This window comes from Melopsittacus undulatus, chromosome 1 (genome assembly GCF_012275295.1).
Source record: "Melopsittacus undulatus isolate bMelUnd1 chromosome 1, bMelUnd1.mat.Z, whole genome shotgun sequence".
Lineage (NCBI taxonomy): Eukaryota > Metazoa > Chordata > Aves > Psittaciformes > Psittaculidae > Melopsittacus > Melopsittacus undulatus.
Window position 1 is genome coordinate 233,278 of NC_047527.1, and position 69,074 is coordinate 302,351.

A 69,074-nucleotide genomic window follows, 5' to 3' on the forward strand; every position below is an offset into this window, starting at 1 on the left:
TTCCATGAAGGTGCTAATGAAGAGCTAACTGGCTCACAGTGCAGATGAAGCGGTTGGTGTGTGAAGGAAGGTCTCCATTCTGAGGCAAGCAGAAACCTGCTCTGGAGGATGATGTCCTGATGAGGTGTGATTCATTTATCAGAGTGAATCTGTCCTCTCCCAGCCTGCGGAGCTCAGGGAACCACCTCCCACCTTACTGCTGACAGTGACTAAGGAATGACAGAGCCATTGGCTGCTGTGAGCTGCTTTGAGGCTTTATTGATTCGTCAGCTTGTGATGGTGGCACAGCGCAGCAAGGGTCAGCAGCTCAGCATCATGTCCTGGCACAGCAGAGCCAGCCCACACAGCTGGTGCCACACCACAAAGTGCAGGCAGCGCAGGGCAGACCCAGCACAGGCACAGCACCATCATGGGCACAGCACCGGCATGGGCACAGCACCAGCACATGCACCAGCACAGGCACAACACCCACATGGGCACAGCACCAGCATCTGCACAAGATTGGCAAAGGCACAGCATGAGCAGGGGCACAACACCCGCACAGGCACAGCACCAGCAAGAGCACAACACCCGCACGGGTACAGGACCAGCATGGGCACAACACCAGCACGGGCACAACACCAGCACAGGCACAGCACCGGCACGGGCACAGCACCAGCATGGGCACAACACCCGCAACAGGATAGAGCTGGTTTCACATGGCACAGCGTGAGCAGCATAGAGCAATGGAGCAGCACTGCATGGCTTCTGAAACACAGATCACCAACTGTATGCAGCAGCTGAGGTGGTCGCCCCTTTCTCCAGGCTAATGACTGAAGTTCCAACCACCACAGGAGACACAGGGAAGGAAGAGCCATCAGGGGTTTTCCCCTTAAGGTGCCATGAGACTTTGGAAGGCCATAAGACAAACTGGGGAATGACAAAGGTGATGTTAGCACCAGTGAGGCTTCTGCTGATCCAACTGATGGGTTTGGATTCCTGGACCTTCTTCAGATGCCAGCTCAAGTCCAGCTCACAGAGTCCTCTCTTTGGCTTACACCAAGGGCTGCAATTCTTCTACCAGGCATCACAGTGCTGGGAAAGCCTGAATAAACTGGGAGATCTGGGTATAAAGAATGGAATGTAGCGGATGGGAAACTGTGCCTGAGCTTTCCAAGCCTGTCCCTCTCCTCCCTTCTCCAAGTGCTCCCAGCCAGCAAAGAGGAAGGAGATAGCTCTGAGACCTGCAGTAACAAAAGCTTATCATTCCCAGAGGATAATGGATCACTTTGGGGGATTCTAGCAGCAGTTTTGCAATGGGAAGGGACTCCCCCACCTCACAACTCCCTTTGGCTTCGCTGCTTCAGGAGCAGGGACCATGATTCCTGCTTGGTCCCGAGCTCTCCTGACGCACGGGTGACTCGGTGTGCTGGTGACTCCTCCACTGGCTGTGATCACAGGCAGCTCAGGCGCACACCCGGGGACTGCAGCAGCCCTCCTGTGTCCATCCGATGGCCGCTCACAGCAGAGGAGAGCGGTACTTGTGGAAGGCGTTTTCCAGGAAGTTTGCCAGCTTCTCACAGTCATCCTAAAGGAAATAAAGGACATGGATGTCAGCAGGTCCATGGGTATTGGCTACCCCAGGTAATCCTCCTGAAGTGATTCCATCCCAAGCTGCAAGCTTCACATCCGAGTCCTGCAATGGGAAGAGAACAGCCTGGAAGCACATCTGGAACATACTGCTAAGGATTATTACTAGCCTGGAGAAGAGAAGCTGCATGGAGACCTCAGAGCAGCTTCCAGTACCTGAGGGGGGTGACAGGGATGCCACAGGGGGACTCTTCGTTAGGACTGTACTGACAGGACAAGGGGTGATGGGTTCAAACTGACACAGGGGAAGCTCAGGCTGGAGGGAAGGAAGAAGTCCTTTCCTGTGAGGGTGCTGAGGTGCTGGCACAGGGTGCCCAGAGAAGTGCTGAATGCTTCATCCCTGGCAGTGTTCAAGGCCAGGCTGGACAGAGCCTTGGGTCACAGTCTAGTGTGAGGCATCCTGCCCATGGCAGGGGTTGGAACTGGATGATCTTAAGGTCCTTTCCAACCCAAACCATTCTGTGATTATCCTATTTACTGGTTAATACCAAATGGCCAACCAAGACTTGGTGCATGCCCTTTGCTGAGGTGTGTATGGGGGACACTGTGGTTGGCACCATTCTCAGAGCAGGTGTACATAGCCCTGCACCATAGAGCCCTTCTGAACAGCAAACTGGAGTTGGGCAGGAGCAAAGCATAGCTGGGGGGGGGGGGAGTGTCAGCTCACTGCAAGGAGCTGGTCCCTGCCACTGCTCCATGGGGAATGCCTGGAGCAGCAATGGGGGAGCAGTTCCTCCTCACAGGCATGAAGTGTCTCCTGGTCTGGGAACTGCAGTAGCATGGTGCATACCCCACAGATGCTCACCTCGTGGATGAATCCATAATGCACCAGCTCCGTGGCCAAGTCCTTGGAGTTATCAGCTGCAGAGACAAGGAATGGTGAGAACATGAACGTGCATCTCTTACTTCCTCCTCTACCAGTAAAGTGCCCCAGTCCCTACCCAGAGACACCTTCAGGGCACAGGCTGTGCACTTGTGGGTGGCTGAGTAACTGCTAAGTAACCCTGAGGCAGTGCACTGCTGCTGAACAAGGCTCTGGGCAGGAATGATATCCAGTCCCAGGTCACACAGAGCACACCAGCCTTGGCATGTGTCACTTCAGACGGGTTTTGGGTTCATTTGGTTCAGCATGAAGAAGCCACTACCTGCAGGCAGTGAAACATGAGGGGCTGGTGAAGCAGCAAGTCCCAAGCATTCATTTCCAAGCTCTATGCTTTAGTTTTGCTGTGAGTGGCTCCAGCCACATGCTTCCAGAAGGTACCTGCATCTTTCAGGCTGGAGCCTGCTGTGCTGGACCTACTCTGAGAGAAGCACCTTTCCACAGAGGAAAGTTCCCTTTCTCCTTTGGGAGGTGTGGTGTGGCCAGCACCAGTGTTACACATGATGGAAGGATTCACCAGAGCTGCACCATAATCACACCCCACATCCCAGGTAAAGCGCAGGGTCCCCTCTTGGGCTCCCAATCCCTCCTTCACTGTAGAGTGCAGGTTATTGCATGACCCACAGGCTGTAAGCTCAGGGTGTGAGTGGACAAGAACTGGTACCAGGCAGACACAAGGCTTTAGTCTGCTCTCCCAGCACAGGGAAAGACAAGCTGGCTACAAACACAACCTGACCATGGCCACCAGGCAATGCTTCTGCATCCACACGTGCAAGCAAACCTACTGGGCAGCAGGTCGTAGCTCAGCTGCCGATGCAGCCTGTCCTCCAGGATGAGCAGGAGAGTGAGCTGCAGGAAGAAGAGAGAGCTCTTTACTAACACCAGGGAAAGGGGCTGACTCAGCAGCTGAGGCTGCTGCGGCTCTGGGCATAGGTGCTGGAACTGCCAACACGCTGGCATGGCTTTGGAAAGGTTGGGTGTCTTAGAGGAACGTTTGCTCATCAGTTAGAGCCCGTCTGCCAGGGCAGAACTAGAGCAGCAGAGTTAAGAGGTGTCCAGGCACAGATGTCACTGACTCCCCATCCTGCAGCCAGAGGGAGCTGGTGGCTGCAGCCTTATACAGGCTGCTTGTACCATAAAGGGACAGGAATAACGTGTGGGTGCTGCAGCAAACCGGCTGAGAGCAAACCTTCCCCTCCCAGATGCCAGAGGTGGGTGCAGACAGCAGCAGGTCTTGCCCCAGGGCCTCGTGTGGAATAAGAGATGAATACTTACGTGCCACTGGGTCTTGTCTTCATTCAGCTCCATGTTACATTGCATTTGCACCACCTAGGAGAGGCCAAAATCAGCATCAGCTTGGACACGTCCCTCAACCTGCCCCCACCTGCTTCACTCCTGCTCTCCCAGCACGATCTGCACATCCCTCCTGAACCCCTTCAATTCCAGCCTCCAGCCTGACCTCCCACTGCTGCCCATGCTGCTCCATGCAGGGGGAGCAGCTGAGGCTTGAGGTGCTCCAGGATCAGCCATGAGCCGTGGGAATTGGGTGAGAGCCTTTGTGAGCTCTGGGGAGACTTTACCACCCCGAGGAATTCCTCTGCTGCCCCTCGAAGCTCTGCGCACACCCCTGGCTAGGGTCTGATACTGCCCTTGCTCGTGGCCTTATGGCAATGCCCAACCTTCAAACCAGACAAAGCAAACCCAGAATACTGAATATTGTTACAATGAATTTGGCTTTTCTCTGGGAAGCCCCACATTGCATCTTAGTTATATCGGCTTCAAGCTCCTATGAAGTGATAAGGCCAGCTTCAAGCTGGAGCAGCTGCAAGTTCCCACGCAGATGGCTCACATCACAAGTTGTGTTGTCTGGCAAAGGAAAGCCAGAGAGAGCATGGAACTGGTGAGCCCAGAAAGCCGTGAATCAAGAGCCTGTTTTGCACTGAGTTTAACAGGGTTTCAGTTAGGATCCTCCAGTTACACACTTACTGCTTCCTCTGGCCCCGTGTCCCCTGTGCAGCTCCTCCTGTGACAAACAGCCCTGGCATCAGCTCCCAGCCAGGATTCTCACTGTCTTCTGACCATCTCCAGGCCATGCAGTGTCCAGGGAGAGCCTGTGCCCAAAGTGGGTGCCCTGTCCCTGCACTGGGTGACACCAGCCTGACTGGGCATAGGTTCCTTCACTTACTGAGCTACACTGAAGTGTGCAGCACCTTGCAGACACCACCAAGAGAAAGCTGGGGATGTCAGGTACATCACTGCCACCTGCTCCTCACCTCTCTACTGATGCCTGTGATCAAGGCATCACTTAGGTGGCATCATCTCTAGTCCCAGCCTCTGCTCACAACAAGACAAACCACATTCAGACCAGGTACTTTAGAGCTCTGCCTGGCTGGGGCTTGAAAACCTCCAAGGGGATCCCATAACCTCTCCAAGCCCCTGCTCCACTGAGAATCCCTTGGATCCCTCCACATCCATATTCTAATGGCTCTTAGGACAGACAGAATCTGCACTGCAGCTACACCCCTTTGGGATGAGCAAGTTTCCTCAGTGCTCCTGGCGTCACCAGTTCAAAGCAGGTGAAACCAAGGTGACCACTTGGTCAGACCATGGACTTAAGGACCTTCTTTGGGACAGGAGGTGAGAAAGCAGCTTGGAACAAGCACAGGGAGGGAAAGGCACCGCAGCAACTTCACGTTTCCATTTCCCTCACGTGTCTGACTCATGCTCGCTAAAAATAAGCCTTGAACAGATGAGTGAAGCACAAGCTGAGTGCTCTGAACACGGGTTCTCGGGTGGGGATGAAGAGCCCAGTGCTGATGTGCTTCCCAGAGGGAGGCATTGCACAGGATCATGCAGGAACAAGAATCAGGTTTAGCCCCGCAGAGTATTTTTCACATGAATCCAATGTATCAATCACATATATATCATCTGTGGTAGCACGAAGGCAGTTCCATGGGTAATCAATGAGGAATGACTGGAATTCTACAGGGAAATACCCATATGGGGAACAGCAGGTACCAGATGGGTTTGTAAGGGAGGTGCACTCAGACCAAGGAGCTCCTCAGCCCTCAGCACAGTCCAGGAGACAGAAGCCACTGTCAGAAGTGCCTGAGCTCTGCTCTGAGCATGGTGCCAACCACTGCATGCCCCATACACACCTCAGCAAAGGGCATGCACCAGTCTGGGATGGGCTGGCTGCAGGAAAGGCTCTGGGGTCATGGGGCAGGATGTGAGCTGCAGTGTGCCCCAGCACCATGCATGGCCACCAGTGTCCTGGGGCACAGCCAGGATGCTGAGGGAAATAATCCCTCCCCTCCTCAGCATCAATTCCATCATGGACCACATCCGATCCTGGGTCTCCAGAACAAGCAGCACATTGACAGCAGCTCATGTTCAGTGAAGGGCCATTGCAATGGTCCTGGCCTGGACTGCTGCTCTCTGAGAGGGGGCTGAGGGCACTGGGTTTGTTCTGCTGTGGAAGGGAAGGTGCTGGGGGCTGAACCAGCAGCGTGCCCATAGCCATGAGGGGTTACACTGCAGCACTGAACTGCTCAGTGCTGGGTATCGCTGTGGTGCTGGATGGCTTCACTCCTGCTCAGCACCCTCCCAGGTCTGGGCTGGAGCTCATTCTCCTCACAATAGCTAGGATGGGGCTATGGTTTGGAACTGTTGGACACAGAGATGTTCTCCTTACACAGCTTACACAGAGCCAAGGCCTTTTCTGCCTCTCAGTGAGCAGGCTGGGGGTGAACAAGGAGCTGACCCAAACTGACCTCAGGGATATCCCAGACCGTGGGACATCATGCTCAGCATGGAACACTGGCAGAAGGAAGGGGGTGTTTGGGGTGATGGTGTCTGTGTCACTGTGACACGTGATGGAGCCCGGCTGCCCTCGGGTGGCTGAACTGCTGTGATGGGAAGTGCTGAATGAATTCCTTGTTTTCCTTTGCTCCCATGGCAGCTCCTGCTCTGCCCATTGAACTGTCCTCATCCCAGCCCACGACTGTCCCAGTTCTCTTCCCCAGTTCCAGTGTGGGGTGAGGGAGCAGCTGCCTGGGCCCAGCCATGGTTAAACCAGGACATGTTGTGCTGGTCCTTCCCTGCCAGGCTCCCCCCTGCTCCCCCCAGGGCCCATAAACCCACTTGCAGTGACCAAAGCACATAGTGCCCTGTGCCATGGGGCACAGGAGGAGGGAAGGCAGAGCAAAGAACTGGAGGCAATGGGGCTGCTCCAGAAGGGCTTGGGTAAAATGGACCTCACTGGCTCAGCCAAAGGGATGTCAGAGTCCTGGGCAGCCAGTACAAGAACAGCTCTACAGCTCTCACCCAACTGGGGTTCAGTGGGTGGTGAAAGGGAGATGATCCTGCCCTAGGCTCAGGAGTGGGGACAGTCCACGTGTCCCAGTGCAGAATCCAGCCCCAGCTGGATCTGACCTTACCTTCCTGGTCTCCACATCAAAGGGCTCTGGGGTGGGAGTCTTGGCTTTCTGAGGGTCCTCCTGGGGCTGGGAGAGGGCACGCGGGAGGGCATGGGGTCTGGAAACAGCGAAGTTCATCAGGGGGTAAATCCCATTCCTGGTGCAGACAGAGGGAGGACAGAGCTGAGCCCTCTCAAGGGTGAGCTGTGGGATGCCAAGGCCCAGAGCAGGGACCTGCACCCATGGAGGGGCAGAGCTGGCAGGGAGCAGGGCACAGAGCTCCCCTCACCCTGCGCTGCAGCCCCAGGGGGAGCGCAGAGGGGATCACCACGAGCAAGCACTGCTGGGTCAATGGGACCGAGCTGGAGGCAGGGAGCTGCAGGCAGGAGCTGCAGGCAGGGAGCTGGAGCCAGGGAGCTGCAGGCAGGGAGCTGCAGGCAGGAGCTGCAGGCAGGAGCTGGATCCAGGGAGCTGCAGGCAGGAAGCTGCAGGCAGGAAGCTGCAGGCAGGGAGCTGCAGGCAGGAAGCTGCAGGCAGGAAGCTGCAGGCAGGAGCTGCAGGCAGGAGCTGCAGGCAGGAAGCTGCAGGCAGGAGCTGGACCCAGGGAGCTGCAGGCAGGAGCTGCAGGCAGGAGCCGCAGGCAGGGAGCTGGAGCCAGGGAGCTGCAGGCAGAGAGCTGGATCCAGGGAGCTGCAGGCAGGAGCTGCAGGCAGGGAGCTGCAGGCAGAGAGCTGGATCCAGGGAGCTGCAGGCAGGAGCTGCAGGCAGGGAGCTGCAGGCAGGGAGCTGCAGGCAGGGAGCTGCAGGCAGGAGCTGCAGGCAGGGAGCTGGAGCCAGGGAGCTGCAGGCAGGAGCTGCAGGCAGGGAGCTGCAGGCAGGAAGCTGCAGGCAGGGAGCTGGACCCAGGGAGCTGGACCCAGGGAGCTGGACCCAGGGAGCTGCAGGCAGGAGCTGCAGGCAGGAGCTGCAGGCAGGAAGCTGCAGGCAGGAGCTGCAGGCAGAGAGCTGCAGGCAGGGAGCTGCAGGCAGGGAGCTGGAGCCAGGGAGCTGCAGGCAGGGAGCTGCAGGCAGGAGCTGCAGGCAGGGAGCTGCAGGCAGGGAGCTGCAGGCAGGGAGCTGCAGGCAGGAGCTGCAGGCAGAAGCTGCAGGCAGGGAGCTGCAGGCAGGGAGCTGCAGGCAGGAGCTGCAGGCAGGGAGCTGCAGGCAGAAGCTGCAGGCAGGGAGCTGCAGGCAGGGAGCTGCTGGGGATCAGAGGGGGGCAGACACCAACCCGGGGTCCCAGCAGCACCTTCAACCCACCTGACATCCTCTAGGAACTTGTCGAGCTCAAGGAAGGAAACCTCCGAGTACCTGGGAGGGAAAGAGGATGGGAGGTGATGGAGGCAGGAGAACAGAGCAGTGGGAGGGATTCCTGTGCCTCACACCAGTGCCACCCACCAGTCCCAGGCTCACACCACAGCCGCTCTGACGTCCCCCTCCTCACCTCCACTGCGCTCCAGGCCGACCCTCTCTCCGGATCTCGGCCATCACCATATTCAGGTCCAGGTCCTTTATCTTCTCCTCCACCACGTTCTCTGGCATCAGGTCTAGGGCAAAGGCAGCGAGGGGCTGTCAGAGGGGGGTCCCAGGGCCGCTCTGTGGGGCAGGGAGGGCCCTGCTCACTCACACTGGTTGTTGATGAAGCAATGAGCTGCCAGCAGCTTGAGGGAATGGACCTCAAAGAGCACCCGGTGGAACAGCAGGTTGTGTGCGGTCGGTCTCTTGTCCGGGTTCAGGGTCAAGCATGACAGGATGAACTCCTGCAGGTCACAGCAAAGGCACAAACGGAGGCAGATGAGGATGTTCCCACTGCTGCCAGTGGCAGCTCTGGCTCAGGCTCAGGTTCCTGGGAGGCAGAATGGAGCCAATCCTGCCCCTCCTGCAAGCTCCAGGCTGGAGCCTGTCCTGAGCTGGCCACAGGAGAGACAGAGAGCAACGGAAGGACAGAAGGATGACAGGATGGAACCAACACAGCCTAACACACACACACACACACAGTCTGACACACACACACACACAGCCTGAACACCCACACACAGCCTAACACACACACACAGCCTGACCCCCCCACACACACACAGCCTGACACACACATACAGCCTGACACACACACAGCCTGATCCCACACACAGACACACAGCCTGACCCACACACACACAGCCTGACCCACACACACACAGCCTGACCCACACACACACAGCCTGACCACACACACACACAGCCTGACCCACACACACACACAGCCTGACCCACACACACAGCCTGACACACACATACAGCCTGACACACACACAGCCTGATCCCACACACAGACACACAGCCTGACCCCACACACACAGCCTGACCCCACACACACAGCCTGACCCACACACACACAGCCTGAACAACCCCACACACAGCCTGACCCACATGCACAGCCTGACCCACACACACACACAGCCTGACCCACATGCACAGCCTGACCCACACACAGCCTGACTCACACACACATGTGCACAGACCCACACACGCATTCAGTGCCTGACATTCCAGACAGCAGCCGAGGGGACATTCACCTGCAGAGGGGTCTCTGCCCCACAGGCTCAGGCTCTGCACTCACCCTCATGTTGGGATCATCCAGGGAATGCCGTGCCCGCATGATGGCCTCCTCGGAGACCCGCGTGTCCCCGTTGGTCTGGATCTCCAGCACAGCCATCTGGGGAGGGAGCAAGAGCAGCCACGTCTGCCCCTGGCCAAGCCCTGGGGCAGCTTCCCAAGGGGACATCCCAGCTGGTGGCATCTCTGGAGCTCCTCACCCAGGCTCTGGACCTGGTGGGGACCCCAGCGCACCCCGAACTCTGTGTCCCTGCTCACAGGTCACTCCCTGGCACAGGGCACAGTGGGGATACTGCAGACAGCATCAACACCCCCAGCCTGCCCTGGGGGTGTCCTCAGCCAGCCCCGGGGATCCCAACACCTGGAGCTGATGGAGAGAGGGCAGAGGAGGGCATGGGGATGCTGTGAGGGATGGAGCAGCTCTGCTCTGGAGCCAGGCTGAGAGAGCTGGGATGGGGCAGCCTGGACAGGAGAAGGGGAGTCCTGAGAGCAGTTCCAGTGCCTAAAGGGGCTGCAGGAAACCTGGAGAGGGGCTTGGGACAAGGGCCTGTAGGGACAGGCCAAGGGGAATGGCTTGAACCTGCCCGACGGGAGACTGAGCTGAGCTCTGAGGCAGAAGCTGTTCCCTGTGAGGGTGCTGAGGCGCTGGCACAGGGTGCCCAGAGAAGCTGTGGCTGCCCCATCCCTGGCAGTGCTCAAGGCCAGGTTGGACACAGGGGCTTGGAGCAGCTGCTCCAGGGGAAGGGGTCCCTGCCTGTGGCAGGGGTTGGAGCTGGAGGAGCTTTAAGTCCCTTCCAACCCAAATCATTCCATGGTTCTATGGAGCTGTATGACCTGTCCCTGCCCCTTCCCAGGACTGTCACAGCCTGAGGAGGAAGAGGAGGCACCAGCTGAGCCCATCAGAGCTCAGCCCACACTGCATGGGGGGCAGGAGAGGCCACAGCCACAGAACATGTTCAGCTGAGCCCATCAGTGATGTCCCCACAGCTGCCAGGAGTCCCCAGCTCACACTGAGGTTTGAGCCTCCTTGGAAAGCTCCAGGCCCCCTCACTCCTGGCCTATAAATCAGGCAGAGCAGGTCCTGTACCTCCAGTGCGCACATCCCGAAGGAGAAGATGTCCACAGCCGTCCCATCTGTCTTCTCTGCAGAACCAAGGCAGACCCACATCAGGACAGACCTTTGGGACACCCAGACCTGCACCCAGACCTGCACCCAGACCTGCACTCAGACCTGCACCTAGACCTGCACCCAGACCTGCACCCAGACCCTGCACCCAGATCTGCACCTAGGCTCAGACCCACACCCAGACTTGCACCCAGAGCCTCACCCAGACCTGCACCCAGACCCTGCACCTAGACCTGCACCCAGACCCTGCACCTAGACCTGCACCTTGGCTCTGATCCACACCCGGACCTTGCACCCACACCTGCACCCACAGCCAGAGCTGCACCCAGACCTGCATCTAGACCTGCACCCAGACCTGCACCTAGGCTCAGACCCGCACCCGGACCTTGCACCTAGACCTGCACCCCACAGCCAGAGCCGCACCCACACCTGCACCCAGACCCTGCACCCAGACCTGCACCTAGGCTCAGACCCGCACACGGACCTTGCACCCAGACCTGCACCTTGGCTCAGACCTGCACCCAGACCCTGCACCCAGATCTGCACCTAGGCTCAGACCCGCACCCAGACCTGCACCCAGACCTGCAACTAGGCTCAGACCCGCACCCAGACCTTGCACCCAGACCTTGCACTCAGACCTGCACCCAGATCTGCACCCAGACCTGCACCCAGACCCTGCACCCACAGCCAGAGCCGCACCCAGACCCGCACCCAGGCTCAGACCCACACCCAGACCCTGCACCCACAGCCAGAGCTGCACCCAGACCTGCACCCAGACCTGCACCCAGACCTGCACCTAGGCTCAGACCTGCACCCGGACCTTGCACCTAGACCTGCACCCAGACCTGCACCCAGACCCACACCCAGATCTGCACCCAGACCTGCACCCAGACCTGCACCTAGACCCTGCACCCACAGCTAGAGCCGCACCCAGACCTGCACCCAGACCCTGCACCCAGACCTGCACCTAGGCTGAGACCCGCACCCAGACCTGCACCCAGCCCTGCACCCACAGGCAGAGCTGCACTCACGGCCGTATTCCGGTGGGAAGAAGTGGAGGTTCCGCAGCTCCTCCCTCTCGATCCTGATGGGGCTCCTGAGGTCATCCGGGAGAGCTGCTCAGAGAGGAAAACCCTGAGCACCCCCCGCTGTGGGGGCTCTGTGGGGCTGGGGGGGCTCTGTGGGGCTGGGGGGGCTCTGTGGGGCTGGGGGGGGGCACCGGATGGAGTCCGGTTGTGCTCCCAGAACTCCCGAATCATGAGTCTGGAAGGGGTCTCTGCAGCTCCATCCCCCCTGCCCAGTCCCACCCAGAGCAGGGCACACAGGAGCGGGTCTATGGTGGCTCTGGGATGACTCCAGATCCCTCCCCCTGCCCCAGGGCTCGGGGACCTGGACCTCAACCAGGTCCTGCTCGTGTGGAGGTGAAGCTTCTCGGGGGTCATGTTCTGGCCATTGCTCCTCATCCTGTCCCTGCCCCATCCTCCTGCCCCTGCCCTGGAGCCCCTGCCCCTGCCTTGGAGCCCCTGCCCCTGCCCTGGAGCCCCTGCCCTGGAGCCCCTGCCCCTGCCCTGGAGCCCCTGCCCTGGAGCCCCTGTCCCTGCCCTGGAGCCCCTGCCCTGGAGCCCCTGCTCTGCACTGATGGATCCCTTCAGGCTGCTCTGCTCCAGCCCCAACCGGCCCAGCTCCTGCAGCCTCTCCTCACCAAAGAGATGCTCCAGAGCCCCCCCCCATCCCTGTGGTCCTGCACTGGACATCACCAGCAGTTTGTTGTCTTTCCTGTGCTGAGGAGCCCAGAACTGGGCGCTGCTCTTGCCCATGAGGACCACACTGGGACACTGACTCCTCCAGGAGACCCCTCTGCTTCCAGGACACTTACCCAAGGAACAAACCTTCCCTCTCCCCCCCCCACCTGCAGAGCCCACAGGAGAAACATGGACCCAGGGATGGGCCCAATGTGCTGGGGAGGTGACAGAGGGACACTCACCATTGGCAAACACCCTGTGCCAGACTGGGGTCCATGCAGATGCCGCAGCAGATGAGGGGTGAGGCACAAAGAGAAGAGAAGGTAACTCCAAGCACATGTGTGATGCTCTGGGAGCCCTGCAGCTCCCACCAGCTCTGTGCCCCCAGAACCCCCACCGGCCATTCCCACACATCTCCCTGCATCCCACAGCTTCCTCCTGCTGACCCTGCCCCTCCTCAGCACCCGGAGCGGTGGGAATGTCGCACCTGAGCCGATCTTTATGAGGCCGTTGTGCTGGATGAAGATGGTGTCACTGGTGAGGTTGCCGTGGATGATGGGAGGCTCACAGGAGTGCAGGAAGCTGAGGAGCACAGAGCTGCCCTCAGGACGAGACCGGTGCCAGCCCCGTGGGAAGCAGGACAATGGCAATGCCAAAGCTCACCTGAGAGCCGACAGGATCTGGGTGCACCAGCGCTTCCAGGCCTAGAGCAGAGATCAGAGCCCTCCATCAGACCAGATCCCATCGGAGTGCAGGAGCCAGAGCAGGACATTCCCACCTGCCTACCAGAGATGTGCCCTACACAGCCCTGAGGACACTGGTACCAAAGATGAGGCACATGGTGACAGTCTCCTTCCCAACCCCTGCTCAAACAGCACCATCACAGCTGAGAGCCCATCCCCAGCCCAGAGCTCCCCTGAACCACCAGACTCCAATGGGAGCACGGACACAGGAGGCAAAGCCCATTGCGGTTGTGGGGTCCATGCACACAGTCACAGTGGTGCCTGACTGCACTGGCATGGCACTGAGCCCAAGCCTCATGGCAGGGCTTGCAAGGGCCCCCCAGTCACCCAGCTCCTGAGCTGAGACCTGCTGGAACCCACTGACAGACCCACACTGGGTGGGTTTGCTGGTGACACCTGCCCCTTCAACCCAAGCAGTAACCCACACACCCACTGTCCTTCACTGGGGGTGCTGGAGATCACAGAACCCCAAGGGTTGGAAGGGACCTCAAAGCTCATCCAGTCCAACCCCTGCAGGAGCAGGGTAACCTCGAGTACATCCCACAGGAACTCATCCAGGCAGTCCTTGAATATCTCCAACGTAGGAGACTCCACAACCCCCTGGGCAACCTGTTCCAGTGCTCTGCCCCCCAAATGATGCAGCCCCAGGAGCACAAGCATCACTGCAGCAGCAGGATCCACTTCTGGGCTGCCCTTGCTCCAGCCCTCACCAAGGTGCCACCTCCCTCCAGCAGAGCACCTGGGTAACTCAGGGAGCACCATTTACACCTGGGTACCTCAGGGAGCACCATTTACACACGGGTAACCCAGGGAGCACCATTTACACCTGGGTAACCCAGGGAGCACCATTTACACTTGGGTAACCCAGGGAGCACCATTTACACTTGGGTAACTCAGGGAGCACCATTTACACCTGGGTAACTCAGGGAGCACCATTTACACCTGGGTACCTCAGGGAGCACCATTTACACCTGGGTACCTCAGGGAGCACCATTTACACCTGGGTAACTCAGGGAGCACCATTTACACCTGGGTAACTCAGGGAGCACCATTTACACCTGGGTACCTCAGGGAGCACCATTTACACCTGGGTACCTCAGGGAGCACCATTTACACCTGGGTACCTCAGGGAGCACCATTTACACCTGGGTACCTCAGGGAGCACCATTTACACCTGGGTACCTCAGGGAGCACCATTTACACCTGGGTACCTCAGGGAGCACCATTTACACTTGGGTAACTCAGGGAGCACCATTTACACCTGGGTAACTCAGGGAGCACCATTTACACCTGGGTACCTCAGGGAGCACCATTTACACCTGGGTAACCCAGGGAGCACCATTTACACCTGGGTAACTCAGGGAGCACCATTTACACTTGGGTAACTCAGGGAGCACCATTTACACCTGGGTACCTCAGGGAGCACCATTTACACCTGGGTAACTCAGGGAGCACCATTTACACTTGGGTAACTCAGGGAGCACCATTTACACCTGGGTAACTCAGGGAGCACCATTTACACCTGGGTAACTCAGGGAGCACCATTTACACCTGGGTAACTCAGGGAGCACCATTTACACTTGGGTAACTCAGGGAGCACCATTTACACCTGGGTAACTCAGGGAGCACCATTTACACTTGGGTACCTCAGGAAGCACCATTTACACCTGGGTAACTCAGGGAGCACCATTTACAGTTGGGTAACTCAGGGAGCACCATTTACACCTGGGTACCTCAGGGAGCACCATTTACACCTGGGTACCTCAGGGAGCACCATTTACACCTGGGTAACCCAGGGAGCACCATTTACACCTGGGTAACTCAGGGAGCACCATTTACACTTGGGTAACTCAGGGAGCACCATTTACACCTGGGTACCTCAGGGAGCACCATTTACACCTGGGTAACTCAGGGAGCACCATTTACACTTGGGTAACTCAGGGAGCACCATTTACACCTGGGTAACTCAGGGAGCACCATTTACACCTGGGTAACTCAGGGAGCACCATTTACACCTGGGTACCTCAGGGAGCACCATTTACACCTGGGTAACTCAGGGAGCACCATTTACACTTGTTCTGCCTTCCAAGGGATCACAGAACCTCTGCCTGCGGCTCCAGAGCCTCTGGACCCCCCTGTGTGCCCCAGGAACCCACCCTGGCGTTCATGGCCTTGTGGTTCTTCTTGGTTTTCTTCAGGAACTGCTTCAGGCTCCCGGAGGACACATATTCTGTGATGAAGATGACCTGGCAGGAGGAGAGGCATCAGCTTCCTGCCCAGCACCAGTGTCCTGGAGGATCCGAGCCCTGCGGAGGGGTGGGAAGCAGAGCCAGGATCCCCATTCCCACCTGCTGACATCCCCCCTGGCTGGGGAGCCCCTCAGACCTCCCTACCCGTGCCTTGGAGTCCTTCACATCCAGCCAGTACTTGTGCAGCTTCACAATGTTGGGGTGATCCACGAGCACCAGCTGCTCAAACATGGTCTTGATCTTCTCCTGCGGACAGAGGGGACAGGGGGGGTCAGGTCCTGGGACATACAGGACACCAAGAGCAAGGGAACCTGGGCTGGAGAGGAGGCTGTGCCCATGGGGTTGGGGTACAGAGGACACATGGAGCTGTCCCTGGGATGGAAGCCCAGGGAAGGCAGGAGCACATTGCCCCAGGCAGGCTCCGAGGGGTGGTTGCAGGGGGGTGGGCGCAGGCTCTGCCGGGGGGGATGTCTCACCTCGTGGGCTTTGAAAGCCTTCTTGTCAGTGAAGAGGAGCTCGTTCCACACAACCTCCACACCCTCCTCTGTGTCCATGGCCAAGAAGGTGCTCTGGATGCCAGGCATGTTCCCCTGGTTCACCTGCGGGGCACAGGGAGGTGGGAGACGGCCACAGCCCTGCCTGCAGCTTCCGACCTCCATAGGGATCGACCTCCATAGGGATGTGCTGCATGGGCACAGGGAGATGGGACACTGCCACAACCCTGCCTGCAGCTCCTGACCTCCATAGGGATGTGCTGCATGGGCACAGGGAGGTGGGAGACGGCCACAGCCCTGCCTGCAGCTCCTGACCTCCATAGGGATGTGCTGCATGGGCACAGGGAGGTGGGAGACGGCCACAGCCCTGCCCGCAGCTCCTGACCTCCATAGGGATGTGCTGCATGGGCACAGGGAGGTGGGAGACGGCCACAGCCCTTCCCACAGCTCCTCCATAGGGATGTGCTGCATGGGCACAGGGAGGTGGGACACTGCCACAGCCCTGCCCACAGCTCCAGACCTCCATAGGGATGTGCTGCATGGGCACAGGGAGGTGGGAGACGGCCACAGCCCTGCCTGCAGCTCCTGACCTCCATAGGGATGTGCTGCATGGGCACAGGGAGGTGGGAGACGGCCACAGCCCTGCCTGCAGCTCCTGACCTCCATAGGGATGTGCTGCATGGGCACAGGTGAGGACTTCAGCTCACAGCAGGGCATGGCCAGGAGATGGGGAAGGAGCTGCCTCCTCCCTTGCCCTGGGCACCTGCCAGACCCCCTTTGTCCAGGACACGAGGGCACCACAGCCACACTGTGGAGCACTTCCCATTGAGTCCTGTATCCCAGGGAGAAGCCAGCGGTGGCAGGGACCTGCTGATCCTACTCCTGCACACTGGGGACCCCACATGGACCCCACTTCCCAGCAGCCATAATGGGGCAACCCACACCCCTGGCTGGTGCTCACACTCTTGTCAGACAGAGCAAAGCAGAAGATCCAGGTGATCCAAAGCTATAGCATCATCTCTTTAAACACCCTGAGGAGACGGAGCAGTCCCCATGCCCTGTGCTCTGTCTGTCCCAGGATCCCGAGGAGAGAAGCTCCATGGCCATCACCTCCACAGGCCACATCCAGCACCAACACAGCAGCAGCAGCCCTGTTCCTTTGCTGGGTCCATGCAGGACCATCCTGTTCCAGCCCCATCCTAGGTCAAACCTGCCCTAATGGCTTCTGACAGGAGCTCAGCAGCACAGAGACCCTCCAGGACCAGGGTTCTGCACCCCAGGGGCAGTGTCTGCTGCATCCAGACTTCTCAGTGGTGCCAGCAACAGGATGAGGAGCAATGGCCAGAACCTGACCCACGAGCAGCTTCACCTCAGCATGACAGGGGTAGAGCAGCTGACATCATCCACATGGACTAGTGCAAAGCATCAACACTGACACCTGCATGACATCCTTGTCCCTAAACTGGAGAGACATCAACTTGACAGGTGGAGCACTCGGTGGATAAATAACTGGCTGGATGGCCACACGGCTCAATGTCCGGCTGGAGACCAGTAACAAGTGGTGTCCTCAGGGATCAGTGCTGGGACTGGTCTTGTTCAACACCTTTGTCAGTGCCATGGACAGTGGGATTGAGTGTGACCTCAGCAAGTTTGCCAATGACACCAAGCTGTGTGGTTCTGTTGATACGCTGGAGGGAAGGAATGCCATCCAGAGGGACCTTGACACACTTGTGAGGTGGCTGATGCCAACCTCATGAAGTTTAACCATGCCAAGTGCAAGGTCCTACACCTGGGTCAGAGCAATCCCAGGCACAGCTACAGGTTGGGCAGTTCCAGGGTTCTGTGACTGCAGCTCCTCCTGCTCCTACAGGCGCAGGGAGCCTCGAGCTGCACCAGGGCAGGTTCAGATGGAGCTGAGGAACAGTTCCTGCCCCAGAGGGTGCTGAGGCATTGGAACAGGCTGCCCAGGGCAGGGCTGCAGGCACCGACCCTGTGAGTGCTCACACACCATGGAGATGAGACCTCAGTGCCAGGGGTTAGTGGTGGCCTTGGCAGTGCTGGGAATGGTTGGACTGGATGAGGTTAAGGGGTTTTTCCACCCTCACCGTTCCTGTGGCTCCCTGGTTCTCTGGCTCTGTGACTCTGGGCCAGGGGATCAGGAGCTCTCAGCAGCTGGGGCCAGGTTAGGGCAGGTCCTGGTGCAGGTGTGCAGGAGGAACAAGCACTGCTGGCCCAAGGGTCTCTGCTGCTCTGTGCTCTGTGGAGCTGCTTCCCCCTTCTCTCCAGAACACCCTCAGAAAACCAGTTCATGGCCAGGAGAAACCCCCAGTCCTGAAGGCAGTGGTTGGCCACAGGCTGAGAACCACAGAACCACAGACTGGTTTGTGGTGGAAGGGATCTTAAAGCTCCTCCAGCTCCAACCCCTGCCACAGGCAGGGACCCCTTCCCCTGGAGCAGCTGCTCCAAGCCCCTGTGTCCAACCTGGCCTTGAACACTGCCAGGGATGGGGCAGCCACAGCTTCTCTGGGCACCCTGTGCCATGGAGTCAAATGCAGAGCTCAGACCCAAAGAACCTTTGGTTTGCCACCAGGCCACCCTGGAGCCAGAGCTCGGCACAGGGAGCACTGGTGCCTGGCGCAGTCACAGTTGCCTCAACAGCTCTGGTGCCAGCTCCTCCTCTGCCTCCTTGCAGGGCTGCAGTGCTCCTGTGTGCAGATCCACAGCAGGACCCTCTCTGAAGCCGCATCCTGGTGCTTACAGCTGCACACAGTGATGTGCTGGGATCCAGGAGGCTCTGCTGGGATCCAGGAGGCTCTGCTGGGTTTGGAGCATCAGGCAGTTCATAGGGGAGGAAACATTCCCTGCTCATGCAGACACAAACGTGCTGAGACTTGTGCTGCCCTGACCAGGAAAGTGACACCAACCTCTGAGGCTGCATCAATAAAAGCTGCATTATAACCCCAGAGGTGACTGGGGACAGAAGGACCCGGCCACAGGTCACCTCTCAGGGCTTCCCAGCAGATCCGTGTGCTGCTAATGGTGGCCCCACGTGGAACAGGCAAAGCTCCAGAGCTCCTTGCTTCCAGAAAGCCCTTGGCAGGAGGAGGGATCGCTGGGGACATGAGGCTTACAGAAAACCAGATTGCAGTTTACAGTCAGTTGCTCCATTTCAAACCACCCCCATCGACCAGGACTGAAACACTCCACAGCAAAAGGCTTAATGGTGTTGTGGGGCCTGGGGAGAGCTCCTGTCAGACAAGGCAGGCATGGGATGGAGGGCACTGGGCAGGCGTTTGTGCTGCCACCACCACCTCCTGATCTGGAGGAGAAAATAAGGACAAGGTGGTTGTCACCCTCCTCCAGTTACTCTGGGAGATGGGGGGGCAAGGCCATGGTGCCTTGGTCCCCTCTTCTCCCTGGACTCAGGACAAGCACATGTGGCACCATCTCCCATCCTGCTCCCTTCCTGTGTGCTCCATAGCGTTCTCCAACCCATCCAGACCCCCAGCCACCCATGGGACCAAGCACTGCACCCAGGCAGCCTCCCATGCCCATCAGCCGCCTCACATCCTCATCCCCAGCAGGGATGTGCTCCTCTCCTGTCAGAGGAGAAGCACCAGTGCAGATCCAACCCCTGTGAGGAGGTTGGTTCCTGCTGCAGGTTCTTGACCCAAACCATCCCTAACACCTGGCTGAAGTCCACAGTGTGGTGCCCAGGGCAGCCCAGCACAAAGGGCAGGCAGGAGCTGAGCAGGGGGACACTGACCCTCAGACCCTGTTTCTGCAGGGTCTCTTTGAGATGCAGAGAGGGAAACAGTGAGTTTCCTTCTCACACCCTGAACCCAAGGGCTTGGGACAAGGGATGTAGGGACAGGCCAAGGGGAATGGCTTGAACCTGCCCAAGGGGAGACTGAGCTGAGCTCTTAGGCAGAAGCTGTTCCCTGGGAGGGTGCTGAGGCGCTGGCACAGGGTGCCCAGAGAAGCTGTGGCTGCCCCATCCCTGGCAGTGCTCAGGTTGGACACAGGGGCTTGGAGCAGCTGCTCCAGTGGAAGGGGTCCCTGCCCTGGCAGGGGTTGGAGCTGGAGGAGCTTTAAGGTCCCTTCCCACCCAAACCATTCCATGGTTCCATAATAACCATGCCTAAAAGTCTGTATTGCCAAACCACAGAAGGGCCACCAGGACTCTTGACCAGGGTGAAGCACACACCAGGAGCTGATCCACAGCTTCCATGCATCCAGAGGCTGGAAGGAACTGATCCAAACCTCACCAGGGATTTTCTGATGGTGCTGAGCCAGGGGCCAAGGGAAAGGTGAAGGTTTGGGAATCACAGGCACCTGACCGGGCCAGAGAGCGAAGGAGCTGTCAGCTCCCTGCATGTGTCCTGTCCATAGGGGAGCACAGGAGGGCTCAGCTCCTGACCCCAGCTCCCACCGGCACATGGGGACATGCAGCCCATGCAGGACACCTGCACCACAGGCTGCAGCAACCCCTTAGCATCCGCTGCCTGCTCAGGCTGTGGTTCCATCCCTGATCACCGCACCGGCTGCTGTGCACAGCCCTGGGACACAGCTCAGGACAGAACAACCGGTGCTGCTTCAGGACACAGGGCAAAGCCAGAGACACCTGATGGGGAGCCAAGCTAGGAGTGCAGGGGAGCCAAGCAAGGAGTGCAGGGGAGCCAAGCAAGGAGCCTCACCAGAGCAGAGGGGGAGAACCCCCTCCCTGACCTGCTGTGGGGATGCAGCCCAGCACACAGGGGTGTTTGGCACACTGTGAATGTGCCACCCAGTGATGCTCACAGCTCACCTGACTCCTCATGACACCGGGATATGATCCCTTTGGCACTGGGCACTGGCAGGATTTGTGGGGTCACAAGGCTGAGCAGGGAACACGCTGTGCCTGGGAGAGCATTCCACAGAGTAAATCCCGTCTCGGCTCCAGTGTCTCATGAGTTGGGTGACAGTGAGGGCTGTGTTTGGGCTTCTCCAGGGCCTGTGCTCAGATTACAGATTGCACAGGACATGCCTTGGGCCAGAGACTGTCCTCTCAGAGCAGTGTGTGCAGCCAGGAGAGACAGAGCATGGGATCCCTGCAGGGACTCCACTTCCAGGCACTGCCCAAAGCCAGGATCCCCTTTGCCTGCTCCAAACCACACATCCCTGCCCTGAAGGAGGCTCTGCTCCTCTCACCACCTCCCTGTGCTAACACAGAACCATGGAGGGTTTGGGATGAAGGGACCTTAAAGCTCCTCCAGCTCCAACCCCTGCCACGGGCAGGGACCCCTTCCCCTGGAGCAGCTGCTCCAAGCCCCTGTGTCCAACCTGGCCTTGAGCACTGCCAGGGATGGGGCAGCCACAGCTTCTCTGGGCACCCTGTGCCAGCGCCTCAGCACCCTCACAGGGAACAGCTTCTGCCTCAGAGCTCAGCTCAGTCTCCCCTAGGGCAGGTTCAAGCCATTCCCCTTGTCCTGTCCCTACATCCCTTGTCCCAAGCCCCTCTCCAGCTTTCCTGCAGCCCCTTTAGGCACTGGAGCTGCTCTCAGGTCTCTCCATCTGAACCAACCCAGCTCCCTCCTGCCAGGACAGGGGTGGCTGCTGCGGCACAGAAACAGCTTTACACAACCCGTACAAGGAAACAGCAAAGTGCCTCCTCCAGCCCACCAAGGGACAGGGACAGCCCAAGGCAGCTCCAGGCAGAGCCCCATGTCCCTGTTCAGCAGCAGCCCCGAGGGCTCTGGAGCCACCCGCTGCTGTGCCTGGGCTGCAGCTCCCCGCAGGTACACCAGGGCTCTGCCAGCATCCAGGGGGTCCCCCCATCCTGCTGTCCATAACCCACAGCACCAGCTCCACCGCCCAGCACCTGTGAGCGCAGCAGAGGCAGCCGCAGGGCAGGCAGACCTGCTCCTCCATGGGGCTGTTACACAACGGGCAGGTGAAGGCAACGCAGGAGACAGAAAACGCTTTGATTGCAGTGAAGTGTTTCATACAAACCCAGCTCCTCAGCGCTCATCCGGAGCAGACAGCCCCGGACAGCAGAGCGGAGGCAGAGGGGAGCCATGGGCTCTGCTGCCCATGACATGGAGCGGGGCAGGTTGGGGTGATGCGTTCACACACCCCAGCACCCACCTCATCCAGCCCCTTCCAGGGCTATCCCTCTATCCCTCCTCAGCAGACCCTGCCAGGCAGCAGCAAAGGGAGGTCACCAACACCTGCAGACAGAGAGGACCTGGACAGGCACATCCACCAGCCAGCCCAGGACAGGCAGGGCTGGCATCTCTCCTTCCATTCCATACCCAGGGCTGCCCTTCCCTTGTGCCTGGCAGCTGCCAGAGCAAACACTGCGGTCCCTGTTCTCCTGCCCCTGCGGAGAACAAGGGACACCACAGTACTTTTCCACTGCCCAGATAAGAGCCAGGAGCGACCCTGTGTGCCTCAGGCGATGCAAGGGGCGGTGTGTCCTGGGTACAGTCACACACACCTGGGCTGGCAACGTGCCGGACCCAGGGAGGTGTTTGCTTTACCCCCAGGCACTGCACAGCCCAAGGAGGACACACAAGCCCAAGAGCTGAGCACGGCCCAGCCCCAGCACGATGCTCATCGGGGATGCACTGGAGCATTATGAGGCACAGAGCCCGGCTGGGGAGAGGGGCTGGAGCCTGAGGAGCAGAACTGGGGGTGCTGGGGGGGAGAAGCTCCCCATGAGACGGCTTCAGAGGGCACTTGAGCCCAGAGCCCCCCATGTGCTGGGTGCACCCCAGAGTGTGAGCAGCAGCTCAGGGAGGGGACCCTGCCCCTCTGCTGTGGGAAGGGGAGAGCTGAGAGCTTTAAAGGAGCTTTAAGGTCCCTTCCAACACAAACCAGTCTGGGATTCTATGAGATGGGACACAAAACGTGCACAAACCTGCAAGACTCACAGACCAGATCTAGCCACTGTGAACCAAAATGGGAAACCAGTGAAAGGGCAACAAAATCATGATTAAAAACAGGAAAGGGAAGAAAACATGGAAAATACTGGCAAGTGCAATGCTTCCATGTCAAGTCTGTTTTGGAAGGAGCACAGAAGGAGCAGCCTGGGAGCTGCTGAGCTGCATGGGTTTGGGACGTGGAGAAGCTGGAGCTTCATAGAGCCCCTTAGGAGCTCACTAAGAGCAGAAGCTGGAACAGCAAGGCATTCTTGTGGAGAACATGAATGGAATAAAAGAACATGTCAGTGCCTGAAAAAGGGCACGTTTCTGCACTAACCTTTCCTCTGGGCGTGCAGCTCCTCCCTCGCCAGCAGCCAGAACAAGGCAGAGGATTGTTGTGACCCGTTAAGATCATAAAGGATTAAAGGATCCTTGGAACAGGGAACACAGGACACTAAACCCACCAAGCAAAGTCCCATTTGGTGCCAGATCCACAGCACACACCCTGAGAAAGTCTTGGCTACCTGCTTCTAGCAACCATGGGGAGTTCTGCCCCCTTACTTGAGAGCATTTCATCCTGCTCTGGCAACTAAAACCTCCATTAGAACCAGGTGAGACCTGCAGGTGAGAGGCCCCACGGCCCATTTGGAGCCTCTAAATAGGAACCTGTCTGCTCAGCAGGCTGATAAACAGCAGCATCCCCGCACTGAAACAGCAGCATCCCAGCACTGAAACAGCAGCAAAGCCAGGAAGGGGCAGAGGAGAGTGGATTCAGGGAAGGGAAAGAGCCGGGTTCTTCCGCAGATCCCGTGTGAGCTGGGAAAGGCTCCTCAGCACGGATCCTGTGTGAGCTGCTCCTGAGCACAGCTCCTGAGCACGGATCCTCAGCACAGATCCAGTGTGAGCTGCTCCTCAGCACAGATCCTGTGTGAGCTGCTCCTCAGCACAGATCCTATGTGAGCTGCTCCTGAGCACGGATCCTGTGTGAGCTGCTCCTGAGCACGGATCCTGTGTGAGCTGCTCCTCAGCACAGATCCTATGTGAGCTGCTCCTCAGCACAGATCCTCAGCACAGATCCAGTGTGAGCTGCTCCTCAGCACAGATCCTGTGTGAGCTGCTCCTCAGCACGGATCCAGTGTGAGCTGCTCCTCAGCACAGATCCTGTGTGAGCTGCTCCTCAGCACGGATCCTGTGTGAGCTGCTCCTCAGCACGGATCCTGTGTGAGCTGCTCCTCAGCACGGATCCTGTGTGAGCTGCTCCTCAGCACTGATCCTGTGTGAGCTGCTCCTGAGCACGGATCCTGTGTGAGCTGCTCCTCAGCACAGATCCTGTGTGAGCTGCTCCTGAGCACGGATCCTGTGTGAGCTGCTCCTCAGCACTGATCCTGTGTGAGCTGCTCCTGAGCACGGATCCTGTGTGAGCTGCTCCTCAGCACTGATCCTGTGTGAGCTGCTCCTCAGCACGGATCCTGTGTGAGCTGCTCCTCAGCACAGATCCTGTGTGAGCTGCTCCTCAGCACGGATCCTGTGTGAGCTGCTCCTGAGCACGGATCCTGTGTGAGCTGCTCCTCAGCACGGATCCTGTGTGAGCTGCTCCTGAGCACGGATCCTGTGTGAGCTGCTCCTCAGCACAGATCCTGTGTGAGCTGCTCCTCAGTACGGATCCTCAGCACGGATCCTGAGCACGGATCCTGAGCACAGTGCCCGGACGGATCCAGTCTCCTGGGAGGGCTGGTAACAAAGCAGCCTTTAAAAATAACCCTGGTGGCAAATATGGAATAGCGGCTGCTTTCCAGACTGCAGCCCAAGCTGCCCTATCCAGAGCCTCCAGCCCAGGCTGCCCTATCCAGAGCCTCCAGCCCAGGCTGCCCTTTCCAGGCTCCAGCCCAGGCTGCCCTTTCCAGAGCCTCCAACCCAAGCTGCCCTTTCCAGAGCCTCCAGCCCAGGCTGCCCTTTCCAGAGCCTCCAGCCCAGGCTGCCCAGCCCCTCCGTGCACTGAGCACAGCCTGAGCACAGCCAGCACCTCATCCAGGGACCCTGCACCTCCCACAGCCGGATGCTGAGGTTATTGGTGTCTTGTTCTGACCGGTGGGAACATGGAGCAGCACTTCCAAACCCCCTCCCCGCAGGTTCTGTCATTAACATCTTTAATGTCTTTACATTCTGCTTCAGGATTTCTGGTTTCCCTTTTCACCTTTCATCCTGCTGGATTTAGAAGCTGAAGCTCCGTTCAAGGGCTCTGCATCAGTACACACACACCCTGTCACCAAAGCAGGTGACCAAAAGGGGAGCAATGTACTAATACCAGTGAAAACCAACTGTAAACTTCAGTCCTGAGAGCCATGACAAGCACAGGCTCTGGTCCTACAGGAACGGGCCCTGGGGAATGCCAAAGGCAATCTGGATAAAGTATCTAGCAGTCATAACAGTCCCTTTTCCTAATAGGGGGTTTGCTAAAGCAAAGCAGTGGGGATAGAACCAGTCTGACCTCAGTAGCAAGGGGCTGGGGTTCATTCAGGAGCCTGTATTCCACAAGGGAAGTTGTAAAACCTTGGACACAAGCAGTAAACCAGGTTCCTCCTTCCTTACTACTCATACTCCACAAGGTGGGTAGAAAAACACAAATGAAGTCATCAAACCCACGCTGTAAAACACATATCTTCCTACACGGAAAAGTCGACAGCAGCAGCATTCCTCTGTGCCACTTCCACACTAATGGAAGAGGCAGAGCAGTGCATGTGCTGACACCAAACACGAGGTCTCTAAAGGATTCACGTGGCTCTTCCTCCACATATGTTGTGGAGATGCTGTAAGTGCTTTATGTTCTGAAACTGGAGCCAGGCCGAGAGAGCTGGGCTGGGGCAGCCTGGAGAAGGCTCCTTAAGCACAGCCCTTGGAGCAGCTCCAGTGCCTAAAGGGGCTGCAGGGAACCTGGAGAGGGGCTTGGGACAAGGGATGTAGGGACAGGCCAAGGGGAATGGCTTGAACCTGCCCGAGGGGAGACTGAGCTGAGCTCTGAGGCAGAAGCTGTTCCCTGGGAGGGTGCTGAGGCGCTGGCACAGGGTGCCCAGAGAAGCTGTGGCTGCCCCATCCCTGGCAGTGTTCAAGGCCAGGTTGGACACAGGGGCTTGGAGCAGCTGCTCCAGGGGAAGGGGTCCCTGCCCTGGCAGGGGTTGGAGCTGGAGGAGCTTTAAGGTCCCTTCATCCCAAACCCGTCTGGGATTCAGTGATTTCCTGAACTGCTCATGTCAATCTCTAACTCCATTATCCACAATGAATTTGGGCATCCTAAACAGGCAAAGGAATCTGTGAAGGGAAATGGGCACCACCAGACACAGCCCAGCATTAAGATCGCAGCACCGTTTAGCTGCTGGGTCTGTACCTACAGCAATGCACAGTGGGGTCGTGTGAAAACAAAGGCTCAGTCCCTGTGCGACAAGGTCCCTGTCGACAGCTCACGAACAGCAAAAGGTGTTTCCCTTCCTGGTACATAAGTATCTATGATTTGTAACAAATAAACCTCTTACACAAAACTTCCTTCACTTTGCAACTCAGGCAGCGCTGCCACTTCCTTGTTCAAGCTCATGTGCCTTTTGTCACAGCAGCATTACAGATCCTGAGCCCTGAACGGGACCTGCACAGGCTGGAGTGGTGCAAACCAGGCCAAGGGCAAGGTCCTGCCCCTGGGTCAGGGCAACCCCAGCACAGACCCAGGCTGAGGGAGAGGGGCTGGAGCAGACTGAGGAGCAGGACTTGGGGTGGTGGGTGAGAAGAAGCTCCCTGTGACCTGCCTTCAGTGAGTGCTTGAGCCCAGAACCCCCCCATGTGCTGGGTTGTGCCTCCAGAGCGTGAGCAGCAGCTCAGGGCAGGGATCCTGCCCCTCTGCTGCGCTCTGGGGAGCCCCCTCCTGTGTCCAGCTCTGAGGCAGCAGCACCAGAGGGATGTGGAGCTGCTGCAGTAAGTCCAGATGAGGCCATGGGGATGCTGCAGGGGCTGGAGCAGCTCTGCCCTGGAGCCAGGCTGAGAGCTGGGCTGGGACAGCCTGGACAAGAGAAGGCTCCTGAAGGGGAGACCTGAGAGCAGCTTCTATAATTCTCTAACAGGTTACTGGGATCTCAGCAAAGGCTGGACTGGGCAAACAGCCTAAATCATGGGCATCCTCCAGCCAGACCCGAGACCTCCGGTCCTTAACAGGTGACAGTGGGAGATAAAGGGCCCTTGGATGGACCCCTCTGCCTCTCAGGAGCTGACAGTGCCTGTGCTGTCTGTGTGATGACAGCATCTGTCAGCACTGTCCCACCCCTGCCTGTGGTCAGGATTCATCCCTGGGTGCCCTGGCAGGGATGGGAAGCCTGGTCCCGCTTTTGGGGGTGAGGGACACTGCACTGATAAAGGGCACACATCCAGAGGAGGGAGGTCAGGGGGTGACAATGGTGGGATGCTGCAAACCCCTCTGGACAGGCTGCTGGAGCCCTGGGCTGGGAACATAAACGGAAAGGGTCCAAGCTCCTTGTCTGGAGCAGAGGAACCGGGTTCTGCAGCCCCAGAGCCCTGAGGTTCCCACACCGCACCAGGGCCGGGCCCGCCGGAGCTGCCAGGATTCGGCTGCACGCTGGCTCCGGCAGCACCGGCTGCTCCCGAGGGTACCGGGGCCTCCGCATGCTCGGGACTGCCCCTCTCCTCGGGGACCGGACCGGTTCCCCCTGCACCAGGGCACAATCAGTCCCCGTTCCCCGCACCGAGGCTCCCGCACCGGAGCATGATCGTTCCCCCCACCGAGGCTCCCGCACCAGGGCACGATCAGTCCCGTTCCCCGCACCAGGGCACGATCAGTCCCCGTTCCCCGCACCGAGGCTCCCGCACCGGAGCACGATCAGTCCCCGTTCCCTGCACCGAGGCTCCCGCACCGGAGCACGATCAGTCCCGTTCCCCGCACCGAGGCTCCCGCACCAGGGCACGATCAGTCCCGGTTCCCCGCACCGGAGCACGATCAGTCCCCGTTCCCCGCACCGAGGCTCCTGCACCGGAGCACGATCGGTCCCGGTTCCCCGCACCGGAGCACGATCAGTCCCCGTTCCCCGCACCGAGGCTCCCGCACCGGAGCACGATCAGTCCCCGTTCCCCGCACCAGGGCACGATCAGTCCCCGTTCCCCGCACCGAGGCTCCCGCACCGGAGCATGATCGTTCCCCCCACCGAGGCTCCCGCACCAGGGCACGATAAGTCCCGGTTCCCCGCACCGAGGCTCCAGCACCGGAGCACGATCAGTCCCGTTCCCCGCACCGAGGCTCCCGCACCGGTCACGCTGTGCCACGGGCCGCTCCCGGAGGCTCTCCCCACCCCTTCCAGCAGCAGCAGCTCCACACCGGCCTCCGGCCGCGGCCATTGCCCCGGCCCCGGTCCCAGCCCCAACCCCGGCCCCGGCCCCGGCCAGGAGCAGCGCTCGGTGCCCCCCAGGCCCCGGCACCAGCAGCACCAGCAGCACCAGCAGCACCATCACCACCAGCACCAGCACCAGCACCAGCACGTCGGGTCGAACCTGCTCACGGCGCTTGTGCCATCGGCCGCAGGGACTCTCCTCCAGCACCTCGCTCTCCTCCTCGCTCTCCTCCTCCTTCTCCTGCGACAGCCGCGCCTCGGGCTCCGCCACCGCCATCCCGAGACGAGCCGAACCGAGCCGAGCCGAACAGAGCCGAACCGAGCCGCTCCGCACCGCTCCGAACCGAGCCGCTCGGCTCCGCTCCGCACCGCTCCGCTCCGAGCCACGGGCGGACAGCGCCGCTCCCGCTCCTGCCCCGTCCCGCCCCGCTCCGGACGTGCGGCCGCGCACGCCCCGCCCCGGTACCGGGACACCCCGCCCCGAACCCCCGAGAGGAGCCCCGAGCACCGGGGCCGGGACAGGGGCAGCCACAAGGACAGCACAGCCCGTGGTGGAGGGAAGTGGGGTCTGTCCTGCAGCGCTGAAGCCCCAGTGTTGGTGCTGGTGTTGGTGCTGGTGTTGGTGCTGGTGCTGGTGTTGGTGCTGGTGTTGGTGTTCGTGCTGGTGCTGGTGCTGGTGTTGGTGCTGGTGTTGGTGTTCGTGCTGGTGTTGGTGCTGGTGCTGGTGCTGGTGTTGGTGCTGGTGTTGGTGTTGGTGCTGGTGTTGGTGTTGGTGCTGGTGTTGGTGCTGGTGCTGGTGTTGGTGCTGGTGTTGGTGCTGGTGTTGGTGTTGGTGCTGGTGCTGGTGCTGGTGTTGGTGCTGGTGTTGGTGTTGGTGCTGGTGTTGGTGCTGGTGCTGGTGTTGGTGTTGATGCTGGTGTTGGTGCTGGTGTTGGTGCTGGTGTTGGTGCTGGTCCTGCACCCCAGGCAGAGCTCCCCAGCCTACCCCAGAACAGCCCCCCAGCTCCCAGCCATGAGCCTCGCTGCTGTTTTCCTTCCTCTGGCCACTCTCTGGCTCATTTGATGTTTTTCCTTCTCTTCCTGGCCAGCTCCGGCTGCTTTTAGCACGTTCATTACCTTTTCCAGGGCCTCCCTGACGTGCCAGTGCCTGACATGTGGGACATGTTCTTTCCCTCCAACCCTGTTACTGCTTTTAGCCTGTGGTTAACCAGGATGGACCATGGTGAGTGGCTGCTGGATGAGGAGGCACCGGTGGAGGGTTGCACACTGTTCCCTGAAGTGCAGCATAAGGGACAGGAAGCTTTTCCTTGTGTGGGCCACTACTGGGTACTGCTGGAGGCAGCAGTCACCTCCAGCACCCCCCACTGTACCCCCCTGCTGCCAGTCCCAGGTACCCCACAGTGACCTTGTGCTGGGCCTGCCAGGCAGGACCTGTAGGAAAGTAAAGTACTGGTTCTTATCAAAGTGAAAGGCAAAGGTTTGGCTGGGAAACATGGAAACGTGGAATGGTTTGGGTTGGAAGAGACTTTAAAGCTCATTCAGTTCCAACCTCCTGCCATGGACAGGGACATCTCCCACTACAGCAGGTTGCTGGAGGAGCTTTAAGGTCCCTTTCAACACGAACCAGTCTGGGATTCTATGAGACACACAAAAAGCCCACAGTTCATTCTCTGCTGTGACATTTACTCTGCAGGAAGCCCTCCCTTGTAAGACAACAGGCAGGGGAATTGCCTCCAGGCGAGGTGACAAAAGTACATGTTATAAACCAAGTCAATGACAATGGGGACAAGTTGCTGGAGATGTTTGGCAGATGGTGAATGTCAAATGGGCAGAGCTTATCCCACAGTAAATGGGCAGAGTCAGTGCCAGGTCCAGCTTTCCAACAGCTCCTCAACAACCCAGGAGGGATGAAGGAGCTGCAGTTGACTGATGACACCAGCTCTTGAGGACAGTCACCTCCAAAGAGCCACAGAGGCTCTGGTGACACAGGAACCGTGTCATGGACAAGGTTTCACATGAACCTTGATGTGCAGGTCAGACACACAGAGCAAGAGCCCATGAGAGGTGTGGGGAGAGCACACAGGATGCCACACGTGTCACACAGATCAGTAGCTGGGACGCCTGGTGAGGCCGGTGCCACATGGAGGAATTCACTGCCCCAGGGTGTTCACAGCGGCCAAGGAGAAAAGGGTTTTAAAAGCCATTAGGCAGATCTGTGGGAGAAGAATTGATCTGGGCTTTTAAAGGCAGCCGCAGCCGAGGCCTCTGGCTCCAGAGGGCTCCAAGCTGCAGCTTCTCAAAGCTGAGAGGCTGCAGATGATGAAACACAGGTTCCTGTGCTCCTCCTCTTGGGATGTAGTCAGCAGCTTGCCAAGGAGTGCAGGGATGTGCAGGGCTCAGCCTGACCTGGAGGAGCTGCTCTCACTCTGCTCCCTGTGTGTGAGCACAAAGCACTTTTGGCCTTCACACATTCCCTGCGGACACGGCTGCTCCATGTCAGTGTGCTGGAGGTGTCCAGAGCTGGATGTTGCTGTGGCCACACTGCTCAGGTGGCTCAGACGTGAGCTTTGAAGATCCTTTGAGGAAGGTAAATGGTTTTCACCAGCAGCAGTTTCTGGACCCATGACCCTCCGGTCAGGCTCAACCACCCTGAGTGCAGCATTGTCACAATGTGATGCTTTCAGTTTCTCTGGGTACAGGAACTGCACAGGCTGACATGAAAACTGGAGAGGAGCTTTGAACAAGGGCCTGTGGGGACAGGATAACGGGGAATGGCTTTAACCTGACAGAGGGGAGATTGGGATGAACTTTAACCACCCCGTGATTCTGTGACCATAGGGATGACAGGATGCAGGATCCATGCGTGTTCCCTCAGCAGTGACCATCCCTGGTATCATCAGTGCCCAACCATCCCCATCCAGACAATGCCTCAGTATCACACTACCTCTTTCCTCATCCCAGCATCCTCAAAGCCTCATCCACATCAGAGTAAGTTTCTGATCTCCCTTCTATGACTTCCTTTGGCTTTACTGGATCATAGAATCACAGAATCAGTGAGGTTGGAAAAGAACTCACACAGGCCAAGTGCTCTCAGCACTGCCAAGGCCACCCCTAACCCATGGCACTGAGGTCTCGTCTCCACCGTGTGTGAACACTCACAGGGTCAATGCCTGCAGCCCTGCCCTGGGCAGCCTGTTCCAATGCCTGAGCACCCTATGGGGCAGGAATTGTTCCTCAGCTCCATCTGAACCTGCCCTGGTGCAGCTTGAGGCCGTTCCCTCTTGTCCCATCCCTTGTTCCTTGGGAGCAGAGCCCAGCCCCTCCTGGCTCCATCCTCCTGCAGGCACTTGGAGGGAGCCATCAGGTCCCCCCTGAGCCTTCTCTTCTCCATCTGAACCCCTCAGGTACCCCATCGTTCCTCATAAGAAGTAATAAGGATACTCTGCAGTAGAGCACATTTGTCTGAGCTGTTCATATTCACTCTCCTATTCACTGGCTGTCCCACAACAATCCTGCTCCAGGGCTGGGCTGGTGCTGGTGCCCCCATGTCTCCCTCCCTCTCCTGGCCAGGAGCCCCTCTGAACTCACCATCTCTTTTCACCAGTGGCTGACGCATCAGCTCCATGTGTGCAGCACAACCTGCACTTAGTGACAGTGTGAAGTTCAGGAGGTGTCACCCTGCTCCTCTATACCCCCCACGGTCCCTGCTCTGGCTTCCCAGCCTGTTCCATGGTGGCTTCCGCAGGGAAACTGCAGCTCCTCAGGAGCCTGTTTCTGTTCCTCACACATCAGGGTCTCCCCTTCCCTGCTCTGCAGCTCCCCACATGCATCATGACCCACACACATGTGTAACCTGCTGCTGTCAGCGTGTGATCTGATGTGTGAAGTCACGGGAGGGAGCCCAGCATGCAGCAAGTGTTGCAGGAGCAGAGCGTGCCCTGGGAATTACATGGAGCAGCTCTTGAAACCACTTCTCCCAACAGTAACCGCTGACAGCATCTTCCATGTCACCCCCGGGAGGCACATACAGCATCTTCCGTGTCACCCCTGGGAGGCACATACAGCATCTTCTGTGTCACCCCTGGGAGGCACATACAGCATCTTCCATGTCACCCCCAGGAGGCACATACAGCATCTTCCATGTCACCCCTAGGAGGCACATACAGCGTCTTCTGTGTCACCCCCGGGAGGCACATACAGCATCTTCCATGTCACCCCTAGGAGGCACATACAGCATCTTCCATGTCACCCCCGGGAGGCACATACAGCATCTTCCATGTCACCCCTGGGAGGCACATACAGCATCTTCCATGTCACCCCTGGGAGGCACATACAGCATCTTCCATGTCACCCCCGGGAGGCACATACAGCATCTTCCATGTCACCCCAGGGAGGCACATACAGCATCTTCCTTGTCACCCCCGGGAGGCACATACAGCATCTTCTGTGTCACCCCTGAGGGGCACATACAGCATCTTCCATGTCACCCCCGGGAGGCACATACAGCATCTTCCATGTCACCCCCGGGAGGCACATACAGCAGCAGAGGACAGGCCAGAGAGCTTGGTGAGGGGCTGCTGACTCCCAGCCCCTGTAAGCTCCTTGGAGCTCTGCCTGTATTCCCTCTGGCAGATTCCACACAGTGCAGGGAACACGTATCCAGCCCTTCCATAAGTGCTTCCATAAGTGGAAAGAGGCAGCGTGTGACAGGAGGCGAATGTGACTACAGAGGTAGGATGTGTGGGTGTGCTGGGATGAGGCACCGGCTGGGACTGGTCACAGCTCACTGCTAAACTGGGATGGTTTGAACCTGCTTGGAATGCTCTGTCTGTGAGGGTGCAGGGGCCACAGCCAGGCTCCTGTGTGGGGCAAAGCAATGGACAAGCTTTGATGTGAGAGCATCCCATGGGATGCAGGACAGTGACTGGGTGATGGAGGAACTGGACCCAGCTGCTGGGGGTCAGGCAGGCAGAGCAGGCAGCGGCAGCAGTCACACTACTGGTACCAGTACTGGCACCTTGTGGTGCCCATTGGGCAGTGAACAGCTGCCATGAGGCATCTCAGTCTGTACCTCACATTCTCTTTCCTGTGTGGGCTCAGTGACTGTCTCATGGAGGTGGAGGGAGGGTTCATCCTGCCCAGGGCATCATATGGGCCCTTGATGCTGCCAGTGATGGCAGTGCTGCTTCCTGCAGGAATACCCCATCCCAGAGGAGGGAGCAGGAGAGCCCCAGGAATGGGGTGAAGGGCAGGGCAGGACATGGCTCCCCTGGCAGAGGATGTTCAGATGTTTAAGATGTCCCTGCTCATTGCAGGGGGTTGGACTGATGAGCTTCGGAGCTCCCTTCCAACCCAACCCATCCCATGATTGTTATTCAATGATTCTGAGGTTTCCCTGTGTGGCTGAAGGAGGTGGCACAGAGCTGTGGGATGGGGCATGCAGGGAGCAGGGACAAGGGCAGGGATGACAGGGGCTGGTGGGATGGAGCAGTATCAGTAGCTGCCTCCAGGTCCACCACAGGAGCAGGACTTTGTGTTGGAGCTGGTCATGACAAAGGGAGTCTGGTTTGTCTCAGACCTTGATGCTGCTTCCACTGTGTTGGCAGGATCCTGCTCCACATCCCTGGCAGGAGACCCGATCCCACCTCCCGAGTCCAGCCTCTCCGAAGAGGGAACCTGGCTGCAGGGGATGCTGCTGGTGGAGCACAGCACGTTCAGTGCCTCAGCACAGCCTGAGCTGAGCTCGGCTGGGACCAATCCCAGGCTTTCCATGGCCCAAACTCCTGTGTTCTGCTGCCAGGGAATTTCCTGCTCCTGAGGCCATGGTTTCCTTCGGTAAATCCGAGCTGGTTCCTTTAGAATCATCACATCATGCACTGGTTTGTGCTGGGGGGATGACCTTAGAGCTCATCCAGCTCCAGCGCCTGCCACGGGCAGGGACACCTTCCACTGGAGCAGGGTGCTCCCAGCCCCATCCAACCTGGCCTTGAGCACTGCCAGGGATGGGGCAGCCACAGCTTCTCCTTTTGACCCTTTCCTGTGTCCCAGCACCTTCATGGGGGAGAACTTCATCCCAAGATCCCATCAACTCTTCCCTCTCCCAGTCGGAGCTGTTCCTCCTCCTCCCATCCCTGCCTCCCTTGTCCCAAGCCCCTCTCCCCGTTCCCTGCAGCCCCTTCAGGCTCTGGAGCTGCTCTCAGCTCTCCCCTTCCCACAGCAGAGGGGCAGGATCCCCTCCCAGAGCCGCTGCTCCTGCTCTGGGCTGCACCCAGCACACGGGGGGGTCTGGGCTCAAGCCGGGTCCTGGGGAGCTTCTCCCCCCCCAGCCCCCCAAGTGCTGCTCCTCAGGCTCCAGCCCCTCTCCCCAGCTGGGCTTTGTTCTTACCCTGCCTTTGCTGCTGGAGCAGCCAGGAGTTAAGAGCCGCTTGGGCTGTCACAGTTTAACTGGGGAGTTCCCAGTTCCAAAAGCTTTTAAACCCTTTTTTCACCTTTTCCTAAGGAGGAGAACCAGTTAAGTGGGGAGTTAATAAAAGCTCCCATCAGAACAATGTCTTTTGTTCCTTTTCTCTTTGATCTTGGTTCGCAGCAGCTCAGAGGCTTTCAGCTGAGCTGACTGTGCTGTTGGTGGAGCTCTGCTCTGTGCTGTGAGGACAAACCCAAGACGTTTGCACATAGCAGCAGATCACAGCAGCCAAAAGAGCAGCTCCTGTCTCCTGCAGCAGCCTGGCTGGGGCAGGACCTGGGACACATTCCAGGCTCTGCCACCCACTGGGAGATGGGATTGTGCTGAAAGGGGGATCCAGAGAATAGGACTCTGGAGGCAAATGAATGTAATGCTTTTATCAGTGACTGTGGCATAAAGTATCAGGTGATGGCCTGAGCTTAGCAACAGGCAGGGAGGTGGCAGAGGCCTGGGACAATGTCCAGGGCACTGGTGACATTGAGGCTGAGCTAAGTCATGAGAGGAAATGGAACAGTACAAAATGCAAAGTCATGCCCTGGAGCCGCTGAACAAACATTTGTGCCATGAATTAGGCTCCTGATTTGGAAGTGAGTAGAGGAGAAAAGGTCTGTGTGTGTTCAGCAGCTCAGGATGCTGCTATAGATGGCAGTGGTACCTCCTTAATCCACTGGGACGTGTTTCTGGGGGGGAGATGGTGCCAGGGTTGTACCTACAGATCATGCACCAGCCACACTGAAAGACAGGTTTAGTCATAGAGAAGGTGCAGAGAAGAGCTCCTGAGGGAATGCAGATGGTGCTGAGAGCCCCGTAGCTGGAGGTGCAGGCAGAGCAGGTGTGGAGGGGAGATAAGGCTGCCCAGGGGGTTATCAGCACAGGACAGGGGACAGCAGCAGATCTGCTGGAGCTGATGGGTGCATTTGCATGGGAGGTGATTGGTGTGAGCTGGCTGAGAGCTGGGAGGATGCTTGAGCTGCTGCAGGAGCAGCGTGGGATGAGTCCTGCCACAGAGGAGCAGGGACCCTGCCCGTGCTGCAGGAGCTGGAAGCTGTGAGCACACTGACGGCCACACTGGGGGTGAAGTGCTCCAGCTGGGTACAAGGCCTGGCTGACCCTCACTGAGGGCACTGTCATGGGGGGCATGGCCCCAAAGCTTGGGCTCTGTTCCCAAGGAACAAGGGATGGGATGAGAGGGAACGGCCTCAAGCTGCACCAGGGCAGGTTCAGATGGAGCTGAGGAACAATTCCTGCCCCATAGGGTGCTGAGGCATTGGAACAGGCTGCCCAGGGCAGAGCTGCACGTTCCTGCTCACACACCGCGGAGATGAGGCCTCAGTGCCATGGGTTAGGGGTGGCCTTGGCAGGGCTGGGAACGGTTGGACTGGATGAGCTTAAAGGTCTTTTCCAACCATTTGGTTCCATGATTCCACGATTCTCTCAACCCGACTTTCCCCATCATAGCAAGAAGTTCCTCAGCGTGTCCACTGAGGAGCGATGTTCCCTCAGGCAGCAGCGCAGGCAGCAGCGCAGGCAGCAGCCTCCCGATGCTCCGCTGCCGCTCCGAGCAGTGCGCTGAGCCAGCTCATCGCTATGCAGATGTATGCGGCTTTCCCCTCACCCTGCCCCATTTCCTTTCAGCTTCTCTTTTGGGTATTGAGCAGCTCCTGCGGGAGTGGGAGCTGAGTCCTGGGAACCGTCTGGAAGCTTCCAGCCCTGGGCAGGCTGGGCTGGCACCGGCTCCATCCCCTGCTGCCCCCGTCCACCCCATAGCCACTGCCGCAGCCTGGTGCCAACCCCCTCCCAGAAGCACGAACACGGAGGGGATGGATTGTGTGTGAATCCAACTGCAACCGGGCCCCAGCCAACAGCGAGTGTGCAGGAACACAGCCAGTGTGCAGGAACACAGCCAGTGTGCAGGAGCACAGCCAGTGTGCAGGAACACAGAGTGTGCAGGAACACAGAGTGTGCAGGAACACAGCCAGTGTGCAGGAACACAGCCAGTGTGCAGGAGCACAGCCAGTGTGCAGGAACACAGAGTGTGCAGGAACACAACCAGTGTGCAGGAACACAGCCAGTGTGCAGGAGCACAGCCAGTGTGCAGGAACACAGCCAGTGTGCAGGAACACAGCCAGTGTGCAGGAACACAGCGAGTGTGCAGGAGCACAGCCAGTGTGCAGGAACACAGTGTGCAGGAACACAGCGAGTGTGCAGGAACACAGCCAGTGTGCAGGAACACAGTCAGTGTGCAGGAACACAGAGTGTGCAGGAACACAGTCAGTGTGCAGGAACACAGTGAGTGTGCAGGAACACAGAGTGTGCAGGAACACAACCAGTGTGCAGGAACACAGCCAGTGTGCAGGAACACAGTCAGTGTGCAGGAACACAGTGAGTGTGCAGGAGCACAGCGAGTGTGCAGGAACACAACCAGTGTGCAGGAACACAGTCAGTGTGCAGGAACACAGTCAGTGTGCAGGAACACAGCCAGTGTGCAGGAACACAGCCAGTGTGCAGGAACACAGCGAGTGTGCAGGAACACAGCCAGTGTGCAGGAACACAGAGAGTGTGCAGAAACACAGAGAGTGTGCAGGAGCACAGAGTGTGCAGGAACACAGCGAGTGTGCAGGAACACAGTCAGTGTGCAGGAACACAGAGTGTGCAGGAACACAACCAGTGTGCAGGAACACAGCCAGTGTGCAGGAACACAGTCAGTGTGCAGGAACACAGTGAGTGTGCAGGAACACAGAGTGTGCAGGAACACAGCCAGTGTGCAGGAACACAGAGTGTGCAGGAACACAGCCAGTGTGCAGGAACACAGTCAGTGTGCAGGAACACAGCGAGTGTGCAGGAACACAGAGTGTGCAGGAACACAGCCAGTGTGCAGGAACACAGCCAGTGTGCAGGAACACAGTGAGTGTGCAGGAACACAGCCAGTGTGCAGGAACACAGCGAGTGTCCAGGAAGACAGCCAGTGTGCAGGAACACAGCGAGTGTGCAGGAGCACAGCCAGTGTGCAGGAACACAGCCAGTGTGCAGGAGCACAGCGAGTGTGCAGGAACACAGAGTGTGCAGGAGCACAGAGTGTGCAGGAACACAGCCAGTGTGCAGGAACACAGCCAGTGTGCAGGAACACAGCCAGTGTGCAGGAACACAGCCAGTGTGCAGGAACACAGCCAGTGTGCAGGAACACAGTGAGTGTGCAGGAACACAGAGTGTGCAGGAACACAGAGTGTGCAGGAACACAGCCAGTGTGCAGGAACACAGTGAGTGTGCAGGAACACAGAGAGTGTGCAGGAACACAGAGTGTGCAGGAACACAGAGTGTGCAGGAACACAGAGTGTGCAGGAACACAGCCAGTGTGCAGGAACACAACCAGTGTGCAGGAACACAGCGAGTGTGCAGGAACACAGCCAGTGTGCAGGAACACAGCCAGTGTGCAGGAGCACAGCCAGTGTGCAGGAACACAGTGAGTGTGCAGGAACACAACCAGTGTGCAGGAACACAGGCAGTGTGCAGGAACACAGAGTGTGCAGGAACACAGCCAGTGTGCAGGAGCACAGAGTGTGCAGGAACACAGAGTGTGCAGGAACACAGAGTGTGCAGGAACACAGCGAGTGTGCAGGAACACAACCAGTGTGCAGGAACACAGCCAGTGTGCAGGAACACAGTGAGTGTGCAGGAACACAGCCAGTGTGCAGGAACACAGTGAGTGTGCAGGAACACAACCAGTGTGCAGGAACACAGCCAGTGTGCAGGAACACAACCAGTGTGCAGGAACACAGCGAGTGTGCAGGAACACAGAGTGTGCAGGAACACAACCAGTGTGCAGGAACACAGCCAGTGTGCAGGAACACAACCAGTGTGCAGGAACACAGCGAGTGTGCAGGAACACAGAGTGTGCAGGAACACAGCGAGTGTGCAGGAACACAACCAGTGTGCAGGAACACAGCCAGTGTGCAGGAACACAGAGTGTGCAGGAACACAGTGAGTGTGCAGGAACACAACCAGTGTGCAGGAACACAGAGAGTGTGCAGGAACACAACCAGTGTGCAGGAACACAGCCAGTGTGCAGGAGCACAGCGAGTGTGCAGGAACACAGCGAGTGTGCAGGAACACAGAGTGTGCAGGAACACAGCGAGTGTGCAGGAACACAACCAGTGTGCAGGAACACAGCCAGTGTGCAGGAACACAGAGTGTGCAGGAACACAGTGAGTGTGCAGGAACACAACCAGTGTGCAGGAACACAGAGAGTGTGCAGGAACACAACCAGTGTGCAGGAACACAGCGAGTGTGCAGGAACACAGAGTGTGCAGGAACACAGCGAGTGTGCAGGAACACAACCAGTGTGCAGGAACACAGCCAGTGTGCAGGAACACAGAGTGTGCAGGAACACAGCGAGTGTGCAGGAACACAACCAGTGTGCAGGAACACAGCCAGTGTGCAGGAACACAGAGTGTGCAGGAACACAGTGAGTGTGCAGGAACACAACCAGTGTGCAGGAACACAGAGAGTGTGCAGGAACACAACCAGTGTGCAGGAACACAGCGAGTGTGCAGGAACATAGCCAGTGTGCAGGAACACAGAGAGTGTGCAGGAACACAGAGTGTGCAGGAACACAGTGAGTGTGCAGGAACACAGAGAGTGTGCAGGAACACAACCAGTGTGCAGGAACACAGCCAGTGTGCAGGAACACAGCGAGTGTGCAGGAACACAGCCAGTGTGCAGGAACACAGAGAGTGTGCAGAAACACAGAGAGTGTGCAGGAGCACAGAGTGTGCAGGAACACAGCCAGTGTGCAGGAACACAGTCAGTGTGCAGGAACACAGTGAGTGTGCAGGAACACAGTGAGTGTGCAGGAACACAGAGTGTGCAGGAACACAGCCAGTGTGCAGGAACACAGCCAGTGTGCAGGAACACAGTGAGTGTGCAGGAACACAGCCAGTGTGCAGGAACACAGCGAGTGTCCAGGAAGACAGCCAGTGTGCAGGAACACAGAGTGTGCAGGAACACAGCCAGTGTGCAGGAACACAGCCAGTGTGCAGGAACACAACCAGTGTGCAGGAACACAGCGAGTGTGCAGGAACACAGCCAGTGTGCAGGAGCACAGCCAGTGTGCAGGAACACAGCCAGTGTGCAGGAGCACAGCGAGTGTGCAGGAACACAGCCAGTGTGCAGGAACACAGTCAGTGTGCAGGAACACAGAGAGTGTGCAGAAACACAGAGAGTGTGCAGGAGCACAGAGTGTGCAGGAACACAGCCAGTGTGCAGGAACACAGTGAGTGTGCAGGAACACAGAGTGTGCAGGAACACAGCGAGTGTGCAGGAACACAGCCAGTGTGCAGGAGCACAGCCAGTGTGCAGGAACACAGTGAGTGTGCAGGAACACAGAGAGTGTGCAGGAACACAGGCAGTGTGCAGGAACACAGAGTGTGCAGGAACACAGCCAGTGTGCAGGAACACAGAGTGTGCAGGAACACAGGCAGTGTGCAGGAACACAGCCAGTGTGCAGGAACACAGTGAGTGTGCAGGAACACAGCCAGTGTGCAGGAACACAGTGAGTGTGCAGGAACACAACCAGTGTGCAGGAACACAGCCAGTGTGCAGGAACACAACCAGTGTGCAGGAACACAGCGAGTGTGCAGGAACACAGAGTGTGCAGGAACACAACCAGTGTGCAGGAACACAGCCAGTGTGCAGGAACACAGTGAGTGTGCAGGAACACAGAGTGTGCAGGAACACAGCGAGTGTGCAGGAACACAACCAGTGTGCAGGAACACAGCCAGTGTGCAGGAACACAGTGAGTGTGCAGGAACACAGTGAGTGTGCAGGAACACAGCCAGTGTGCAGGAACACAGTGAGTGTGCAGGAACACAACCAGTGTGCAGGAACACAGAGAGTGTGCAGGAACACAACCAGTGTGCAGGAACACAGCCAGTGTGCAGGAGCACAGCGAGTGTGCAGGAACACAGCGAGTGTGCAGGAACACAGAGTGTGCAGGAACACAGTGAGTGTGCAGGAACACAGTGAGTGTGCAGGAACACAGAGAGTGTGCAGGAACACAACCAGTGTGCAGGAACACAGCCAGTGTGCAGGAACACAGTCAGTGTGCAGGAACACAGCGAGTGTGCAGGAACACAGCCAGTGTGCAGGAACACAGAGAGTGTGCAGAAACACAGAGAGTGTGCAGGAGCACAGAGTGTGCAGGAACACAGCCAGTGTGCAGGAACACAGAGAGTGTGCAGAAACACAGAGAGTGTGCAGGAACACAGAGTGTGCAGGAACACAGTGAGTGTGCAGGAACACAGTGAGTGTGCAGGAACACAGAGTGTGCAGGAACACAGCCAGTGTGCAGGAACACAGCCAGTGTGCAGGAACACAGTGAGTGTGCAGGAGCACAGCCAGTGTGCAGGAGCACAGCCAGTGTGCAGGAGCACAGCGAGTGTGCAGGAACACAGCCAGTGTGCAGGAACACAGTGAGTGTGCAGGAACACAGAGAGTGTGCAGAAACACAGAGAGTGTGCAGGAGCACAGAGTGTGCAGGAACACAGCCAGTGTGCAGGAACACAGTGAGTGTGCAGGAACACAGAGTGTGCAGGAACACAGAGTGTGCAGGAACACAGCCAGTGTGCAGGAACACAGTGAGTGTGCAGGAACACAGAGAGTGTGCAGGAACACAGAGTGTGCAGGAACACAGAGTGTGCAGGAACACAGAGTGTGCAGGAACACAGCGAGTGTGCAGGAACACAGCCAGTGTGCAGGAACACAGCCAGTGTGCAGGAACACAGTGAGTGTGCAGGAGCACAGCGAGTGTGCAGGAACACAGCCAGTGTGCAGGAACACAGTGTGTGCAGGAACACAGCCAGTGTGCAGGAACACAGTGAGTGTGCAGGAACACAGAGAGTGTGCAGGAACACAGGCAGTGTGCAGGAACACAGAGTGTGCAGGAACACAGTGAGTGTGCAGGAACACAGAGTGTGCAGGAACACAGAGTGTGCAGGAACACAGAGTGTGCAGGAACACAGCGAGTGTGCAGGAACACAACCAGTGTGCAGGAACACAGCCAGTGTGCAGGAACACAGTGAGTGTGCAGGAACACAGCCAGTGTGCAGGAACACAGTGAGTGTGCAGGAACACAACCAGTGTGCAGGAACACAGCCAGTGTGCAGGAACACAACCAGTGTGCAGGAACACAGCGAGTGTGCAGGAACACAGAGTGTGCAGGAACACAACCAGTGTGCAGGAACACAGCCAGTGTGCAGGAACACAGTGAGTGTGCAGGAACACAGTGAGTGTGCAGGAACACAACCAGTGTGCAGGAACACAGCCAGTGTGCAGGAACACAGCCAGTGTGCAGGAACACAGAGTGTGCAGGAACACAGAGTGTGCAGGAACACAGCCAGTGTGCAGGAACACAGTGAGTGTGCAGGAACACAACCAGTGTGCAGGAACACAGAGAGTGTGCAGGAACACAACCAGTGTGCAGGAACACAGCCAGTGTGCAGGAGCACAGCGAGTGTGCAGGAACACAGCGAGTGTGCAGGAACACAGAGTGTGCAGGAACACAGTGAGTGTGCAGGAACACAGAGTGTGCAGGAACACAGCGAGTGTGCAGGAACACAACCAGTGTGCAGGAACACAACCAGTGTGCAGGAACACAGCCAGTGTGCAGGAACACAGCGAGTGTGCAGGAACACAGTGAGTGTGCAGGAACACAGAGAGTGTGCAGGAACACAACCAGTGTGCAGGAACACAGCCAGTGTGCAGGAACACAGCCAGTGTGCAGGAGCACAGCGAGTGTGCAGGAGCACAGCCAGTGTGCAGGAACACAGCGAGTGTGCAGGAACACAACCAGTGTACAGGAACACAGCCAGTGTGCAGGAACACAACCAGTGTGCAGGAACACAGTCAGTGTGCAGGAACACAGAGAGTGTGCAGGAACACAGCCAGTGTGCAGGAACACAGAGTGTGCAGGAACACAGCGAGTGTGCAGGAACACAGTCAGTGTGCAGGAGCACAGCGAGTGTGCAGAAACACAGTCAGTGTGCAGGAGCACAGCGAGTGTGCAGAAACACAGTGAGTGTGCAGGAACACAGTGAGTGTGCAGGAACACAGCCAGTGTGCAGGAACACAGCCAGTGTGCAGGAGCACAGCCAGTGTGCAGGAACACAGCCAGTGTGCAGGAACACAGCGAGTGTGCAGGAACACAGAGAGTGTGCAGAAACACAGCGAGTGTGCAGGAGCACAGAGTGTGCAGGAACACAGCGAGTGTGCAGGAACACAGAGTGTGCAGGAACACAGAGTGTGCAGGAACACAGAGTGTGCAGGAACACAGCCAGTGTGCAGGAACACAGCCAGTGTGCAGGAGCACAGCCAGTGTGCAGGAACACAGAGTGTGCAGGAACACAGCCAGTGTGCAGGAACACAGCCAGTGTGCAGGAACACAGTGAGTGTGCAGGAACACAGCCAGTGTGCAGGAACACAACCAGTGTGCAGGAACACAGAGTGTGCAGGAACACAGAGTGTGCAGGAACACAGAGTGTGCAGGAACACAGCCAGTGTGCAGGAACACAGTGAGTGTGCAGGAACACAGCCAGTGTGCAGGAACACAACCAGTGTGCAGGAACACAGAGTGTGCAGGAACACAGTGTGCAGGAACACAGCGAGTGTGCAGGAACACAGAGTGTGCAGGAACACAGCCAGTGTGCAGGAACACAACCAGTGTGCAGGAACACAGCCAGTGTGCAGGAACACAACCAGTGTGCAGGAACACAACCAGTGTGCAGGAACACAGCCAGTGTGCAGGAACACAGAGTGTGCAGGAACACAGAGTGTGCAGGAACACAGAGTGTGCAGGAACACAGCCAGTGTGCAGGAACACAGCCAGTGTGCAGGAACACAGCCAGTGTGCAGGAACACAGTGAGTGTGCAGGAACACAGCCAGTGTGCAGGAACACAGCCAGTGTGCAGGAACACAGAGTGTGCAGGAACACAGAGTGTGCAGGAACACAGAGTGTGCAGGAACACAGCCAGTGTGCAGGAACACAGAGTGTGCAGGAACACAGCCAGTGTGCAGGAACACAACCAGTGTGCAGGAACACAGAGAGTGTGCAGGAACACAGAGTGTGCAGGAACACAGAGTGTGCAGGAACACAGCCAGTGTGCAGGAACACAGCCAGTGTGCAGGAACACAACCAGTGTGCAGGAACACAGCCAGTGTGCAGGAACACAGAGTGTGCAGGAACACAGAGAGTGTGCAGGAACACAGCGAGTGTGCAGGAACACAGAGTGTGCAGGAACACAACCAGTGTGCAGGAACACAGCGAGTGTGCAGGAACACAGAGTGTGCAGGAACACAGCCAGTGTGCAGGAACACAGCGAGTGTGCAGGAACACAGAGTGTGCAGGAACACAGCGAGTGTGCAGGAACACAACCAGTGTGCAGGAACACAGCCAGTGTGCAGGAGCACAGAGTGTGCAGGAACACAGCCAGTGTGCAGGAACACAGAGTGTGCAGGAACACAGCCAGTGTGCAGGAACACAGAGTGTGCAGGAACACAGTCAGTGTGCAGGAACACAACCAGTGTGCAGGAACACAGCCAGTGTGCAGGAACACAGCCAGTGTGCAGGAACACAGCGAGTGTGCAGGAACACAGAGTGTGCAGGAACACAACCAGTGTGCAGGAACACAGAGTGTGCAGGAACACAGCCAGTGTGCAGGAACACAACCAGTGTGCAGGAACACAGAGTGTGCAGGAACACAACCAGTGTGCAGGAACACAACCAGTGTGCAGGAACACAGAGTGTGCAGGAACACAGCCAGTGTGCAGGAACACAGCCAGTGTGCAGGAACACAGAGTGTGCAGGAACACAGAGTGTGCAGGAACACAGAGTGTGCAGGAACACAGCCAGTGTGCAGGAACACAACCAGTGTGCAGGAACACAGAGTGTGCAGGAACACAACCAGTGTGCAGGAACACAACCAGTGTGCAGGAACACAGAGTGTGCAGGAACACAGCCAGTGTGCAGGAACACAACCAGTGTGCAGGAACACAGAGTGTGCAGGAACACAGCCAGTGTGCAGGAACACAGCGAGTGTGCAGGAACACAGAGTGTGCAGGAACACAGAGTGTGCAGGAACACAGCCAGTGTGCAGGAACACAGAGTGTGCAGGAACACAGTCAGTGTGCAGGAACACAGTGAGTGTGCAGGAACACAGCCAGTGTGCAGGAACACAGCCAGTGTGCAGGAACACAGTGAGTGTGCAGGAACACAGCCAGTGTGCAGGAACACAGAGTGTGCAGGAGCACAGCGAGTGTGCAGGAACACAGAGTGTGCAGGAACACAACCAGTGTGCAGGAACACAGTGTGTGCAGGAACACAGCCAGTGTGCAGGAACACAGTGAGTGTGCAGGAGCACAGCGAGTGTGCAGGAACACAGCGAGTGCTGCCCAGTGCTGAAAGGAGCTGGAACAGACTGGGGAGGTGGGAACCTCTTGGGGCTCAAACAGGCTCAGGGCAATTCCAGCACAGAGCCAGGCTTGGGAGAGGGGATGGAGAGTGAGGAGCAGCACTTGGGGGGCTGGGGGAGCAGAAGCTCCCCAGGACCCGGCTTCAGGGAGCGCTTGGGTAACAGGGATGCACACACAGAGCAGGTAACAGGGATGCACACACAGAGCAGGTAACAGGGATGCACACACAGAGCAGGTAACAGGGATGCACACACACAGCAGGTAACAGGGAGACACGCAGAGCAGGTAACAGGGATGCACACACAGAGCAGGTAACAGGGATGCACACACACAGAGCAGGTAACAGGGATGCACACACAGAGCAGGTAACAGGGATGCACACACAGAGAGCAGGTAACAGGGATGCACACACAGAGCAGGTAACAGGGATGCACACACACAGAGCAGGTAACAGGGATGTACACACAGACCAGGTAACAGGGATGCACACACACAGAGCAGGTAACAGGGATGCACACACAGAGAGCAGGTAACAGGGATGCACACACAGAGAGCAGGTAACAGGGATGTACACACACAGAGCAGGTAACAGGGACACACACACACAGAGCAGGTAACAGGGATGCACACACACAGAGCAGGTAACAGGGACACACACACACAGAGCAGGTAACAGGGATGCACACACAGAGCAGGTAACAGGGATGCACACACACAGAGCAGGTAACAGGGATGCACACACAGCAGGTAACAGGGATGCACACACAGAGCAGGTAACAGGGATGCACACACAGAGCAGGTAACAGGGATGCACACACAGGGCAGGTAACAGGGATGCACACACACAGAGAGCAGGTAACAGGGATGCACACACAGAGAGCAGGTAACAGGGATGCACACACAGAGAGCAGGTAACAGGGACACACACAGAGCAGGTAACAGGGACACACACAGAGCAGGTAACAGGGATGCACACACACAGAGCAGGTAACAGGGATGCAGACGCACAGAGCAGGTAACAGGGATGCACATACACAGAGCAGGTAACAGGGATGCATACACAGAGCAGGTAACAGGGATGCACACACAGAGCAGTTAACAGGGACACACACACACAGAGCAGGTAACAGGGATGCACACACAGAGCAGTTAACAGGGATGCAGACACACAGAGCAGGTAACAGGGATGCACACACACAGAGCAGGTAACAGGGATGCACACACACAGAGAGCAGGTAACAGGGATGCACACACACAGAGCAGGTAACAGGGATGCACACACAGAGCAGGTAACAGGGATGCACACACACAGAGCAGGTAACAGGGATGCACACACAGAGCAGGTAACAGGGATGCACACACACACAGAGCAGGTAACAGGGATGCACACACACAGAGCAGGTAACAGGGATGCACACACAGCAGGTAACAGGGATGCACACACAGAGCAGGTAACAGGGATGCACACACAGGGCAGGTAACAGGGATGCACACACAGAACAGGTAACAGGGATGCACACACACAGAGAGCAGGTAACAGGGATGCACACACAGAGAGCAGGTAACAGGGATGCACACACACAGAGCAGGTAACAGGGACACACACACAGAGCAGGTAACAGGGATGCACATACACAGAGCAGGTAACAGGGATGCACACACACAGAGCAGGTAACAGGGATGCACACACACAGAGCAGGTAACAGGGATGCACACACACACACAGAGCAGGTAACAGGGATGCACACACAGAGAGCAGGTAACAGGGATGCACACACAGAGCAGGTAACAGGGACACACACACACAGAGCAGGTAACAGGGATGCACACACAGAGCAGGTAACAGGGACACACACACAGAGCAGGTAACAGGGATGCACACACAGAGCAGGTAACAGGGATGCACACACAGAACAGGTAACAGGGATGCACACACAGAGCAGGTAACAGGGATGCACACACACAGAGCAGGTAACAGGGATGCACACACAGAACAGGTAACAGGGATGCACACACACACAGAGCAGGTAACAGGGATGCACACACACACAGAGCAGGTAACAGGGACACACACACAGAACAGGTAACAGGGATGCACACACAGAGCAGGTAACAGGGATGCACACACAGAGCAGGTAACAGGGATGCACACACACAGAGTAGGTAACAGGGATGCACACACAGAGAGCAGGTAACAGGGACACACACACAGAGCAGGTAACAGGGACACACACACAGAGCAGGTAACAGGGATGCACACACACAGAGCAGGTAACAGGGATGTACACACACACAGCAGGTAACAGGGACACACACACACAGAACAGGTAACAGGGACGCACATACTCAGACACCCCTCAGGTTTGTCCATGTGTGTGTCCCTCATCATTCCCCGCAGCACATGGATCATTGATGTGCACACACATGTGCATGACTGTGGTGGTACATGGCTCTGCAGTCCTTGTGTGTGCAGCCTGGTGCACGCATGGCATGACATGTGTGTGCACAGCCCTACAACATGCACCTATGTGGCACACGTGTGGCCACAGAGCGTGGTTCTGCAGCACATACATGCACAGTGTTGTGCTGTGCACCCCTGTGCATGTGGTTCTGTGCATGTAAGCAGGGGCTTGGGCAGGGACCCCCGTTTGCCTCCCAATGCACTGACCATGGGGGTGCTCCATGGGTGCTCCTGCCCCTGTGACAGGCAGTGACCCTTATAGGCACCGGTACCGGCATCCCCTGGTGCTGCAGTGATGCTGCCACAGCTCCTGCACTGGGGTTGTTGCCTCACCCTGGCACTCACCATCACAACCAGCTTGATGTTGGTGCTGCATTACCCTGTGCCTGTGTGTGCCCTACCAAAACCAGCAACCACCAGACTGGACCCTCCCCAGGAGCCTTCTGAGAAGCTCTGCTGTGCAAAAGAAACACAGGCACACAGCGGTTGGGACACCAGCAAGTTTAACTGGGTGTCAGCCCCGTCCACACACAGACCTGTCACCTCTTCATGCCCATCACTGAGTTATATGGGAGGAAGCCTTGGGGCTGAAGCCTGTGCCTCCTCTGGGGCTGTGTCAGTGGTCCTGGCAGTGTCTCTCCTGGAGCTGAGGGCCTGTGGTGACAGTCGTGGTGATGGTGATCTTGTTCACCGTCAGTCCGCCTGTACCGTAACTGTCAAGATGTGCCTCTCGCTTGTACTCGGAGACTTGCTTGGAGGAGAGGAGGTCCCACACGGAAACCCTCTGCTCCTGGAGCGGCCCATAGGTGATGTAGGAGCCCTCAGACTGCAGGAGCTCCACTGTCTGCTGGGGAAGGGTTAGGAGATGACCTTCCTTGCTGCCTGTCTCCATGCTGCCGGCAGCGCTCAACAGGTCCTGCATGGTGACTGTCCCAGCACGGTACAGCTCCAGCAGCTCAGTGTGTTCAGCTCCTACAACCGTTGACTCTGCCCTGGGACTGTTCTCTTTCACCCTCGCTGCTTCTGCCTTTGACACTATGGTGCTCACCACGGTCTTCACCTGATCAAGGGTTAACTCTCCTGCCTGGTACAGCTCCAGGAGCTCCTTCCTGTTCTCCTCGGGGATGTACTTGGAGTGCAGCAAGTCCCACACTGAGACCTTGTGGCCTCGGTACTGGCCAACACCCAAGTCAACGACTGTGGTTTTCAAGGCTGTTTCCGATGGTTCTTCTTTGGTGGAGTCACCATCCTCCTCTCCTGCTGCTGTCACCGTGTCCTTGTTGGAAGCCTTGGCTGCAACATGGAATTTCCTGCCTGTAGATTCCTTTTTCTTGATGAGTGTGGTGACAACAGCTATTAACTGCTCCAAGGGCAGTGTCCTGCCGCGGTACAGCTCCAGCAGCTCCTGTCTTTTCTCCTCAGGGATGCTGTTGGAGAAGAGCAGGTCCCACACAGAGACCTGTCCCTGCTCAAAGTCACCCACTGACACCTCGACTGTGGTGGTCCTCAGGGTCTCTTCCCAGGCCCTGTCCTCCTGCAGCTCAGTGTGTTCAGCTCCTGCTGACTCTGCCCTAGGACTGTTCTCCTTCACCCTCGCTGCTTCTGCCTTTGACACTATGGTGCTCACCACGGTTTTCACCTGATCAAGGGTTAACTCTCCAGCCTGGTACAGCTCCAGGAGCTCCTTCCTGTTCTCCTCAGGGATATACTTGGAGTGCAGCAAGTCCCACACTGAGACCTTGTGGCCTCGGTACTGGCCAACACCCAAGTCAACGACTGTGGTTTTCAAGGCTGTTTCCGATGGTTCTTCTTTGGTGGAGTCACCATCCTTCTCTTCTGCTGCTGTCACTGTGTCCTTGTTGGAAGCCTTGGCTGTGACATTGAATTTCCTGCCTGTAGATGCCTTTTTCTTGATGAGTGTGGTGACAACAGCTATTAACTGCTCCAAGGGCAGTGTCCTGTCGCGGTACAGCTCCAGCAGCTCCTGTCTTTTCTCCTCAGGGATATAATCAGAGAAGAGCAGGTCCCACACCGAGACCTGTCCCCCCTCGAAATCACCTGCTGACACCTCGACTGTGGTGGTCCTCAGGGTCTCTTCCCAGGCCCCGTCCTCCTGCAGCTCAGTGTGTTCAGCTCCTGTTGACTCTGCCCTGGGACTGTTCTCCTTCACCCTCGCTGCTTCTGCCTTTGACACTATGGTGCTCACCACCATCTTCACCTGGTCAAGGGTTAACTCTCCAGCCTGGTACAGCTCCAGGAGCTCCTTCCTGTTCTCCTCGGGGATGTACTTGGAGTGCAGCAAGTCCCACACTGAGACCTTGTGGCCTCGGTACTGGCCAACACCCAAGTCAACGACTGTGGTTTTCAAGGCTGTTTCCGATGGTTCTTTGGTGGAGTCACCATCCTTCTCTTCTGCTGCTGTTGCTGTGTCCTTGTTGGAAGCCTTGGCTGCAACATGGAATTTCCTGCCTGTAGATTCCTTTTTCTTGATGACAGTGGTGACAACAGTTATCATCTGCTCCAGAGTTAACAGCCTGTCATGGTACAGCTCCAGCAGCTCCTGCCTTTTCTCCTCAGGGATGTAATCAGAGAAAAGCAGGTCCCACACAGACACCTGCCTCCCCTGCAGCTCACCAGCTAGCACATCAATGGTGGTGGACTTCAAGGTGTTATCTAGTTGTTCATATTGTGTTGAAGAATCACCTCCATCCTCCTCTGCTTTTGTCACTGCCCTGTGTGGACCTCTGGCACCGGCCCTAAGTGTGGCATTAGCAGCTGCAGTTCTGTTTATGATGGTGGTGACCACCATGGCCACTTGTTCTGTGGTCAGTATCCCTGCTCTGTACAGCTCCAGCAGCTCCTGCCGCCTCCCTTGTGGGATATGTCTGGAAAAGAGCAGATCCAGCAAGGAAACCTTTTGCCCCTGGAATTCACCAGCAGTGACATAGACGGTTGCAGACTTGAGGGACTTTCTCAGCTGTTGCTCTTGGGAGTGCATGTCCTGAGCTGGTTGTGATGGGTGTGATGCTCCCACCTTGTTGTTGGCTGTAACTGTGGATGAGCTCAGATGCTCATTGTTCCTTCCTGCCCCAGTGATGCTGGTGGTGAGGAGGGTGCTCATCTCTGGGATGGTGACTGTCCCTGACTTGTACTTCCTCAGCAGCTCCTCTCTCTGCTGCTCGGGCACGTACCGGGAGAACAGCAGCTCCCAGAGGGTGATGCTCTGCCCCTGGAACAGCCCCACACTGACTGTAGTGCGGGTGGCCTGAAGGGCTTTCCGAGCATCTCTGCTGAGCTGATGGACCACAGAGCCCTTGTCCATCACATGGAGCATCAGCAGCCCCGTGTCCGGGTCGGGCAGGCAGCGGCGCAGGAGCTGTGTGTAGGTGAGGTTCTCGTGGGTGTTGGGGTCAAAGCAGCTTCTTGTTTGGTTCTTGGGGTTAGAAAGGAACTGACACATCTCCTGGTCAAGGTACCCACACTCATGGGCTGCTTCCACCGAGATGCGGTTGTTGTGCATGGGGTCAATGATGCCGCCGGTGGCGATCTGGGCCTCGAGCAGACGGACAGCATGCTCCTTCACGATGAGCTCCTTCTGCATGGCCTGGAACAGGGAGATGCGATCACCTGTGTAAGGCTCCGTGTAGCCGGTGACAGCTCCCTCGGCCGACAGCAGCTTCTCATAGAAGTCACTGCCGATGAGTCCCTCCATCAACGCCTCTTCCACCGACAGCTTCTGGTTCCTCACGGGGTCAGTGAGGAGCCCTGAAGCAGCCTGTGCCTCCAGCAGCACCAGGGCTGTGCCAGGTGTCAGCAGCCCCCTTATCATGGCATCATAGATACTCATCTTCTTACTCATGGACTGGAGGAAGACTCCAGCTATGAAGCTGCTCCCACCAACACCCCTCTCTTTGTGCTCATCCTCAACCAGGTTACTTCCCATGTCAGTTGACTTATTGTCCTGAGAGGGTCCACTCATCTTCTGCATTGACTCTGGGGAACAGCTCTGCTACTGCGGGCACCAGGTTTGTCTGAGGAGAAAGAAATGTCTTGGTCAGATAGAGGTTCTGGTGAGATAGAGGTTCTGTGAGATAGAGGTTCTGGTGAGATAGAGGTTCTGGTGAGATAGAGGTTCTGGTGAGATAGAGGTTCTGTGAGATAGAGGTTCTGGTGAGATAGAGGTTCTGGTGAGATAGAGGTTCTGGTGGGATAGAGGTTCTGGTGAGATAGAGGTTCTGGTGAGATAGAGGTTCTGGTGAGATAGAGGTTCTGTGAGATAGAGGTTCTGGTGAGATAGAGGTTCTGTGAGATAGAGGTTCTGTGAGATAGAGGTTCTGTGAGATAGAGGTTCTGGTGAGATAGAGGTTCTGTGAGATAGAGGTTCTGGTGAGATAGAGGTTCTGTGAGATAGAGGTTCTGTGAGATAGAGGTTCTGTGAGATAGAGGTTCTGTGAGATAGAGGTTCTGTGAGATAGAGGTTCTGGTGAGATAGAGGTTCTGTGAGATAGAGGTTCTGGTGAGATAGAGGTTCTGTGAGATAGAGGTTCTGTGAGATAGAGGTTCTGTGAGATAGAGGTTCTGTGAGATAGAGGTTCTGTGAGATAGAGGTTCTGTGAGATAGAGGTTGTGTGAGATAGAGGTTCTGTGAGATAGAGGTTCTGGTGAGATAGAGGTTCTGTGAGATAGAGGTTCTGTGAGATAGAGGTTCTATGAGATAGAGGTTCTGTGAGATAGAGGTTCTGTGAGATGTTCTTGTGCAGTTTTCATGATGTGTGTAAATCACAGAATCCCAGACTGGTTTGTGTTGGAAGGGACCTTAAAGCTCCTCCAGCTCCAGCCCTGCCAGGGCAGGGACCCCTTCCACTGGAGCAGCTGCTCCAAGCCCCTGTGTCCAACCTGAGCACTGCCAGGGATGGGGCAGCCACAGCTGCTCTGGGCACCCTGTGCCAGCACCTCAGCACCCTCCCAGGGAACAGCTTCTGCCTCAGAGCTCAGCTCAGTCTCCCCTCGGGCAGGTTCAAGCCATTCCCCTTGGCCTGTCCCTACATCCCTTGTCCCAAGCCCCTCTCCAGGTTCCCTGCAGCCCCTTTAGGCTCTGGAGCTGCTCTCAGCTCTCCCCTTCCTGCAGCAGAGGGGCAGGATCCCCCCCTGAGCTGCTGCTCACACTCTAAGGGTGCAGCCCACAACATGTGGGGTTCTGGCTCATCACAGCCCATTAGTGCTGGGTCTCTGCTTGTACTAAGGCCATTGGGTTGTCAGAGCCTCCAGCCCCATCCTGTTACACTCCTCTGTCCACCAAAACTGGGCTCTGCTGTTGTAGATGTGCTGGCACCAGTCCTGCCCCATGGACTGTGCACCAGCCCTGTCCATGAGAGGGCTCACGGTGCCAGACACCACCCCAGGACCATCCTAACCAGTTCCAGCAACTGAGGACAAGGCAGAGTCACTGGGAAGCTTTGTCTGACCCAGTGCTCTCTGCAGATATGTAGGGAAACAGGAACAAGGGGTTTGGGATGCTCTGGCTGAGCCCTGTGGCACATGGTGCTCTGTATCAGGTCCAGGCTCACCCTGTGGCCACCACAGGCTGCCCTGCAGGGACCCATCCCTCATGGGTTCGGTGGCACTGGGCCTGTGGCTTAACCACATCTTGCAGGTAAAGTGTTTCCCAGGAGCTCCTGTGCCGCAGGACAGGAGAACTGGTCACTCTTTGCCATGAGCTAATTGCCATGTGGGTAAATGGTGGGTTCAATGGGATGTATTTAAGTGAAGGTTAGTGAGCGGGTGCCCCAAGGAGCTTTGGCTGCTCTCTCCCATCCACACATGATGTTTTGGAATGAGTGTGACCAGCGATGGTCAATCCTGGGTCACCCTCACCATGGGAATGCTGCATCCCCCAACCCTGGTTGCCTGTGTGAGATGGTCCAGGGGAAGCAGCGACAGAGTCTTCTGTCCACCCTGAGCCATAAGCAGACAATGGAAGGATGAAGGGACACACACAACATGTGAGATACTTCCCCAGTCTCTAAGTCAACCTTTGTTTTGAGCTCAGGGGATCCCACTGAGCTGGACCTGGACGTGTGTCCTCCCTGAGGGATGTCCCACATGCCGTCAGTCTCTGGAGCATGGACACTGTCAGCACCTCCAGCATTGCAGGGTGATGAGGCCTTGTGAAAACAGCCAAACCGAAACCCAAACCATTGCCTGGGGAACACCCATCTCCTACAGCCTGCAGTGAGTGACATTAATGACACGTTCAGCTCCTTAGGAGGGTCACAGCTTTAGCTCTTCCTCTTCACCTGACTGGTCTGAAAGTCTCTGAGTCAGTGCTTCTGAGCCATTGAAATACTGGATTGATGCTGGTTGATCACGATGGGCAGAGGCTCATCCCAGCAGCTACAGACCAGCCCCAGCCTCTTTAGAGACCATGTCCATGCCTCCAGGCTCTCTAGAGCCAGCGGCTCTGCTTAACCAGCCCAAGGGAGCAGCTCCTCTTCCCTTCCCTTCCTGGCCCCCCAATGCAGCTGAGCCCTTCAGGAGGTGATGGGCTGGGGACACTGGGATGGGATGAGCTGTGTCACACCCCAGAGCAGGCAACACCTATGGAGGACGTGGATGTCGTGTAAACACCAAAGCCATTGCCCAAGTGTGATCTGTCATTAGCTGGTCTCTAATCAGAGCTCCTGGTGCTGGGGCTTGGCTGCAGCTCCTGGGGCAGGACCCGGTTCTCCTCTCATGCTGTCCCAGCAGCCCAGCCCAAATGGGAGCAGGGCTACCGGCCAAGCCACAGTCTCCATCCCCGCTCATGCTGGGGGGGAACTGGTGCTGTCCCCCCCATCTCAGTGCTCAGCTCCAGCCCAGACCCACCAGAAGCCGCATGTTCTGCCTCAGGCTCCTGCAGGCTCAGGCAGGTCCCTCAGCTCTGGCTGCTTCCCTCCCACATCCCAGTGTCCCATCTGAAGTGATGGGGACACAGCTCCATCCAGCCCTGGTGCTGCACTGACACTGACCCTTCTTGGGAAGGAGCACATCCCATCCGGAGACCTTATGCTCAGCAGACCACATCCCATCCGGAGACCTTATGCTCAGCAGACCACTGTGGAGCTGCCTTCTGAACACTGGGGTTTGGGGTGGATGCAAGGTCCCTGCCCTCCCTACAGACCCCTGATACCTGCAGGTGCCAACCCGGGGCTCTGTGGTGGCCCCGGTGCCCACCCCAGGCTCTGTCCTACCTGCTGGACATGTATCCAGGGCAGCTGAATCCCAGCAGGCTCTGGTCCTCCTCCTCCTCCTCTTCCTCCTGCTCCTCCTGCTGCTCAGCCTGGATGAGCAGCCCAGGCAAGAGCCCCATTTAAATCCTTCCTTCCCCGCCCTTGGGATGACAAAGTGACCCTGCCCTGCAGTGCAGAACCACAGCTGACAATCAGACATCAGCATCACAGCAGCCCCAGGAGCCTGGCTGGGGTCAGAGGGGCTGGGGGACAGCACCAGCCCTGGAACATGGGGCATGGTCCTTACTGGAGCCTGGAACAGAGGTGGTGGTGGGTTAGGGTTAGGGTTAGGGTTAGAGAGCAGATGTGTGGGGAGGTCCTGGCTCTGCCATCACCTTCTCCTGGCAGCTGTTGAGCACAGCTGCTTGTGGAGCATCTGCCTGTGCTGTGGCTGCCACGGAGCCCTCCATGGGGCTGGGCTTGTTCAGTCTGTCCCTATAGAACCATGGGATCAGCTGGGGGGTAAAAGACCTTCGAGATCATCAAGTCCAGCCCTTACCCCAGCACTGCTAAGGCCACCACTGCCCCATGGCACTGAGGCCTCGTCTCCATAGTGTGTGAGCACTCACAGGGTCCATGACTGCAGCCCTGCCCTGGGCAGCCTGTTCCAATGCCTCAGCACCCTATGGGGCAGGAATTGTTCCTCAGCTCCATCTGAACCTGCCCTGGTGCAGCTTGAGGCTGTTCCCTCTTGTCCCATCCCTTGTTCCTTGGGAGCAGAGCCCAGCCCCTCCTGGCTCCATCCTCCTGCAGGCACTTGGAGGAGCCATCAGGTCCCCCCTGAGCCTTCTCCAGACTGAATAACTGCAGCTGAGTTCCTTCACTGGGGCCAGGAGCTGCAGCCATTGCCCTACAGCTGCCCCTGCTCTGCACCCATTGCCCTACAGCTGCCCCTGCTCTGCAGCCATTGCCCTGCAGCTGCCCCTGCTCTGCACCCATTGCCCTACAGCTGCCCCTGCTCTGCACCCATTGCCCTACAGCTGCCCCTGCTCTGCAGCCATTGCCCTGCAGCTGCCCCTGCCCTGCACCCATTGCCCTGCAGCTGCCCCTGCTCTGCAGCCATTGCCCTGCAGCTGCCCCTGCTCTGCAGCCATTGCCCTGCAGCTGCCCCTGCTCTGCACCCATTGCCCTACAGCTGCCCCTGCTCTGCAGCCATTGCCCTGCAGCTGCCCCTGCTCTGCACCCATTGCCCTACAGCTGCCCCTGCTCTGCACCCATTGCCCCACAGCTGCCCCTGCTCTGCACCCATTGCCCTACAGCTGCCCCTGCTCTGCAGCCATTGCCCTACAGCTGCCCCTGCTCTGCACCCATTGCCCTACAGCTGCCCCTGCTCTGCAGCCATTGCCCTGCAGCTGCCCCTGCTCTGTACCCATTGCCCTGCAGCTGCCCCTGCAGCCAGGACAGAGGCTGAGCCTGTCCCTGGCTCCGGCTGTGCTCATGACCATGAAGACCCCAGGGCTGTGATGGTTGTGCTCATGGTGTGTGGATGGAGTGCTCAGTGTTGCCGGATGAAGCAGCCCCAGGATGGAAACCTGTGATGCTCCCGATGAGCCCCATGCTGCAACCTGCATCTGCACAGAGGCTTTGGGCACCTGGAGACCTGCGAGGACTGGAGGGGAGAGATGGGATCCAGGAACACCTGGACAGGCTGCAGAGATGGAGGAAGCTGTTCCCTGGGAGGGTGCTGAGGCACAGGGTGCCCAGAGCAGCTGTGGCTGCCCCATCCCTGGCAGTGCTCAGGTTGGACACAGGGGTTGGAGCAGCTGCTCCATGGAAGGGGTCCCTGCCCATGGGGTTGGGGCTGGAGGAGCTTTGAGGTCCCTTCCAACACAAACTGTTCCACATTCCCATGGTTCTATCACTTGTGCTGCTGGCAGAGGCAGGTTCTGCTCTGGCACCTTTGGGCTGATCTTCATGTTTAGCTCTGTGTTGATGTGGGATGTGCCACAGACCATCAGACCTCAGCCACAGCACCAGTGAACAACACCCTTGTTCTGGTGCCTGCTTCCCTAACACACTGGGCTGGGATGTCCTGGTATGTCAGCACTCACATAGCTGTGTGTGTGCTTGGCTGTCAACCCTGTCTATGGCCACGTGTGTTGATGACTGTGTGTGTGTTCCCATCAAGTCCATGCATGTCCCTGCCTCTGCCTGTGGGTGACTGTGTGTGCACAACTCTACACGTGTGACAGTGTGTGTGTGTGCAAGGGACAGGCTTGTGTGTGCAAGGGACAGGCTGTGCCTATGCAGGGTGAGCATGTGCTGTGTGTGTGGATGTCCCTGGTCCATGTGGGTGTATGTGACAGTGTTCCTGTGTGCAGGAGGTGCTGCCCCTGCCCGTCCTTGCCCGTGTCCTGCTTTGGGTGCACATTCCTGCCTGCGTAGGTGCTGCCAGACTGGCTGATCCACACTCTGACTCACTGAGCCTGGTCTGGGAACACACCCAGGCAGGAGGTCCCTGCTCTCAGGGTAAGGTGGTCACAGACCCACTTGTGTTGTCCTGAGTCCCCTGTAGTCCTGGCCTGACACCTCTGCAGCCTGTGCTAGGAGGCACTTCCTAATTGCAGCACAATCAGCTCCACTAATTGCTCTTCTCTGTGTGTTCAGCTTTGGGCTGCAGCAGGAGCTTCATTCTGGCTGCATCCAGGCAGGGATGCAGATGGTGTCTGTGCCAGGCAGGAGGGTCCAGTGCCCCTGAGCACCCAAAACTGCACAGATGAACACTCACAAGGTGCTGCTCTGTGTGGGCCCCTCAGCTGCTCACACAGGGACCCCCCAGCTCCTCACACAGGGACCCCCCAGCTCCTCACACAGGGACCCCCGCCCAGCTCCTCACACAGGGACCCCCCAGCTCCTCACACAGGGACCCCCCAGCTCCTCACACAGAGACCCCCCAGCTCCTCACACAGGGACCCCCCAGCTCCTCATACAGAGACCCCCAGTTCCTCACACAGGGACCCCCCAGCTCCTCACACAGGGACCCCCCAGCTCCTCACACAGGGACCCCCCAGCTCCTCATACAGGGACCCCTCAGCTCCTCATACAGGGACCCCCCCAGCTCCTCACACAGGGACCGCCCAGCTCCTCACACAGGGACCCCCCCCCAGCTGCTCACACAGGGACCCCCCCCCCAGCTCCTCACACAGGGACCCCCCAGCTCCTCACACAGGGACCCCCCCCCAGCTCCTCACACAGGGACCCCCCAGCTCCTCACACAGGGACCCCCCAGCTCCTCACACAGAGACCCCCCAACTCCTCACACAGGGACCCCTCAGCTGCTCACACAGGGACCCCCCCCCCAGCTCCTCACACAGGGACCCCCCAGCTCCTCACACTGGGATGCTTCTCTGATCCCTACCACTGACCCTGGAGCACATCTGGAGCTGTCCCAGCTCATCCAGACCCCTCTGGTTGGTGGCTGCCCTCAAAGCTGCATCTGTCAAACCAAGGCTGTGGTTTATCTCTGAGGTCTCATCCTGAGCTGGAGCCCAGGTCCCGTTAGAGCCATGGAGAACACACCAAGATGCTCCCCCAGCCCCAAGCAGGACTCCTATGGCCACATGTACACCTCTTTGTAGGATGTGTACATACAGCAGATGATGGTCCCTGGGACCTTCTCTGCTTGGCTGCAGATGGGGTGACCCAAACATCTGTGGTGAATCAGGCCTGGAACCTCACCTGAGTGTGCAGGTCTGAGCTGCCCCATCAGCCCCACATGCACCACATGGCTCCAACACAGCAGGACTACATGGAAATGTGGATACCTCGACCCCCTCCTGACTGTCCCCTTTAGAGAACAAGGCTCCATGTTCCCCAATGAGGAGTGAGTTAATCCTGCACCTCCCTCCCTGCCTCTGGCATGTGACAGATGACAGGGGTGGAACTGGAGGAGCTTTAAGGTCTTTTGCAACCCAAACCAGTCCACAGGTCTATGTGGTGCTGGATTCCAGGACCCCTACATGTGGTGCTGCATCCAGGACCCCTACATGTGGTGCTGGATTCCAGGACCCCTACATGTGGTGCTGGATTCCAGGACCCCTACATGTGGTGCTGCATCCAGGACCCCTACATGTGGTGCTGGATTCCAGGACCCCTACATGTGGTGCTGCATCCAGGACCCCTACATGTGGTGCTGGATTCCAGGACCCCTACATGTGGTGCTGCATCCAGGACCCCTACATGTGGTGCTGGATTCCAGGACCCCTACATGTGGTGCTGCCTTCCAGGACCCCTACATGTGGTGCTGCATCCAGGACCCCTACATGTGGTGCTGCATCCAGGACCCCTACATGTGGTGCTGGATTCCAGGACCCCTACATGTGGAGCTGGATTCCAGGACCCCTACATGTGGTGCTGGATTCCAGGACCCCTACATGTGGTGCTGGATTCCAGGACCCCTACATGTGGTGCTGGATTCCAGGACCCCTACATGTGGTAACCCTAATGCCTCCACCTCTGAGTGCCCCTCACTGCAGCCCCATGGAGAACAAAGCCATGGGGCAGACCCATACGTGTCCCCATCCTCACTGCATTCCATGACTCACCAGTGGGTCCTGCAGCTTCCCTGGAATCCTGGCACAGAGACACAGGAGCTTTGGGATCTACAGCCTGGTCAATGGGATCCGCAGCCTGGTCAGTGGGATCCACAGCCTGGTCTGTGGGATCTACAGCCTGGTCAATGGGATCCACAGCCTGGTCAATGGGATCTACAGCCTGGTCAATGGGATCCACAGCCTGGTCTGTGGGAGCCACAGCCTGGTCAATGGGATCTACAGCCTGGTCAGTGGGATCTACAGCCTGGTCAGTGGGATCCACAGCCTGGTCAGTGGGATCCACAGCCTGGTCAATGGGATCTACAGCCTGGTCAGTGGGATCCACAGCCTGGTCAGTGGGATCCACAGCCTGGTCAATGGGATCCACAGCCTGGTCAATGGGATCCACAGCCTGGTCAGTGGGGTCCACAGCCTGGTCAATGGGATCTACAGCCTGGTCAGTGGGATCTACAGCCTGGTCAATGGGATCTACAGCCTGGTCAGTGGGATCCACAGCCTGGTCAATGGGATCCACAGCCTGGTCAATGGGATCTACAGCCTGGTCAGTGGGATCTACAGCCTGGTCAGTGGGATCCACAGCCTGGTCAATGGGATCTACAGCCTGGTCAGTGGGATCCACAGCCTGGTCAGTGGGATCCACAGCCTGGTCAATGGGATCCACAGCCTGGTCAATGGGATCCACAGCCTGGTCAGTGGGGTCCACAGCCTGGTCAATGGGATCTACAGCCTGGTCAGTGGGATCTACAGCCTGGTCAATGGGATCTACAGCCTGGTCAGTGGGATCCACAGCCTGGTCAATGGGATCCACAGCCTGGTCAATGGGATCTACAGCCTGGTCAGTGGGATCTACAGCCTGGTCAATGGGATCTACAGCCTGGTCAGTGGCTTGACCTCCCCTGCAGGAGCTGTGGGTGTCGGTGGCTGAAGCAGCCCTGAACCACACCACAGATACAGGAGATGCATGTACAAGTGTTCTGCAGCATTTAGGGATGTTGTTGTGGGAACCTTCTTGGTGCTGACGACCCCTGCAGCCTCAGGGCTGTGTGCAGGGACATGGGCTGCAGGTGCCAGCAGAGCTGGGATCATAGAGCAGGAAACAGCCTCATGTATGCCATGGAGAGGGCAGCCCTGTGCTTGGGCAGTGCTGTGAGGACACAGCTGTATGGGCACACCCTGCACACAGCAGGGACAATGTGAACTGGAGGAGTCAGAATCAGCTGTGTTGGTGTCCTGGGTTCAGCAGTAGCAGTCATGTTTTCTCCTTGGTAGCTGGTGCAGGGCTGTGGTTTCGGCCTGGGAACGGTGCTGACAGCACCGATGGTTGTAGTTACTGCTCAAAGGTTTGGTCTGGCCAAGGACTTTCTGAGCCTCATGCTCTGCCAGGGAGGAGGGGTTAGGGTTAGGGAGGAAGCAGAGAGGACACCTGACCCAGGCTAGCCAAAGAGGTATTCCATACCATAGCACATCCTGCCCAGGATGTAACTGGGAGTTACCCGGAAGGGCTGGAGCTCTGGGGGGTTGGAGGAGGTATCAGTCGGTGCTCGGGCAGGTGGGGTGGAGTGAGTTATCAGTCAGCGGCTGGTGAGGTGTTGTATTCTCTTCACTTGTTATTCCCTTTATCACTATTATTATTAGTAGCAGTAGTGATTTGTGTTATACCTATGATGGGGCTACAGAACTGATGGACAGGGTGGAGCAGTTGATGTCATCTACCTGGACTTGTGCAGAGTGTTTGACACTGTCCCACATGACATCCTTGTCTCTAAATTGGAGAGACATCAATTTGATGGGTGGAGCACTCGGTGGATAAAGAACTGGCTGGATGGTCACATGCAAACAGTTGTGGTCAATGGCTCAATGTCCAGCTGGAAACCAGTAACAAGTGGTGTCCTCAGGGATCGATGTTGGGACAGGTCTTGTTCAACACCTTTGTCAGTGACATGGACAGTGGGATTGAGTGTGCCCTCAGCAAGTTTGCCAATGACACCAAGCTGTGTGGTTCTGTTGATCGGCTGGAGGGAAGGAATGCCATCCAGAGGGACCTTGACACACTTGTGAGGTGGCTGATGCCAACCTCATGGAGTTTAACCATGCCAAGTGCAAGGTCCCATCCCTTGTTCCTTGGGAGCAGAGCCCAGCCCCTCCTGGCTCCATCCTCCTGCAGGCACTTGGAGGAGCCATCAGGTCCCCCCTGAGCCTTCTCTTCTCCATCTGAACCCCCCAGATCCCTCAGCCCTTCCCCATCACCCCTGGGCTCCAGGCCCTGCTCCAGCTCCATTGCCCTTCTCTGGCCCCGCTCCAGCCCCTCAAGGTCTCTCTTGCAGTGAGGGGCTCAGAACTGAACCCAGGACCTGAGGTGCAGCCTCAGCAGTGCCCAGTGCAGGGACACAATCCTGCCTTGGCCCTGCTGCTGCCCTGGGGCTGGTACAGGCAGGGATGTGGTTTCCATCACCAGCAGGTTCCCCAGTGCTATCCGCTGTGTGGAGCTACCACACCAGGACTCCCAATGGAAGCACATCCCAGGCATGGAGCCACCCGTGCAGCTGTGTGGGTGCTGCTGGCAGGTGCGGAGCTGCCTCGGGAGCTGGGAGCTTCCCATGGGCTCCTCCTGCTCCCACCCAGCTGAGCGATGCTGTTGGGGACAAGAACAAATCCATTCCCTTCCAGAAGGTGCCAGGAGCCAGGGATGGGCAGGGGCAGGAGCAGGGATGGGCAGGGGCAGGGATGGGCAGGGGCAGGGATGGGCAGTGGGCAGGGATGGGAAGGGGCAGGGATGGGCAGGGGCAGGAGCAGGGATGGGAAGGGGCAGGGATGGGGCAGGAGCCAGGCAAGGGCAGGAGGCAGGGATGGGCAGGGGGCAGGGATGGGCAGGGGCAGGAGCCAAGCAAGGGCAGGAGCAGGGATGGGAAGGGGCAGGGATGGGCAGGGGCAGGAGCAGGGATGGGCAGGGGCAGGGATGGGCAGGGGCAGGAGCCAGGGATGGGGCAGGGGCAGGGATGGGAAGGGGCAGGGATGGGCAGGGGGCAGAGATGGGCAGGGGCAGGGGCAGGGATGGGAAGGGGCAGGGATGGGCAGGGGCAGGAGCAGGGATAGGAAGGGGCAGGGGCAGGGATGGGCAGGGGGCAGGGATGGGGCAGGGGCAAGGATGGGCAGGGGGCAGAGATGGGCAGGGGCAGGAGCCAGGCAAGGGCAGGAGCAGGGATGGGCAGGGGCAGGGATGGGCAGGGGCAGGAGCCAGGGATGGGAAGGGGCAGGGATGGGCAGGAGCCAGGGATGGGGCAGGGGCAGGGATGGGCAGGGGCAGGGATGGGGCAGGAGCCAGGGATGGGGCAGGGGCAGGGATGGGGCAGGAGCAGGGATGGGGCAGGGGCAGGGATGGGCAGGGGCAGGGATGGGGCAGGAGCCAGGCAAGGGCAGGAGGCAGGGATGGGCAGGGGCAGGGGCAGGTGCAGGGATGGGCAGGGGGCAGGGATGGGCAGGGGCAGGGATGGGCAGGAGCAGGGATAGGCAGGAGCAGGGATGGGGCAGGAGCAGGGATGGGGCAGGGGGCAGGGATGGGCAGGGGCAGGCAGCAGTGGGCAAACAGAAGAGTCAAAAATCCCCTTGGAGGGACATGATTGCACAACCTGGATCCCTGTGGGAAAGAAGCTCTCAAACATCCTCTACCCCCACACGTGATTCCAAGGAAACAGGGATCGGCAGCACTTGTACTGGTGCCTCAGGTCACTGGCTGGGGTGGGGAGGAAGAGAAACTGGATGCTGGGGTTCTGCCATGGCTCCGACTGCTCTGCCACCAATGAACTGGCTTCCCACCTGCCTGGAGATTCCCCTCGGCAATTCCTGGGAACAGGAGAAGGATGTGTGGTTATGAACAGGGGAGGGGTGTTCTGCTCTGATGGTACAGGTACAGCTGATGGCACAGGTACAGCTGATGCACAGGTACAGCTGCCTGCTCTGATGCACAGGTACAGCTGATGGCACAGGTACAGCTGATGGCACAGGTACAGCTGATGCACAGGTACAGCTGATGGCACAGGTACAGCTGATGGCACAGGTACAGCTGATGGCACAGGTACAGCTGCCTGCTCTGATGGCACAGGTACAGCTGATGGCACAGGTACAGCTGCCTGCTCTGATGCACAGGTACAGCTGCCTGCTCTGATGCACAGGTACAGCTGATGGCACAGGTACAGCTGATGCACAGGTACAGCTCCCTGCTCTGATGCACAGGTACAGCTCCCTGCTCTGATGCACAGGTACAGCTGATGGCACAGGTACAGCTGCCTGCTCTGATGGCACAGGTACAGCTGATGGCACAGGTACAGCTGCCTGCTCTGATGGCACAGGTACAGCTGATGGCACAGGTACAGCTGCCTGCTCTGATGCACAGGTACAGCTGCCTGCTCTGATGCACAGGTACAGCTGATGCACAGGTACAGCTGATGGCACAGGTACAGCTGCCTGCTCTGATGCACAGGTACAGCTGATGCACAGGTACAGCTGCCTGCTCTGATGCACAGGTACAGCTGATGGTACAGCTGATGGCACAGGTACAGCTGATGGCACAGGTACAGCTGATGGCACAGGTACAGCTGCCTGCTCTGATGGCACAGGTACAGCTGATGCACAGGTACAGCTGCCTGCTCTGATGCACAGCTACAGCTGATGCACAGGTACAGCTGCCTGCTCTGATGCACAGGTACAGCTGATGGCACAGGTACAGCTGCCTGCTCTGATGGCACAGGTACAGCTGCCTGCTCTGATGGCACAGGTACAGCTGATGGCACAGGTACAGCTGCCTGCTCTGATGGCACAGGTACAGCTGCCTGCTCTGATGGCACAGGTACAGATGATGGCACAGGTACAGCTCCCTGCTCTGATGCACAGGTACAGCTGATGGCACAGGTACAGCTCCCTGCTCTGATGCACAGGTACAGCTGATGGCACAGGTACAGCTCCCTGCTCTGATGCACAGGTACAGCTGATGGCACAGGTACAGCTGCCTGCTCTGATGCACAGGTACAGCTGATGGCACAGGTACAGCTGATGGCACAGGTACGGCTGCCTGCTCTGATGCACAGGTACAGCTGATGCACAGGTACAGCTGATGGCACAGGTACAGCTGATGGCACAGGTACAGCTGCCTGCTCTGATGCACAGGTACAGCTGCCTGCTCTGATGCACAGGTACAGCTGATGGCACAGGTACAGCTGATGGCACAGGTACAGCTGCCTGCTCTGATGCACAGGTACAGCTGCCTGCTCTGATGCACAGGTACAGCTGATGGCACAGGTACAGCTCCTGCTCTGATGCACAGGTACAGCTGATGGCACAGGTACAGCTGCCTGCTCTGATGGCACAGGTACAGCTGATGGCACAGGTACAGCTGATGGCACAGGTACAGCTGCCTGCTCTGATGCACAGGTACAGCTGCCTGCTCTGATGCACAGGTACAGCTGATGCACAGGTACAGCTGATGGCACAGGTACAGCTGCCTGCTCTGATGGCACAGGTACAGCTGATGGCACAGGTACAGCTGATGGCACAGGTACAGCTGCCTGCTCTGATGGCACAGGTACAGCTGATGCACAGGTACAGCTGCCTGCTCTGATGCACAGGTACAGCTGCCTGCTCTGATGCACAGGTACAGCTGCCTGCTCTGATGGCACAGGTACAGCTGCCTGCTCTGATGGCACAGGTACAGCTGATGGCACAGGTACAGCTGATGGCACAGGTACAGCTGCCTGCTCTGATGCACAGGTACAGCTCCCTGGTACAGCTCTGGCTGGCACCATGAGTCAGGATCACAGGCTGGTTTGAATGGGAAGGGACCTTTAAAGCTCAGCTCCTCTGAATCCCAAGGCTTGGAAGGGACCTCAGAGCTCATCCAGTCCAACCCCTGCAGGAGCAGGGTAACCTCGAGTACATCACACAGGGACATGTCAGCAGCCCCTCTGCCTGCACCCCACATCCTCACCTATGGGTCTCCTGCTCACACCCAGTCAGCACAGCCCCTCTGTCTGCACCCCACATCCTCACCTATGGGTCTCCTGCTCACACCCAGTCAGCAGCCCCTCTGCCTGCACCCCACATCCTCACCTATGGGTCTCCTGCTCACAGCCAGGACTGGGGAGATGCCCCCACAGCACCACCCACACCGGCTGTGATGCACAGTCTCACTCCAGCCCCTGGTGTGGAACCCTCACTTGTACCAGACCAACAGGAGATGCAGTGTTTGGAACATTGACTGTGGGACCCTCCCAGAACCCAGAGAGCTGAGCCCCCCCCCCAGATACTGTGTAGGGACCCTCATGGTTCCACCCGTTGCACTGGAAAGCCCTGGTACGACTGTGGTTTCTTGACAGCCCATCAGTTAGTGCCAGGCTTGTTTCTGGTTATCATCATCATCATCATCAACACTAATTGCTCAGGTTTTATCTGTCTGCCTTTGGTTCTTCCATCCCCCTAACAGACAAACAAGCCTCTCCTCACTCCAGCTACCCTGACTGACTGGTGTGACTGGCCAGGTTGGTTCCCATCACCGCGTCAGTCGTTTGTCAACCAGGTTTACTCCTGTGCTGGTTTTGGTGGCTTTGTGACCAAATACCTCAAAGGAGCAGATATCCTCCTACTACTGCCCTGCAACAGCAAAGCCCCAGTGACCACCAGTGCTGAGACCCACTCAAAGCCCCATGAAGGAGCTCTGTGTTATGAGGTGCCTTTGGATGGACACAGCTTCTGTGCTGTGTGGGTATGTTCCTGATGTGGGTATGTTCCTGATGTGGGTATGTTCCTGATGTGGGTTCCTGATGTGGGTATGTTCCTGATGTGGACATGTTCCTGATGTGGACATGTTCCTGATGTGGACATGTTCCCTCCCTAATCCTAACCTGTGGTTTATCCTGACCACTGCTGAACACACATCAGTAATCTGTGATAACTGAGCCTGGAGACGGTGCCCTAAGGGGAGAGCTGAGAGCAGCTCCAGAGCCTAAAGGGACTACAGGAAACCTGGAGAGGGGCTTGGGACAAGGGATGTAGGGATGGGATAAGGGGTGATGAGGTTAAACTAAACCAGGGGAGATTCAGGCTGGATGTGAGGAGGAAACTTTGTACAACAAGGGTGCTGAGGCACAGGGTGCCCAGAGCAGCTGTGGCTGCCCCATCCCTGGCAGTGCTCAGGTTGGACACAGGGGCTTGGAGCAGCTGCTCCATGGAAGGTGTCCCTGCCCTGGCAGGGGTTGGAGCTGGAGGAGCTGTAAGGTCCCTTCCAACCCAAACCAATCTGGTTTCTGTGACTCCTGCTGATTTCTCCCATTGCTTTGCCAGCCTGTGCAAACCTCCAGGCTACACAACCAGTTATGGCAGGAGTTTCATGGCTACGGCTGTTTCCAGCTGTACAAGCTGTGGTAGAGAAACCCATTTTCCAGGACATTACTTGGTTAATTGAGGCAAATGACCCAGGGTCAGGCACTTAAGGGGAGTCAGCTTCCTTCTAATAGCAGTAGTAGAGTTACTGAGCCCTGACCTCCACAGCAGAGTGGTTCTGGGGCTGTCACTGCTCCAGGAGTGCAGCACATGGATCAGGTCAGAACAAGAACAAGGCACAACAGCATGAAGCCTGGAGCAGAGCTCTAGAGGGGCTCAATGGAGAAGCAGAGTAAAGCACAGCCTGAAAGTGAACTGAGGGTACACACCACTGAGACCACACTGCTCTGAGGTGAGGCTGCCTATAGACCAGACACCACTGGAAAACTATAGAGGGTGAGAGATTGAGTAAGCAAAGGTAACGTATTCCATGCCAGGACCACCTAAGCCCAGCCTGGAAAGTGCCTGCATGGAAACCTGATCATGGCGACATCCAAGCATGGAAACCTCCAATACCAACAATGCCCTGCAAATATGACAGGAAGAATGTTCTTCATGCATAAGAGAATAGGTGAATAAAACCCCCGTTCACACTACAGCTCACACAGCACAAATGGATGAGGGAAATGAGGGCACCGTATGCCATCAAAGTGACCTGAGATAACCCAAGCTGATCCCTGTGTTAAACACAGACTGGGGAAGGCAAGAGCTTAACGCACAGTAGCACAGGGCTTAGGGGAGACATAGGAAAGCTCTGCCCGAAGTAGGTTATAGACAATAATAATGAAACTGTTTCAATGGGAGTAGAAGTTTATAAAATACGATATAAAAAAGAAAGAAAACAATGAAAAACAAACCAGAAACATGCAAAAAAATCAGCACCGAAACGGGGCAAAAATGGGAAAAGTCAGAAATCTACATTCTAGAAACACTGAGAAAGTAAAGCCCCGTGTCCGGGTCGGGCACACACCGACCCATGAGCTGCATGTAGGTGAGGTTCTCGTGGGTGTTGGGGTCGAAGAAGCCCTTGGTGTCATCGCTGGGGTCCGACAGGATCCGGTTCATCTCCTCATTGAAGTACCCGCGCTCATAGGCCACCTCCACGGGCAGGCGGTGGCTGTGCACGGGGTCGATGATGCCGCCGGTGGCGATCTGAGCCTCCAACAACCGGATGCCGTGGTCCTTGACGATGAGCTCCTTCTGCAGCGCCTGGAACAGGGAGATGCGCTCACCGGTGTAGGGATCGGTGTATCCGGTCACCGCGCGCTCGGCCGACAGCAGCTTCTCGTGCAGCTCACTCCCCACCAGCCCCGAGGACACAGCTTCATCCACCGACAGCTTCTGGTTGTTGACTGGGTCAATGACAAAGCCGGTGGCCGCCTGTGCCTCCAGCAGCACCAGGGCCGTGCCCTGCCTCAGGATGCCCTTCCACATGGCCTGGTAGATGCTCATCTTCTCCAGCTTGCCGGGGTCTGCTTTGGAGGGCACCAACACGCCGGCGATGCAGCCGGTGCCGTCCAGGTAGCGCTTGACCGAGGCCATCTCCGTCACCTCCGCCACGGTCTTGGTGCCCTGCACCAGCTCCACCAGCGTCTCCTTGTCCAGGATGCCCGAGTGCGCCAGGTCCGCGGCGCTCACCTGCCTCCGGAGCCCGGTGAACTTCACGGCGCTGCCAAGCTCCAGCGCCTCCCGCACCAGCGCCACCAGCGCCGCTGCCAGCTGGTCCAGCGCCAGGCTCCCGGCACGCAGCAGCCCCAGCAGCTCCTGCCTCTTGGCCTCGCTCACGTACCGGGAGAACAGCAGCTCCCACAGGGACACCTTCGTGCCGCGGAAGCTGCCGGCCGGGACCTCCGCGCTGCGGCACCGCAGGGACCGCTCCAGCTCCAGCTCCTGCTGCTGCCATGAGCTCACGGCCTCTTCGTTGTGGGTGGGCAGCGGCGCCGGAGCCTCCTGCTGCTCAGCCTCACTGATGATGGTGCTGAGCAGGGTGCTCAGCTCCGAGACGCTGACGCTCCCATCCTGGTACCGGCGCAGCAGCTCCTGGCGCCGGTGATCGGGCACGTACCGGGAGAACAGCAGCTCCCAGAGGGTGATGCTCTGCCCCTGGAACAGCCCCACGCTGACTGTGGTGCGGGTGCCCTGCAGGGCTTGCCGAGCATCTTTACTGAGCTGATGGACCACAGAGCCCTTGTCCATCACATGGAGCATCAGCAGCCCCGTGTCCGGGTCGGGCAGGCAGCGGCGCAGGAGCTGCATGTAGGTGAGGTTCTCCTCCGTGTTGGGGTCGAAGAAGCCCTTGGT

The 69,074-nt window shown here is 57.8% G+C and overlaps 3 protein-coding genes across 6 annotated transcripts in view; all 3 read right to left on the bottom strand.

The window, feature by feature from the left end:
• Positions 1 to 241: 241 nt before the first annotated feature.
• Positions 242 to 28,530, bottom strand: NRBP2 (nuclear receptor binding protein 2). Of its 2 annotated transcripts, XR_004549982.1 has the most exons (19): positions 28,359 to 28,530; positions 15,898 to 16,020; positions 15,566 to 15,667; positions 15,329 to 15,418; positions 13,093 to 13,133; positions 12,917 to 13,011; positions 12,672 to 12,695; positions 11,719 to 11,802; positions 10,649 to 10,704; positions 9,566 to 9,661; positions 8,594 to 8,726; positions 8,411 to 8,513; positions 8,227 to 8,277; positions 6,949 to 7,084; positions 3,785 to 3,838; positions 3,295 to 3,358; positions 2,435 to 2,490; positions 1,316 to 1,567; positions 242 to 1,223 (listed from the first exon to the last, which is right to left on the bottom strand). XR_004549982.1 is itself a non-coding variant. In XM_034066035.1 (18 exons), exons 1-18 carry the CDS (start codon positions 28,473 to 28,475, stop codon positions 1,499 to 1,501), a joined length of 1,494 nt encoding a protein of 497 aa, XP_033921926.1. In that variant the 5' UTR covers positions 28,476 to 28,530; the 3' UTR covers positions 242 to 1,498. The 2 variants fall into 2 exon arrangements, 1 of the variants encoding a protein (XP_033921926.1); XM_034066035.1 differs by having other exon boundaries at positions 242 to 1,567.
• Positions 28,531 to 48,069: 19,539 nt separating this feature from the next.
• LOC117436042 (epiplakin-like) lies at positions 48,070 to 54,897 on the bottom strand. 3 transcript variants are annotated; one of them, XM_034061726.1, is made up of 3 exons: positions 54,814 to 54,897; positions 49,581 to 51,615; positions 48,070 to 49,001 (listed from the first exon to the last, which is right to left on the bottom strand). In XM_034061726.1, exons 2-3 carry the CDS (start codon positions 51,570 to 51,572, stop codon positions 48,201 to 48,203), a joined length of 2,793 nt encoding a protein of 930 aa, XP_033917617.1. In that variant the 5' UTR covers positions 51,573 to 51,615; positions 54,814 to 54,897; the 3' UTR covers positions 48,070 to 48,200. The 3 variants fall into 3 exon arrangements, with proteins under 3 accessions (XP_033917617.1, XP_033917619.1, XP_033917615.1); XM_034061728.1 differs by having other exon boundaries at positions 48,070 to 48,596; positions 49,176 to 51,615; XM_034061724.1 differs by having other exon boundaries at positions 48,070 to 51,615.
• A 12,668-nt stretch (positions 54,898 to 67,565) lies between these two features.
• The window catches only part of LOC117436041 (epiplakin), a 12,554-nt gene continuing 11,045 nt past the window's right edge, over positions 67,566 to 69,074 (bottom strand). Inside the window, exon 1 of the mRNA XM_034061721.1 lies at positions 67,566 to 69,074. This exon is cut by the window's right edge and continues 11,045 nt beyond it. Within this exon, the coding sequence (XP_033917612.1) occupies positions 67,689 to 69,074 (1,386 nt within the window). The 3' untranslated portion in view covers positions 67,566 to 67,688.

Excerpts from the sequence above, each read along its gene's own strand:
- NRBP2 (XM_034066035.1), bottom strand. The coding sequence starts at position 28,475 with ATGGCGGTGGCGGAGCCCGAGGCGCGGCTGTCGCAGGAGAAGGAGGAG. Across the intron at positions 15,419-15,565 it reads TGAAGGACTCCAAGGCACGG|GTCATCTTCATCACAGAATA; the intron begins GTAGGGAGGTCT and ends TCCTCCTGCCAG. Across the intron at positions 8,727-9,565 it reads TGGATGATCCCAACATGAGG|GAGTTCATCCTGTCATGCTT; the intron begins GTGAGTGCAGAG and ends TGTGACCTGCAG.
- LOC117436042 (XM_034061724.1), bottom strand. The coding sequence starts at position 51,572 with ATGCAGAAGATGAGTGGACCCTCTCAGGACAATAAGTCAACTGACATG.